This window comes from Oxyura jamaicensis, chromosome 1, assembly GCF_011077185.1.
Source record: "Oxyura jamaicensis isolate SHBP4307 breed ruddy duck chromosome 1, BPBGC_Ojam_1.0, whole genome shotgun sequence".
In the NCBI taxonomy this organism is placed as follows: Eukaryota; Metazoa; Chordata; class Aves; order Anseriformes; family Anatidae; genus Oxyura; species Oxyura jamaicensis.
Window position 1 is genome coordinate 64,456,559 of NC_048893.1, and position 70,699 is coordinate 64,527,257.

The 70,699-nt window shown below is 43.4% G+C and overlaps 3 protein-coding genes across 4 annotated transcripts in view; 1 reads left to right on the forward strand and 2 right to left on the reverse strand.

Moving 5' to 3' along the window:
• Nucleotides 1-1,285: 1,285 nt before the first annotated feature.
• Nucleotides 1,286-12,525, reverse strand: ATP6V1E1 (ATPase H+ transporting V1 subunit E1). The gene is made up of 9 exons (XM_035346332.1): nt 12,372-12,525; nt 9,292-9,357; nt 7,729-7,838; nt 7,174-7,240; nt 5,266-5,355; nt 3,962-4,030; nt 3,461-3,555; nt 2,498-2,585; nt 1,286-1,909 (listed from the first exon to the last, which is right to left on the reverse strand). The coding sequence occupies exons 1-9, from the start codon at nt 12,402-12,404 to the stop codon at nt 1,847-1,849; spliced, it is 681 nt and encodes a 226-aa protein (XP_035202223.1). The 5' UTR covers nt 12,405-12,525; the 3' UTR covers nt 1,286-1,846.
• A 1,243-nt stretch (nt 12,526-13,768) lies between these two features.
• BCL2L13 (BCL2 like 13) lies at nt 13,769-55,274 on the forward strand. Its single transcript, XM_035346345.1, has 7 exons — nt 13,769-13,928; nt 18,735-18,924; nt 29,357-29,464; nt 30,471-30,627; nt 33,752-33,821; nt 40,544-40,687; nt 54,201-55,274. Exons 2-7 carry the CDS (start codon nt 18,804-18,806, stop codon nt 55,014-55,016), a joined length of 1,416 nt encoding a protein of 471 aa, XP_035202236.1. The 5' UTR covers nt 13,769-13,928; nt 18,735-18,803; the 3' UTR covers nt 55,017-55,274.
• A 5,594-nt stretch (nt 55,275-60,868) lies between these two features.
• The window catches only part of BID (BH3 interacting domain death agonist), a 19,616-nt gene continuing 9,785 nt past the window's right edge, over nt 60,869-70,699 (reverse strand). For both annotated transcript variants that reach the window (XM_035346419.1, XM_035346428.1), the window contains 6 exons: nt 68,374-68,487; nt 67,073-67,138; nt 65,657-65,867; nt 64,482-64,627; nt 62,619-62,822; nt 60,869-61,811 (listed from right to left, as the gene is read on the reverse strand). In XM_035346419.1, the coding sequence (XP_035202310.1) occupies nt 61,800-61,811; nt 62,619-62,822; nt 64,482-64,627; nt 65,657-65,867; nt 67,073-67,081 (582 nt within the window). In that variant the 5' untranslated portion in view covers nt 67,082-67,138; nt 68,374-68,487 and the 3' untranslated portion in view covers nt 60,869-61,799. The remainder of the gene's footprint in view (nt 61,812-62,618; nt 62,823-64,481; nt 64,628-65,656; nt 65,868-67,072; nt 67,139-68,373; nt 68,488-70,699) is intronic.

Below are 70,699 nucleotides of genomic sequence, written 5' to 3' on the forward strand. Positions count from 1 at the left end.
TGCATGAAGGCTTTTCCTCCGCTATAGGTGTGACAAAACCCCAGCCCAGTACTTAGTCAGAGAGCTTGATCACTGACATGCACAGATGAAAGCTGTAATGGTTATCCAAGTATCTAGGAAGAGTATGTTTCCAGCCTTATATACTCATTACCTGCTCGTAGAACCATGCAACAGAAGGCATAGCACTGCAAGAATGAATACCACAAGCATCTACAAGGAAAACAAGAACTAAACACAAAAATGAGCAGTACAAAATAAACAAGAACTAAAAATAAGCAAACAAGCAAAGAAAAAAACCCAACAACTTGCTAATGATTCTTGTAAGAGAAAATTGAAAGCATTTCTTTCACAAAGAAATCAGGTAAGTTAGGATTCAGGATTTTCATAGCAGTTAAATCACCATTTTGAAGAAGAGTCAGTAAAAGGTTTGTCTAGCATTGAGAGTCTTTAACGTACTTTACATGAGAGCATGCACCTCTGCTTAAGAGGAAAGGGCCTCAGGTTAAAAACACTACATAATGCAGTGTTGCTGCAACCTGGCAAGTACTCTTCACAGCACAATGTAGAATTCCTACATCACTGCTGTATTTAGAGAAGATGACTGCAATGTATGCAAGCAGTAATTTGTGCAGTTTCTTATATTTCCACGCAGCAAGCCTCAGAACTGAACACTAGGTGAAGAGCCAGGTACTCTGACAGAGGTTTGTAGTGTGGAAAGTCACCTAGAGAATATTTCTGTCCTACACCAGAGGAGGTGGAGACAACACTAGTCATCACTGCCAAATAAAAGGACAAATGTTAATAAATCTTAACACATTAGGTGGTGAAGACAGTTGCATTACTTAAAAGTCTAAGGTATTACAGGTTAACAATTAAGAGAATAGTTGTGACAGAGTCAGCTGCTGTTCCTCAAGTCCTCAGTCATACTTACAACAGGAGTATGGTTTGGATTTTTTTGCACAGAATCGACAAACTTGTAACTGGAAATAGATTGTTGTATGTAAATACTGCAGTTGTATTTCTCTTGTGAAAGAGGATTGAGGGATCAAATAGCAAAACTACTGATTCATTTTTAGGAAGACTGGAGCTCACAGTAGAGTCTTATGCAAAAGGCTTGCCTCCAGTCCAACACTACTCAAGCAATTAGCTTTGCAGTCTCCACAAGCTTGAATTCTAGCTTCACAGAACAGTTATTACAGAGAACCCACAAGTAGTAAGTCCTTATACACACAAGCCCACTTTCCAAAGGCTGTTGCCAATCCTCCAGAGAGAAACTACAAGGAACTCCATACACACACACATTTTTATTTTAATAAATAAAGTTTTACAGGCTCAGGCTTTTTTTTTTTTTTTTTTTAAATCACATATACAGAACAGAAAATTGCCTGATCAAGTAACATGAATCGAACTACTATCCCTGGGAAGGAATGCATGCCCTCTGTAACACTGAAGACCTTAAATGAAAAGGGATTTCCCATGGGCAGAGCAGTAATTTCCATCACAGATTGGACAACTTTAAAGAGGTGAGGCCAAAGCAAAGAGAGTGACCCTAAATGGACCACTGGTCTTTACAGGGCCACAACAGTGCAAGGAAAGCAAAAAGCCCAAATGCCTCCATCTTCTAGAGCCACTTTTGGTTGAATGAATACATGTCTTCACATCCTTTAAGCTATACATTCTAACCACAAGTGGAGAGGCTAAGCACAGCAGGTACGCAAAATTATTCCATTGAAGAAGAGATATTGGATGACACAGTAATGTTACATTTCAAGATTTCGAATTAGCAGATGCTTTTGCATCCCTTCAGTATGGCAGTGGAACAGATCCCACCTTCTCTTATTGAGGTTTAGTCCAAAAACTTCCTGTTGGCATTAGCACCAAAGAGAGCCACTCTGATTTCTGGCATCATCTGTTGAGAAAGAATACATCAGTTATATGCAATACTATTGCTGAGCATCCCTTGTTGCGGGCAGTTTGATAGCTAGACTAGTCTTCAAAATTAAGAAGTCAATTCATTTGTGTTTTCTGAAGCCTTTATCTGATCACATATTGCCTGCTCGTCTATAGATTAAAGGGCTACCTATACTGCATTATGAGGAGGAGAAGCAGGATCTAGTCATTTCAGCTGGAATACAAGGTTTCAGCCAACATTTCTAGTACTCAAGGGAAATTCAGAAATTAAAGTTAAACTCAGTATTTCAACATCTTGACTGCAGTATAGTCATAAGTGTCTTTTGATACCATAACTTCTAGAGCTTTATGCTCTTGCTTAGTCCAAAAGTATCATTTTTGGGAAAAGCAATGTTTGTTGTAGATAAGCGCAAGCAGTAGGTCATTTGTTTCTTTCCATTAAAAAATAACTTCTTGTCATCCGTATTGAAAATCTGATCCCACACACTGTTGGAACCGTCACTGTGCACTGGAAACACTAGGCTTTAATTACAAGACAAAACTAGCTAATTATACCTTGTTCACCTTTGTTGTGAGAAAAACTCACCTGCTGAGCTACAAGGTCCAGCCGACTTTCCAGGGTGTTAGAAACCTTAATTTTACCATCACTGTTGTAAATTTCAACACCTCCAGCACTAGAAAGGAAAAGTAAAAATAAAAGCCATGACAGCTATGACATGTCTCAAAGCTATAATTTGGCAGAGACATTACCCCAAATGAGTTCTTACAGAAAAGCCAGAGGTGTAGATATTCATTTGTTAAATAAATACATTTGATCATGCTTAATGAGAGTAAGCACAAAGTGATGCAGCAAAGTAGTAGTGCAGAGCATCTTCAGTTACTGGGTACCACAGCTACATACAAGGATACTCATTGGCATGATCTAAATACAAACAGTGCTATGAAATTTGTCACTTCAAAACACCTTCAGACTCTGTATTTTATTATTAATAGAACACTTCTAGATTTTGAGAAGTGAAGAAGAGTGCTAGAAGCTTTGTTTGTTTGCTCATACACAAAGAATGATCCCTGACTTTCAGAACAGACAGCTTTGTTCCATGTTCTTTATCATGCTGTAAGGAAACAAAGCCTTGCAGACCTAACAGACACAAACCCCATCAAGTCATCGTGCTGCAGCACCATACATAATTCCTTATGACTCAGTTTGCTTCCTCTTGAGACAGAAAGCAGAGCTACATTTGCATTCTCCCTCTCTAAAAAAAAACAACAATTAGTTCAGTTTCTGCACACAGTTATTGTATACTTTGCTACTGTGGTACAGGCTGGAGGTTGCACAAAGCTTTTATTGACAGTTTTGACAGAGACAGTGCTGTTCTGGAGGAAGCTTCAGAATCTGTACTTGATTAAGAGAAAGAAGTGCCAAATTCCACTAGAACAGCAGTAGACACTGCGGGGATATTACATACATAGTTTTCCAGACTGTCCTAGTAAGAGCTGTGGCTTGCAATTTAAGTTAGCACCCTGCGTAAAGGACTCCCATTTTGCTTACATTTCCTCTGGCAGGAAGTTGTCTTGGTCAATGTGAATATCCACGTCCCTTTTTGTGGCATTTTTGTAGATTGGAATGCTCTTCTGTACAGCAGCCTAGGATACAAGATGAACCTCTAATTAACATCGATAAACAATAGCACATCACTTGGATTTGGTTGCTTATTCATTTGTAGTAATTAAAATGAAGGAATTGTTTTTTTGTTTTGTTTTGGTTTGGTTTTTTGTTTTTTAATTAAGCAAATTTTAGTACAGCTTTTGAGCCAAAAACAATAATGCTGTAGCAATGTCTAAAGTTTCCTAAGTAATACCCAAGCAAGGAAACGAATCCTGACTTGAAGCCCATACTTGCTGTCTTGCATTGTACCTGCAACAGAAGCGCAGCTTGAAAACATGCTTTAGTTGTTTTCCTGTCACACAGATGGGATCTGAGCAGCAAATATTTGCAATCAGGTCTCAGCCTTCATGAGCAAGGATAATGCCATAATTCTAGGTGTCTTACCTTAACCATAGGGAGATCCTGTTTCCTGCACCGAACAACTATTTTGGGCTCAAGCAGCTGGTAGAATCCCTGTACAAAAGATAACCGTTACAGTATCAGAAAGCTGTCATTTTAGCTGTCTTAGAATTATTTAAGTCCAAGAAAGGAAAGGAGCTGATCAATTTGAAAAACAAAACCTGACAATGTTAACTCATTCTAATGAGTTCTTTGCTTGCAAGTGCACCCCATGCAGACATTCTGAGAGGGTGGCAATGATACCTGGGACAGCCTACAACTACAGATGTTTTTCTTGTGTTAGCTTAAAGTTTGAAACTCAAATGCAACTAAACGTGTTTGCCACAGGAGTGAGTTGCCCAGATAATGTACATGTGTAGGTAAGGATCATTGCTGTCCAACCAGCATCAGCTTGCCAGTTTGCTAATTCTTGGAGAAGACAGGCTGCAGTTTCAGGTGCCTGTTCTAATAATTCCAGCCTTGCAGTTCCTGTAGCAACATGCGAGTACTACAGTGGATCAAATCTAATGAGCCAAGACAGACACAGCCAGCTTGCATGAACAAGGCAGGTTTGTTTGATATACAGCAGCAGCAGACCTAAGTGTGACAAGGAAACAAAAATACTGAATTGGAAGCACCAGCTGGAAGGGAACACTATTAAAAACACTCTGTCATTAAACTACAGACAGGAGAGTTGGTGGCTGGTTTCTGTGAGTTTATGGCAAAAGGACTCGTTCAAACCAGAGGGTGGCACTAGTGGTTGCACAAGTGACCCTAGCCAACACTTAATAGATTTCCAGCACTGAAGTTCCATGGCTAGAGAATGGCATTCTAGGTAAGCAAAGCTTATATTTATCTTTGTATGTGTCACAAATGCTTACCATACTATAGTAAATTTGTCAAAGCCAGGACTAGCTTTGCGGGTATCTACTGACTTCTAGGCTTGAAGGAACAGCTTTACTCAAAGGTGCATTTGAGCAACTCATTCCAACTAATTATGACAGAAGTTTAAAGCGTGCATCCTAAACGTGCATGTTCCAACGTATGTGTGTGCATCTGCAACCACTGTTATAATGGGAGCCAGCTGTTTGGTATACTAGGTTCTACACCGCAAAATAAACTGCAGCTTTATCTGTTCGGAATCTAAGATCAAAAGATATAACAGAAGTGATGTTTAAAACTCCAAGATCATCCAGCAACATTTGATCTAGACTCCAATACAGCTGTAACATCTACAGTTGCTTGTGTTTGAAGAAAGACACACGTGAGGACAGCAGCAAACACCTATTTGGTACGATTTAAATATTTACCTGTAGAACTAGTCCATCCAGCAGTATTTGGTACCTGGCAGTATCCTTCACCACCTTGGCAAGTCTTAGCTTGGCCTCATTCAGCAAATCCTACATTCAGAAGAAAATCAGATCAGCAGAGCCCATCTGTTTGGCATTTGGTTTCATGCCTACCAACTTTCTGTACTCCTATTATAGCTATCACACCCTGCCAACACGTAAACGTACACTCCAGCTGGTGTTCATCCAAGCTAGACCTTCATCTATGTGCATGGCACAACATCCTTTGCAAACAGTTCCCCCCTCCCTGCCCTGATCCGAACCCAATATATCCAGACAGCAATTCTTTCTTCATGAAAAAGGAGGACCTCAGTAGTAAAATGATGGTATTTATAACATTAATTCACGCAAACTATGTTATAAATGGTTGCTTAATGCAAACTAATAAAGTTGTCCAAATAACTAACCTTTCCAGCTTTGTAGTCAAGTTAAGAAATCTAACCTATCTTTACATCTAATAACATTCAGGTTTGATATTTTCAATCGTAAGTAAATGCAAGTAGAAACTCAAAACTGAAAGCTTATTTTTAATTTGAAGTAGTTGTTTCTGAATGTCTTTATTCTGCAAATCAACATCAGATGGGATTGAATTTTGAAGAAAACTGAATCACCTCAGAAAGCTCCTAGAACTGAACCATAATTATAATTACTTCAGATAAAGGAATTTTAAAATTTGATATAAACCCTTCTTTACTGTCCTTATTGTGGAGTTTAAGAGAAGATTGCATCTTAACACAATCAGCAATAAAATATAAGACTATCACAATTCAGCATCACGGTCAGATCTGGTTAGACTGTCCACTCTAGAGTAACACAGCATTTCTGGAATTGCTTCTCTCTATTGTTCACAAAGGAGGCCAAAGATCTGATAAGGGAAGAAAGAGGTAGCAGCATGTGACTTCAAAGGTTTTAAAATAAGGACGAGTGTTATGCATTACTCAGAAGCATGAGGTTGAGTCAGCTGATAAATGAGGAAGAGATTACCCAGCAGAGACTATCGCAATAGAGTTAGCTCTTTAGCCACCCACTTTTCTTCCCACTGTAAATACAATTAAAAATTTGAAACTAGGTTTGAAGAACCAATAAACTGGCCATTTTCTTTTGCTAATTCTCCTTTTTCATAGCAGCATTGACTTGAGCAACATTACCATTTTTTTAAATACTTGGTTTCTACAGGTCTTGCAGTTTTTCCAACAGCTCAACAGCACCATCTAGCTAGAACACAGAACACTCAGTTTCTGAGACAGAGTAAGAAAAGCAGTGAGGAGAAAGAAACCTGCAAGCTGTATAATAAGCAAAATGAGAACACACTATACGTGGTATAAGACTAAACTAAGACTAAATGTAGCCTGCTCTGGTAAATGATAACTCACCCTACACATGCACACACAGATCAGTCACCCACTAAAACAAGTCGTAAACCTTTCCATATACTAGAGGGCACTAAAGGTGACAGAAAAAAAAAGAGTGGCGTTTTAAACCTTCTTGCTTAAGCCACACCAGCGTTAATGAACAGATGTTACATCATGCAAACAGAACTTCAAGTTACACAAACTGCAAGAGGTTTCTGTTCTTTAAGGAAATAAGCTATTGTCCAAATGATAAATACTACTAGTATTTGCAATGCTCTTGGCAGAGAGCTCTATTTCCCAATAAGAACAGGCACTAGAAACTGAAAAGAAGCTAAAGCAGATTAGTAAAGCCAGACTAAATCTTTAATGACTTTTCACATTAACTGGGAAAGTTAGCTAAAGTATGTTGAAGCAAATATTACTCAATCACAAATCATATTTTTCTTTAGAATATGTATAAAATCATTTCCTAACAGATGGTAGGAATAGAACCTCTCTTTACTACAGAGATACTCACTGCAATAAGGTCATCCCTTGCCTTGAGGACCTTCAGTCTTGCCTGATTCATCAGGTTGGACATCTGACTGCAAGTTGCATGATAAAGTTGAATCAGTCCATCAGACTTTAAACGTTGCAGTTCTGTCAGTGTTCAACTGTGTATTTTACATTTAAAGGTAACAATACCACCATGTTTAATAACAAAGCCTGTTCATCTGTTTGAACCTGTTTCTGAATCCATGCAAATGATTGTAATGCAGAACCCCATACTGCACTAGACCCACCAAAACTAAACCTAACACAACCATTCTCCCACAGTAATCAACCAGGGTAGAGTTTTAGACATTAACCACATAGCGAAAAATGAAAGATTCTTTCACCACACCTCCTGCCAGTTACACTATTGTAGCTCACCCTGGATAATTACTCCCCAGAAAAATTAGAACCTCACAATTAGAGCTCAATGCATTAGCGACAATTTGCCCATTTGCAAGGGAAAAACGGTTCTATATGAAATTAGTAATAAGATGAGAGCTCAGGCTCTGAAGCCATCCATCTAACCTAAGTAACTTACATTTTTTTCTGCTGTTCAATTTGTTTCTCCTTCTTTTCATAATACTCCATGATTTTCAGCCTCTGTGTCTGAACAAGGCGACCCTTCTCGATGTTGAATTCTTCTTCTGCCTACAGTAAAAATTAAATAACTGAAGCAAAAATTGATTCCATGGGCTGAAAAAAACAGAATCAAATGAAATGGCCATGCTTTAAGACCGCATTTACAGATAAGCTAGGGCGATACAATTTATGGCTCCATATAAACAAAGCATTTCAACCAATGTGGAAGTCAAAGGGGGTTCAGTATGTGTCCTGCTGACCTCATGAACTCAAACCTTGCTAAGATACAGGTTTTTTCATCAGTATGTCTCTGTTGACTAACGCGTTTCCTTGCAGTATTTATTCCTCGGGCATACAATTACAAAACAGATATATTATGCACTGTCAGGAAATAAAATTAATTCTATCTGAGCTCCAGGCATGATTTTTTCTTTTTAAACAGACTTAGTCTTGTTTCTGTCTACAAGAGGTTCTACCTAAAATAACCCACTCAGCCCTCGGTGTCCACGATGTGTGTTACCGTAAGTAATTCTTACACAAGGAGACTGACAGTTTAGCTATTACGTTTTTATAAAACCTAGCCCGTTAGCATATTAAAACACATGGGAAGCTGTCTTATTTATACCTGAGCATCCAAGCTCAACTTCTGATTTGTCTTTGGAGATAAACAGCAATACCTGATTTAGAACTTATTAAGAAGTTTTGCCAATCAAAACGTTTATGGGAGATAAAAGTTAATAGTAATACATCTTACTGGTACTGGACTCAGCATATCTTTTAGTGTTGGTATAATGCAGATTGTTAGGGTCCTAAGTCACTGTTAATCCTGCTTTAATGAACATCCATATTCTATCCTCACTCTCTTGTGGTTTAGCCGAAGTGCAGAATTCTGCAAATAGTTCAACTTGTGCCTTAAATATAAATTTATGATGTAGTTCCCCAGGACACCTCCTAAAACACACCTAGAAGCAGGTGGCTGCACAGCTTCAGGTACAGTTATGAAAGTGTTTACAAAACAAGCTTTCACCAACACAGTTCAGACAGTTTAACTTTCACCTTTTTCATTTTTGTGCATGAATGAACATTTGTGCTAGATTATTAGCATCCTTGCTTCAATTTCTTACTAATGTCTCTGCCTAACAACCTATGGAAATCAAGCAAAAATTAGAATTATATATAGGAGGTAGGGAAAGGTGTTCCACTTACTTTAGGCTATTTGCATTACCATTCAGCGCTCCTGGTTGTGTAAAAACAGTGAGTGAACTTGGAAAGGAATAAATTCACATTTAAGAACCACTCAGAAAACTTGGCTAAAAGAACAGATCCAGCTCAGTAGTTTTGTTCCGATTTCACAGAAGTTAGCAAACATTTGGTAGCATCATTTTTGCTATATAACAACTGAATGTGAAGTAAATTGTACTTTACAGAAGTGTTCTAAGACTGCTCAGACCGCAGCTATTAAACCAGGATGTCAGAGACAGTTCTCCTTTTGCACTTACTGACATTGAACTTCCATTTTTACCTTTGCATCTATTTCTTCGGCCTTTTCATTGGCTTCCTGCTCAATGAAAGCCATCATATGCTTGATCTGTAATAAGAGAGAAAAGAAAATATTTTCTGTTGGAAAGGATATAGATGGCAAGAAATACATTCCCATTTGTATAGTAGGCCCCTCCAATTCCACTTACTAATTTACATAATAGTGGTTTTTTTTGAAGGAATTAAATTGAGCATACAGAGTCACCTTACCTTAACACAGATTACAAGAAAACCAAATTATTAAATTGTTAAATAAGCCTCTATGATATTGTTTCACTGGTTGTCACTAGAAAAAGGAATTAAATATGCAAGTAGAAAACAAAATTTAAATTTATATAAGCCCGAGAATGAGTATTTTCGTTCTTCACTGTATGAGGACATTTCCTCCAGTTGTAAAGGAAAAAAAAAAATCCTCACACAGTAAAATTAGTCTGTTTGATACAACGTTCATGTGAAACGTAGATGAACCTTGAGTCCTTGCTCTAAGTCAGACATAGCTGTCATTTAAATAAACCTAGGCTTTCCACACCAGAAACCGGCGAAGCAAAGCAAAGGGCTACTGACCGCTCTGGCCCAGTCTGTACAACCAGAAGTTTGTTTATACATCTGAGAAATCTTTCTTGAAAAATGTAATAAATGCTGGAAAAACTTGAAAGGTCTTTGGTTTGAGAAAAATGAGTTTAATTAAAAAATGCCATTGTATGGTTCAACTTCAAGCGACTTTACAAAGTAGTTGCATATTAGTTTGGAGGAGCTGGGGAAGGAAACAGAGACAGCAGCACCAGTTGATCAAGACCACATCAAGTATATCACATACTGCTTTAGTGAAGGATACACACCAACACGTTCAGCTTGAAGAAACTTTTTGAAAGCATCTCAAAACACTATAAAGCACAGCTCCAAGAGCTCAAAGACAGGGAAACCAATTACACTTCTGCTTATTTACCTTATGCCATTCTGTGACCAGGCTTAAGTTTAGGTTCAAACCTAGAGCACTGCCCAACCAAACCACAACTTTTTACCGTACAGCCATTTCCAAGCGCAGATGGAGTGGACCGTACACTCGTGGAGCACGAAACCCTCCTTTTTGCTCGCACTTAATGACGAGACACTTTTCAATCTGGTCTGAACAAACTTGCATGAAAGATTCTATTCATATGATCTCATGTTGAAATGAGACATTTTGAAGAGATAAGAAAGGTGCCAATTTGAGAACTGAGCCAATGCACTGACAGCACCATGTCCACATAAACTGAAAACCACAAGTGAACAGAGAAGTGGAAGATTTTAGGCATGTACAGCGGAAGAAGTGAATGATAGTATCTACATCCTCAAAATCAGGTCAACAATTTTTATTTTAATTCCAGTTTGCAACACTTCTAAGTGTGAGTCTACCTACAAGGTCAATTTCTTATCCTGCTTGTCTGATCTGATGGCTGATCAAATCAAGCTTTAGATCTATCTGCATTTCAGAAAGGACAAGAAAGGCAGATAAAACATGTAAACAATTTCACTGAGTAGCCTTGTGTTGAAGTAAACTAAGGACTTTTCTACAGCAGCAGTAACCCTTATATTACTGGGTGACTTCTTCCAGTTTAGTTTCCGAATTTTGGAAGAGTACTTTAAACAGTTTCAGATGTTCAAGAAATGTCTTCTGTATAACAAAGTATTATAAGATGGAAGCAAGGTGGTATGTCATCTGTTTTGCCATGTGTGATTAGACCCAACATTGTTACTCCTTTCACAGTCTGTTGTACTGAAATACCTTTTTGTTCTTCATAGGAATGAAAAGAGATATTAAGTGAGGCTTCCAGACCTAAAGCTATTAGATGTAACAACTGATTAAACACTGTTGATGGAAGAAAGCAAGTAAATCTAAGATTGGTAAGTGGAGATGATTTTCTGTGTGAAAATTACTAAAAGCACCATGGTCAGTAGTAAAGATTTCAGAGGGTCATCTTGTTAAGTTCATATGAGGATTTATGCACATGGGGTGCTATCAGCAGCTTTCTCTTTTCCAGTCAACAGGATCCAGGATCACCCTAGGTTCAGTAGTGCAGAACGACAGGCAAGTTGCAGGTGTGAAATTCTGTTGGCACCGTGTGTTTAGTGTATCTACAGATCCTGAATAACCTTTGAAGTTCACACCCATGGCAGCTGAGCAAGACCACAGCAAGTCACCTTTATTTTTATAATCTTCATGGGAGAGGAAATAAAAAAATACAAGCAGCAAGCTTTGCAAATAAAACGCAAATGAACGTAATGTCACAATCCTCCTTTTGGAGAAAGATGACCTACTGATTTTACTTTCAATGTGATGCTTCCTTGCCAAGAGACTATGTTTACTGAATGAGAAAGTGAGACACAAAGCACTTCTGATGCAAAGGACATGTGGAACTCGGCGGATCTGCCCGTCACCTGCAGGAGCCCCGCTGGCCAGCACCAACTGGATCCGTGCGGTCTTTAACAGCGCACGCCGTCTTCAGCCTGGCTAGGAGCAGCTTTTCAGGCAGGGGCCCTGTTTACTGTCAATAAGGACAGAGTGCCCTCACCCAGGGGGAAGCGTCCGCAGCCAGCCTTCAGCCCGGGAAGTTTCCATCGCAGGAGAAGCTGCTTTGCACTGCTCTGCTTGGGACACGGAACTGAAAAGGGTGCCTGAGAGCTGGACGCCATGCAAAAGGGCCAAGTGACAGCTGATTTGGTTTAGGGCAGATGTGTGAAAAAGGCGGAAAAGCCTTAAAGAGAAGTTTCTGAGTCGGTACGAATGCAGGGTAATGCATTTATCTGCCTGAAAGCACGATTAAGCGCCGCGGATGGTACAGATGACCACTCACGTGCCCCCTCGTTATGATCTGGCAGTAACACACCCTCGAAAGGCTTCAGTTGACGGCCAACCAACGCCACCACGGAAAAATGAAATAAAATCCACCTTCTTCATCACCCCCTTCCTCACCGAGGTCCGCGTGTAAAACCTCTCCCCCCGCCCCCATTTCAAGCCGAGCGCTGGGCCCGACCCCGTCCCGCCGTCCCCAGCAGCCCCTCCATGCTCCCACAGGCCCCCACCTGCTTCTGGACGTCGGCATCGCTGAGCGCCATGGCGGCGGCGGGCTGCGGGGGGCCGGCGGGCTGCGGGGGGCCGGCGGCCAACGCCAAGCGAACCGAATCGAATCGAATCCGGTTCGGGTCACGGCTGCCAGCGCCGCGTCGCCCCGCCCCGCCCGCTCCGCTCCGCCAGGCCAATCGGAGCCCCGGAGCCCGCTGGCGTCACGGGGAGGGGCGGGGCTTGCGGCCGTGCGCTGCCATGTCGCGGCGGCTCCCGGTCGCCATCTTGTGGCGGGTGCGGGACGCTCTGCCCCGCTGCCGGCCTGGGGGCGCCTCGTGGCCGGCGGAACCGAGATATTTACCGTGCTCCGGTTAAAAAAAGAGCTGCTTCCGGGAAAAACGAATTTACTTTCTCAAGTCAAATTAAACACTGAGAGAAGCGTGCTCAGAAAACCCTAAAGTTTTGTTTGTGTGTGTGTGTGGTTTTTTTTAAAAATTTTTTTGCAATGCTTCAGGCTCATCATGGGAGGCTTCGGTATCTCAAGGTCACTTTCAGCTGCCAGCTGTATAAAGTTGGGAAATACTATTCATAAAATATCAAGGTGTTTTTTTTTTTTTTTTTTTTTTTGTTTTTTTTTTTGTGTCGTTTTGTCTTGTGTTTCATGTTTGGGCTGGCAGCTTGAGACGAAACTGGCTTTTCATGCGTGCCCGAGACGTGGTGTAGGATTAGGGAGCACGAAGAGAAACCCCCAGGGCCACAGGGCGCGGGAGGACAGGGGAGGACGGGGGCTTTCGGGTGTTCTCTGGGAAGCCGTGTGATGGGCTCCGGGGCTGGGCGCGCTTCTAGGGCTGCCGACTGCAGTACCAAGTGTCATCACAGAACACTGCGGGGGGTCACAGCCTCTGTATTACTGCCTTCTGGCATCTGAACAGGAAAGACTCAGGACCATTTTCACGCGAGGTGCTGATTCACCTGGGTTTCGTTACTGCTTCTGTTGTTCGCTTTAGGAGAAGTTTTAAAGCAACCTCTGTAGCCTGTAATAACTAGTACGTGTTGATTTTAACTGCCTGGACGCTCCTACTTCCATTCCGTGGGCACATTCACCGGAGCAAACCGCGCTCTGCTTGACACACCACCTCCAAGCGCCCTGTGTCACATCCACGCCTCCCCTGGCTTATTTCTGCTTCCTCCATTTCTCACGAGCCCTCTTCCCCGCGGCGCGAAGCGCACGTTAGGCAGAACCCCGTAACCCTCACCGCTGCGAGCCCCAAGCCCCCAACTCCCTCCCGCCAGGCCGTGTGCCGCCACCCGCGCCCAGCGCCCGGTCACGGCCCTGCCCCGTGCCGCTGCGTCATCCCCCCCCCCCCAGGCGCATGACGCGGCCGCGCAGCCGCCCCCACGCCGCAGAGGACGCGCGCGCCGTGACGCGCGGCCCCCGCCCCTCCATCATGGCGGCGGCGGCGGCAAATTAGGGCCGAGCCCTCACCGCCCGGCGCGGGCGCTCGCCCCCTCCCCCCCCCCGCCCCCCTCAGGCGGCTCCGGCCCGGCCCGGCCCCGCCCCTCCGCCGCCGCCGCAGGTGAGCAGGGGCCGGGGGCGGGCGGGCGGTTTTGTTGGCGTGCGTTTATTCCTGTGTTTGCCGCCCCCTCCCGCAGCGGTTATGGGGGGTGTGGGGGGGGCGGCCATTACCCGGGGCCCGGGTGTTGCGGGGCTCGGGGGTGTCATGGTGGGGTGGCCGGGGAAATTGGGAAAAATGGGGAGCCCGTACACTTCTGGGCTTGCTCCTGAAAGACATCGAGCTATTTGTCTAGAAACCCTGCTTCATTAACGTTTCCTCCTGCGGCCGGCTGGAGCCCCTGCCCGGGTCAGGGGCCGTGTTGTTTTCCGGCGTTTGCACCCAGTAAGTGCCGGGGGGGTCGGTAACGGACGCGGTATCGATCCCTGGCCAGCAGGGATTGGCACGTTTCGACCCCGTCGCCCTCGCTTTATTAAAAACAATCTCTTAGTCATAGCGGCGTGTATCGCTGGAAGAGCACACCGAGGGATTCGTCTGCCAGCCTGGTCGCGGCCGGGTGCTTCGGGGGCCCTACCTGCCCTGTGAGCTGTGCTGCGAGGCCAAGCCCGCGCGCAGGTCTCGCCCGAAATCCCTTCACAGCCCTCCTGGTAAGGCTGCGGGGTGCCCCAGCGCTTCCCATGGCGTTGGTGTGGGCTGTGGTCATGTAGCTGCGTGTCCCGCAAGCGACTCTCCGAGATGGGGTGCGTCTGAATAAAGAGCGCCGTGCAAATGTGAGGCTGTAGGTGAGAGTGGATGTGGTGAACTGGGAGAAGCAGGAGTGAGGTTAGCTGCTATGGGGACTGGTATCAGGACCATGACCCAAACCCATGAGTGTTTCAGTGGCATGCTTCTCTAAAACAATCTGAACTCCGGCGGTTTTGTTGCCTCCCTCAATCTTGCTGTCTGTGCTTGGGTGAACGCTCGCCGACCGAGTTGAAGTCCCTCTCCAGCAGCAGGACGTATTCTGTCCGAGCAGCGGTCTGGCATGAGTCTGTAGCTGGTAAGTGAGGCTCAGCGACCCGGGCCATAGGTGGGAACTGCTTCCAGCCCTGGAATGACTGTTTTCAAGTGGGGCTCGCTACAGGCGTGATGATGTGGTGGTGTTTTAAAGAAGGCAATCTGTGCCTGTGCTGTTGGTTTTGCAACTGTTCTTAGTGCATGGGATAGAAATGGGTAGCGTTATTGACCACCTGGTCTTTTGTTTATAAACAAAATAACTTGTAAGGCTACAGCTCCAAACTCATACAGCATGTTTCTCATCTGCTACAGTCAAATAGATGTGCGGTGGCAGTCGGCGTATCGTTCTGCTGGTCAGCGTCATTGCATTGTGGCTGTTGAATGATGCGCGGTAAGCGTAGCTTGGGGCACACTAGGATTTTTCAGGAGAGGACTGAAACACAGCTGAGCCCCCTCGCTAAGGGATTATATTCACCGTGTTCATTGGTAGATTTGCGTTGCCCTTTATCTAACATGCAACTCTTCCGTGGATTAGGATGTGACAGATTGTGCGAGGAAATGTCAGTCTGACTGAAACTCCCATGCTCGGGTCAGTTGAAGAGCTCAGCCCACATAAAACAAATAACAGCAGGGCTGGAGGAGTAAAGAGCTAAGTAAGCTCGAACAAGTGTAGGTTTTTCTCCCCCAAGGGTGCAGGAACTAAGAAAGGTGAATTTTAATTTTATTTTTTAGGAAATAATTTGTAATAATTTTGATCTTTTTTTTTTTTTTAAGAAGTAGTAAATAAATCTCTAAACCAGAAGTAGCCCACTTGTCCATGTTTTGAAGGCTTACATATTTTTACAATGCCTTGTTTTCCCTGCTCCATTACATCTCCCAGACAAGCCTTTGTCTTATTCTCTTAAACAGTTTCTGGACTCTTTTCCATTTTGCTCTGCTAATGGAAAGCTCTCCTTCCCCTGGTCTGGTGTTTCAAGCTGTGTGTGTCCTTTTCTAAACCCACTCATTCCTGAAAAATGGTCTTTTCTGCGATATTTACAGTATCTGAGTCAATATTTGTCTGTTTCTTTTTGAAAACAAAAATAATCATTCACAATTTAAAATGAGTAATTCAGTTACTTCATTGTGGGCTTCTCTCAAAGGAAGATCGGTGATTCTGAAGCATATTTCCAGTCTGATATGCTTTTAGGTGAAGCTTAAGACAGTTCTTCAATTCAAGTTCTTAAGTCTCTCTTGCCATTTCAGTGTAAAAGTACCTCTCAAAATACATCAACCGAAGTGATTACTTTTTTTTATCTGAAGCTTTTTTTTTTTTCTCTATTTTTTTCCCAGGGAAACATTAGCCACTATTTAAGTAAGTTGCGGTCTGATTCTCTCCCTCTCCCTCCCTTCCTCCCTCCCTCCTGCTCCCCCACCAGAGGTGCTGAGCTAAGCATGCCGAAATTTTCACGAATTAGGCCTCATTGTTGCACGTGGATCACCGTGCTGATACGGAGTCTCATTCTTCTTTTGATAGACTGTATATTTTTCCTTTAGTTCTCTGTGTTGATTTGAAATTCTGGTTTAAAGAATGGTGTTTGTTATATATTCAGACCTGTTCTTTGATGCACGGCGTAGTGTCTGGATTTCTGTGGCCCACCCACAGGCTGCCTCTTCCCAGACAGGTCTGTTCAGGTTGCCTTGAAGGGCTCCCATTCGTTTTGTAGGCATCGCAGGAAGTGCCTTGGCTTCAGGGCTGTGGATCTCTACTGAACAAAACAAAGCTGTAGTGGGGAGCTTTTGCTTTTTGCTGAATGGCATCTTTTACATCTGGTGCTGTGGTGATCACAGCTGTTGATCTGCTCTGAAGAACACATCTATTGTTTATGATCCTATCGACTCCTAAGCAGTTGCTGTTTCCAAATCTCCCGTCTTTATTAAAATCTCAGTTTGTGACAGCGGCTGAAGGGTAGCTGTATATTGTAGAAATGCTGTGTTTATCCTCTGTTATGGCTGCTTATGTTTCTGAAGCATGATACATTGAGTGTTGGCTTAAAGTTTTGACGTTGGTTCTTTCCTATATGAATGACTACTTCAGTTCAAGCTGTAGCACAGACTGAAGTGAACCTTCCTGGTGAAGGATTTCAAGCATTTTGAAATGTGTGAGCAGAGTTTCCCAAAGCGTAGTCTTCATGAAAGTGTCCTCCTCTGTTTTCAATACTGAATGAGTTTCAGAAAGTAGAGTTACTGAAGATTAAGGAACGCTCAGCCAATTTTCCACCAACTGTTTTCCTGTTAGAGCTTTTAGTTTGACAGACAATTTTTCTGTGCCAAGCTACCTACTCACAAGGTAACGATGCTGCAGCGTAGCTGAGGCTCTGTTTATGCTCAGTAAGGAGTTGTGCTGCTGTTAAGCTGGATTCCTTTCCAGGGAGGAGGGGGGTTAGAAGTTAGCCTACACATTTTGCATATCTGAACAGATCAATATTTTTCTTTTGCTTGCTCTGTTTATTATTATGATTGTTTTTCATCTTGAGGCTTCATTTGCCATTTGCGCTTTGGTTTGGGAACCTTGTTCTCTTTCTTAATCTCAAGGTATCTCCAGTGTAATCAGGAGCCCTCTTGAGATGTTCCAGTTTGTGTTCTGTGTACCTATAGGATTTTTCTCATTCTCACTGCTTTAAGTTTTAAACTTGCCCTAAGTGTTTCTTACAAACACAGCTGCATTCTCACACTTGTAAACTCTGTAGCTCCTTCTGTATCTGTTAAGTACCTGCTCTGTAGCATGAACACGTGCTGGCCTTTCAGTTAGGGATCTTTTCTGATGGCCAGGTGCGAGCTTGTTTGGGACTGACTCTTTGAAGTGGCGGAGAACTTAATTTTGTAAATTCATCTGGAAGATCCAATTACTTTTTGTTACTCAATGTACCATGTTGGTTGGAAGTAGTTATCCAGAGTGTTCCTACTATAAGGAGCTAAGTAAGACATGTTGATTAGTCTGTAAGTTTGTTTTGGTCAATTGTATAACTTTTTTCCCCACTTATCTGTTGTCTTCTGAGTTTTTTCTTTTTTTTTCCTTGTCTTTTATGTTTTGTTTTATCATTATTTTTACTTCTCTTTACCTTAGTCTTTCCTGATGTTATTTGCATATCTGAAGAAGCAACTAAACAAATAGTGAAACAGGGAAATTCTTTGACCAGACGTTGCTGTTAGATACAGATTTCAGTTTTATGAATTTTAATGTCTGGGTGAGAAATCCAGGACACATGACCATCTGTTCTTCCAATCCCTACAATGAATGTGGCATTTCCTGTGTTGACCATGTGTTTTCCATTGCTGTTGGAACAATAAAATGAATTCAAGACAATTGTGGTTGAGACAATTGACACTTTCTGCATTAAAATTCTCGAGCATCATAATACAGAATTTGAGAAAGCAGAGAATTGGGAAAGTACTCATCTGAGGCTTAGGGGAAGGGAGATTCCTCTAAAGCTGATGTTTTTACTCTCAGTTGTAGTTAACTGAGGCTTCAGAATCCCTAAAACCTCTTTGCACGACTGCGTGCGTATATTTGTATGTGGTTGAGTTGGGAGGAATTTAAAAGGCAAACACATGGCGAGGAACTATTTAATTTGCTTTAACGTGAGAGTATGTATGCCAAGCAGGAGTGAGAAATTCCACTGCTAACAACAGTCAGACAGGGCCCTAGACTTGGGGGCATTTGGTTTTACTCTGCATAGTTCTTATTAAAATGAGAATGCATAAGATATCAGGGCAGAACTCTGGATATTACTTCATGATTGTTACGTAATTCCTTGTTATGTACGAGTTCATGACCTATTGTAACTTTTTTGAAAAACAAACCAAAAAAATCCCTGTATTCTTTCCTTACAGTTTTCATCAGTAAGCCAGAGAAAACTCTACGTGCCCGATAAGAGCACTGACGCATTGCAAGCCAACCTGATGGCGTCCTCTACTGCTGTGCCTGTAGGATTTCACTATGAAACAAAATATGTAGTTCTCAGCTACCTGGGGCTTTTATCACAAGAGAAGCCACAGGAGCATCCTCCTGCTTCAACTCAAGGTAATATTTACTTATTTACATATTTACATGTAACTATTTACATAAAAAAATGTTTGCAATTAGTTCCTAATTCTGTTATTCATTTAAAATAATGGGAAGAGATGCTGATGGAAACAAATGTTTTATTTAGATTGCTGTTTTAATTTGAGTTATGCCAGAGTTGATCGGTGTTTATGAAGCAAGTAAGTGGTTTTGTTAGCTGTCTTCAGATTAGGAAGGATAGATATGTATTATCTTTATTGAGCAATTTTGAGAATCAGGCCATGTTTGCTTTTTTGGAGGCAAGTAGAATTAAACAGGGGTGAGGTGGTGTTTACCAGCATAAACTCGGAGTGACAACTTGAGCAATCTCGTGTACTAAATAGTTTTGCCCAATTATGTTAACGCTTCTGTTGTTGTCAGTCAGTGGTAGCGTAGAGATGTGAGACTTAATCTGGCCTATGCTCTGTCTATTAATTTATTTTTAAGAAGTCAAGGACTGCATGGAGTCAGATGTTTCTTCCAGAACAAGTTTATACATACAGGAGGTTAAGCAGAATAAAATAAGTTTGATAGATGTTCATATTCTAGGTAGTAAGACTTCCTTTATTTTGTGTTGGCGAACACTTAAACAACATTGTTTGTCAAGATTGTTTTGGTGGCTTGTCAGTTCTTGATGATGTTTCAATTGCTACTAGTTCCTGTGATTCAGAACTTATTCTGGTGAATGCATATTAAAAAAAAAAAAAAAGTCTTCAGAATATTTTTTTTTCTTGAGCAAGCATTTGAGAATGTATACTGTCACTTACTGAAGTTATCTATTATGAACTGAGAAATGCCTGAAAAGAGAGTATCAAAGATATGACAAAAATAATGGTTTCAGTTTGGCACTACAGCATATAGCGTATGCTGGTTATCTTATTTATAGTGTAAAACTAAACTTATACATTTAAGGTATGTCTGTTTCTTCCACTGTGACTGCATCTTCAGTCCATGAAAGGAGAGGCACCCTGGTGCCAATATGCTGTTTCATAAAACCATTTGCTGGAAAAAGTACTCACTTTGGTAATAATGTCTCATTCTGAACAGCCCATTTGGGATAAGTGGTCTATAACTGATAATGTATCAAGTAAGTACAGAGCTATGTTGTAGAAGAGTCTGCTTCCTTCTGTAAGTGCAAGGTTCAGAAAGGAAAAATAGTCTTAAAGCTTTCTTTTTGTAATTTGGCTCTTGTTACCTTTGAAATGCTTGAAAATTGTGAGGAAGCATTTTGACAGTTCCATAGTACTGAAACCTCTAAGAAATATTTGAATTAAAGAGCAGTAATAAAACTATAAAGACAAAGCTACAAATGCCTAAATACAAAACTTATTATCAGTTAAGAGGACTTTTAAGCTCTTAAGTAAAGATAACAAATATACTTTTCAGATACTATTTCAATTTTTTTTTTTAGCTTGTGTAACAGCAGGGGATAGGTGCATTTGCAAAAATACATGTTACAATTATACAATTTGCAACAATATATGTTACAACTATACAATTAAAATACTCAAAAGTAGTAATTGTTTACAAATGTGTGCTCTTATCCCCATTGCTCTAAACCTTCCCTTCTAAACAGGAAATTTTGTATATCCCCCCCACTCACTCCACAGACCAGAAAGTGAATGCAACTTTTCCTCCCTTGGTCATCTTTCGCTGTAATTAGCTCTCCCTTTCAGTGTTTTTACCATTTCATGATCAACAACTGCGGATAAAATCATTTTCCCTTACTGTTCATCTTTTGTGTTGTCTCTCGTTCTGTTTTGACTGTCTTGGATAGACTTCAGGCTCTGATTGAACTCCGTGCCAAAGCTATCTTTCTGTTTAAGGATTTATTCCATTTTTTCCAAACACTTTCCCTGCTACTTTTCTGCTTTGCATGTTTCCAACATCTTTAATTTGCACAACAGTTACTTTTTATCCCTTTTTTTGCCTGCTTCTTTTCTCATTGCTTGTAAATGAGTAGTAGCTATGCTCTCAGGCTCTGTGTGGTAGCAGCCATGTGTTTGCTTTGAAGTGCTGTATGCATCTTGTTTGAATATTAAGTAGCTACATGCAGTCCGTGTCTCCTTGTTGCCTAGCACGTGGCTGGAGCACAGTTGGTGAAAGCTGTACCAAAGCAGTCTGCTGCGTGCTTCTCCCCTGGGGAGAGGCAGGGAGAGAACAAGCAGCCTGTAATGGATATTACCTGCACCGCCTAATGCGCTGCTGGAAGGTAGTTGGGTATTACAGTAACAAGGGTGGTATGTGAAACCTGCTTGGAGCAAGAGATGTGAAAGCCAGTAAATGAAAATGAATCATTGTTGCTTAGGATCCCATTGGGAAGAGGAAACTTCTGCTTTTCCTACGGAAAACATGAGGCATAGCAATAATATGACACTACATCATTCTTGTCAGTGTGTTTTTTCATGTGGGGTCATCTACCGTAGAAGCGATATTTTGACTGACCCTTTAATTCCTTTTTTTTTTAATGCTTTTTGCGGTACTTTAAAGTTCCAGTCACTAGTGCTTCTTTCTTTGTGGCTGAATGCTGTTGATTTATGAGTTGAGAGGATTCTGATACCTGTCACTTATCTTGTTTAGTTCTAGTCTGCTTATTGTGCTGATAGACCTTTCATGGGAAACAAAGTAGTGATGTTTGACTGTTGGTTATTTCCAGTTTAGCTGCAAAATACTCCTCTGTTTTATGCATACCATTCATATGAAATACTCGCTCTGGCATGCGATACGCTATTTTCGCATATATTTTTTTTAGATCCAAGTAAGTCCTTACTCTTCTGTCTGATTTCTGTATCATGTAATAAATATATGGTGAGTATTTAGAAAGGCTGGCTTTACTCTAATTATTTTAATCTCTTCAATCTTCTTCCCTATTGGAGAGTAAGAGACTCCTCTAGAGGGCGGTTCAGAGCAGGATCCTAATTATAGCCACCTTGAATCACCTGTTGAGGATCTTCTCTCTTTCCATTGCATATATATTTAAAACATGGGGAAATCAGATACACCAGGTGTAGCTAGTATTTGCGTACCTCTCTTGAGACTCCTCCTACAGTGATCTCCTAGATGGTAGTGAAACTTCTGCAATGCAGTTAAACTACAGAATGCATCTGGATCAAAAAGTCAACAACAAAAACAGTCTTTCCTAAGAACAGTGGTGCTATTTTATCTCTGCTAGAATTGGTAGGAGAAATCGAATGCTTTTGTCCATTCACCTGCCTTCCCCTGCTACAGTCATCCCCCTAAAACCTCTGCTTTCTCATATTTATTTCATGCTAGAGAGTTCTCTTTCTGACACGTTTTTCTGTTCCAAAATACAGCTAAGAGTAAGGCAAAGTTGCTGAGTACCTCAGCCTTCTCCATGTCTGTCGTTACCAATTAATCAGATATAGAAACTCACTCCTAGTATAAGAAATTAGCCACCTATAATCACTCACACACTACCATTTTCACCCCTCAGTCTATTTTCACAAGTGTGAAAGGTGCATGGTGGCCCTCAGGGACTCCTCCGGCAGCCCGAAGGGAGCTGTGTCCTCTCTTGTGCTCTTCCTCGAGGCTCTGTGCAGGAGATGCTACCTGTCGCAGGAGGGCTGAGGGACGGGAAAGAAGCACTCACACAGCCCCTGAGAATTGGCAAGAGTTGTTTATTGCCAGGATCTGGCAGGCAAGCCTGCGGGATGTCTGTGAGATCTGGGGGCTCCAAGCTAATGCTTGGGATGGGCCCTGAGCAACGAGTAGGGAGCTGGCCGGGCACTCCTGTGATGCCGTTTGTGCTTCCTGATGGCACAGAGTGAAGACGTGCCAGGGTAGTCCCAGGTCCGTTCTGGCTGTGGTGGATCCATTTCCATTGCCTCCTCCGCATCTTCTGGTGGATCTAGCTCCATGGGCTCCATGGTGCTGGGCAGGAGGATGAGCCAGTCTTTGCCCGGGACTGCCCAAACTGCCCAGTCGATTTGGCATGTGTTCTGGCCAGGGTGCTGCACCAGGGGCTCAGCCTGTTCCACCCGGAGGTCCCATGCCACTGTCGGCTTGATTTTCAGGCCCGCAGTGCCAATGATACTGCTTGTATGTGTCTGTGGGCTGCGCACCAGAGGTCCCTCGAACACTGCTGCATCTGGTGCTGCCGGCGCTCTCTCTCTGCCCATGACACGTCTCCTTGCCAGCTGCCTTCCTTCTTGCTGCTGCTCTGGACGGCATGGCTGTCCTCGCAAACCAGGCAGAGCCGCTTCTCGCCTCGCTGCCTCCAGTCTCCTAGTAGCTGAGCGAGTGGCGGGCCAGTGGCAGGGGGCCTGTTTTATAGGGCCCACGAGGCAGTGGTGGCCACTGTGACCTCAGCAAACCTCTGTGATGGAGTGGCCCACGCGTGGCCAAAGGCGGCTGTGTTGGGAGCGGCCTGGGAGATGTCCTCACGTGGGGGAAGGAGGAGGGTTGGGGGGGCTGAGGCTTTTCTGGGGCTGGCTCCCCCAGGCCATTTGGCTTGCCAGAGAGAAAGGCACCCCTTGACCACAGGGACTGCCCTGCACCTCCCGTGTTCCACACAACGTTTTCCAGCTCAGGCTCTAGCCTCTCATGAGTGTAACATAGAATCACAGAAACATTAAGGTCGGAAAGCACCTCCAGGATCATCTGGTCCAACCACTCCCCTACCACCAATGTCACCCACTAACCCATGTCCCCAAGCACCACGTCCAACCTTGAACACCTCCAGGGACGGTGACTCTACCACCTCCCTGGGCAACCTGTTCCGGTGCCTGACTGCTCTTTCTTATCTATTATGTTATTAATATTATCTATTATTAATACTTTATTAATATTTACTAATTAATTTAATAAATAACATCAATATTTAATCTATTTTCTAAATATTTTCTAATATCCAACTGACTTCATTGAGATTTACTACTTTGAAAATGAAAATTAATTCTGCTTTATGTAGATACTTGAAAAATTAGTAAACCGGGGGGGCAAAATAAATGAATGGTGTGTGAATTAGTATTAGTATTAGATTTATTAATAACCTCATAAGGAGGAGCGTGCACTGTAATTATTACTACTTGCTGTGTATGTGTAGATCAAATGGGACAAATTTGACTGATCTCAAAAATATTTGGGGAAAACAAAACAAACAAACAAACAAAAAACAAGATCCTCATAGAGTAGGTCAAATCCCCAGTTTCTGGGGATTTAGAAACATTTGGGAGAAACTAACGTTGTGGTTACCTGAATAGAATTGGCTCAAACAACTATTTGTTGGTATTGTCATAATAATGGCATTGTATATCTGTCATCCCCCGTGATATCCGAAGAGGAATATTGCACCTTAATGTTGGAAAAACTCAAGAGTGCGGTATGTGAAGAGGTGCAAAAATAATAGGTGTAAGAAAAGAAGAGGGGGGAATTGTGAGAAACAAAGCTGTGTTTTTGCAGCAGAGAATTATTTTTCTGTATTCCAAGGTAGTTGTGTAGGCATAATGAGGAGAGATGCTAAGTAGATAAATGGGCAGTAGAAGGCCTCACTGCTCCAAAATAAGGTAGAAGCTTGAGGAGAAGAGGATGAGGAGTGTGCGAACAGTAAAACAAAGATCACAAGTTCTCAAAACATAAGAAAGGAGAAATGAAAGGGTTGAAAAAAAAGAACAATTGTACATATATGGTATAGAGGATCATCGAGTAGTTTGTGAACCTGTAGCACTCAGCCAGTGAGGAAACAGGGGAGGTGATCAGGCGTCGGGTAATAGGGAATAAAAGGTTATGATGTGTTTACTAAAACGCACTCCTGATTGACAGGACGCCCGCCATTGCAATCGCGAATAAAATAGCTTCACAGAAGATCCTGTCTGAAGAAAATTATTTGAGATTTTTCTCACACACTTAACTGAGGAATAGATTTAGAGATTACTCGTATACTAGTTTTGGCAGAACAGTGATTCTGCATAGTACCCAGTTCAGCTTATTTAAAGCGAAGTACATTACCAGTAAACTCTGTTCCTCTTTGGTTGATTTTCTGATGGGTAAGTAACAAAAATTGGTCAGAGAAATCTGATGTAACGAACATAAGATATCATCTGTGCAAGTTCATTCAGTCTGAGGCAACAGATGAGTGTAATCGTTTAAAATGTGTAGAAGTTCTTGGTTACCCATTAGGTTGCAAAGAGATGCTTTGTTATTTTTCCAGAACTGTTGTATGCAGAGATGGTCAGGATTTGTGCGTTTTAGGTGAGCTCAGGACTCTTTGCTGGCCATCCCAAACATAGTAACATGTTTACCTCTTTTATATGGTTTGCTCGTAATGGGTGGGGTAGCTGTTGTTGCAGAATTTTCCATCTTCAGGAAAAAAGTCACAGTTTGAAAAACCACACATTGTATGTGGGAGCAATCCAATTTATGGCTATGAAGGAGCTATTTCCTCAGATCAGGCAAGGAAAGGGAGATCTTGGAGTGGGAACTGGACAAGAAAGAGCTAGTCCTGATAGGAATGTGAATTAAGCCCCCTCACTCTCCACAAGGAAAAGAGACTGCTAGCTGGCAATGTCTTGTCTCTTGTTGGTTCTTCCTGTTTTTGAACTCTTTCAATTTCTTTAAAGCAAAGCCTTCCTATGGCTTACAAAGGGATGCTTTAAAACACCTTTTAAAATCAAGGGCTACATCTGTGTATGGCAGCCTGGATTCTGGAGCTTGCAGGGGTAATGGAAATTTTTTCCTTAAAAAGAAAAAAGTGAATACATTTATAATTAATACTAAATATAATTTATATAATTTTTACATTTATAAAGAGATTTCTTACATTTTTGTCACTTCTCAGTGACTGCAGAAATTGTATTTTTTCTTGTCATTTTAAAAAGTGTGAGATATTGGAGAGACACTGGGGCCATGCTGAAAATACATTTTTAATTGAATGTGTACCATACAGAAGTTGATGTAGAAACATCAGGAAAAATTTGAGAATGGAGATAGTGGTACATTACAATTGCAGGCATAAAATACAAAAAAAAAAAAAAAAAGGCAAACACCACTACAGTCTTATTACAGTCTTTCACTGTAGCTCCTGTTGTCTCTTGTTAGATTTAGTGCAACACAAACACTGTCGATTAGGGTGTGGTGGCTCTCCAAGTGATGCATGGCTTCCCATCCCTCCTCTGAGGCTGAAGGTTGGGGAACAGGTCAGTCTTGAATTGGAACTGACCTGGAGGGGCCCTAATGGCGGAGTTTTACTAAAGTACTAACTACATTCGTTTAGTGCTGCTAACAGTGTCTGATCGTCAGTGGTCCCATCTGTTGCTTGGTGGACTTTCAGAAGACATTTTCCCTTACTTTGCAGGTTACCTCCATGTACCTGAACAACCAAATCCTAACAAAATAAAATTGTGCAAAACAGAACACTTTTCCCATAAACAGAGAGTAGAACACATTAAATTATTGTAAGAACATGTCACAGAATTTTGTGTCTTTGGGTTGGGAAGGGGCCTTTCAGAGTCAGTTTAGGAAAAGCTTTTAATGGGCAAACCTGTATCTTCAGCATAGGAAAGCCTTCAGCATTTGTCTGTCTTACAAGTACCATTTCTGGTGCAGACATTTGCAATATTAAAGAATGAACGTATGATTTTATCTACCAGAAGCTATTTTTACTGTTTTCTTCTACCTGTTTGCCAACAGACTTTGAAGATGTATAAAGGAGGAGAGAGATACTGCCCACTTAAGAACTTTGCTCTTGGAATACACTATTCTCCCAATACTGGGTGCAATTTTTGCTGCCAGGGGTCAACATACAGGAGATACAGCAAATTCAAGTCCAATAATTAGGGGAACAAACAGTGCAAAGTCACTCATCCACGAGGGGTAGGTTTTTGATGTTTTGGCACGTCTGAATAGTCAGGTGCTATTGGAATCAGCAGCTGCTGCAAAGTTGTGGGTGTTACGAGATGGAAACCGTTGACTGCAGCACTGATTATCTAAACAGCTCTTTTGTATGCTGGTAGCAATGGAATTTCTCTTCCTTCCATTTTCTGGGTGATTTATTATCAAGTATGACAGCTTGTCATGTGTGATCATCGTCACATCAGTCCTGTGAGAACGGGAACTCTTCTGAATACCTTCGTTCCTTTCATATACAGGGTGAAGTGCAGGTTAAAGTAAGAGTTAGTGCTCGCATATACTTGTTGCACCTGGCTGTGAAGCTGTGGTAGGGTCCTTCAAAGAGGCAGCCTTAAGGGGATTGACAAGGCGCTGTAAGTGTCTGTTTGTCAACCAAAAAGATGAACACTTTGCTCCCCTCTGGAATTATGGTTCAGTGACAGACTGTTCAGGAGGGGATTTCAGAAGCTAAAGTTATTCTGCATGTGGTGATGATGATATAATTGTGTGGTTAAGGAAAATGGAATTTAACTGCTATCTGTTGTTCCTTTAAACTGCTCAGTTAAATGTAAGCATTTTACACTGACCCGTGTGTTGGTTAGCAGGAGTCTGTCTCAAATCTCTGTTAGAGAGAACATTGCATGTGTAAGCATTAGTACACATCTGGTGGGTTGATTCTGTGGATTTTTAACTTGTTTTTCAAATGTAGGTGACCTTGCAAGCTAGACTTCACTGATGTGAAAACTAGTGGTGTTGTGTGGTAACAAGTATTATTGCTGTCATGGGTTTCACACACTGTGTGCCCATTGTGGAGAAAAGGGGAAGGTGATACAATGCCTACAGTGAATTTAAGTGGATTTAAAGAGAGATGAATCAAAGAAAACAGGCAGTTGTTCATATAGCACAAAATTATGGTTCAGTGTACAGTGGAATGGTGTCTACATGTCCAGGTAGAGCTCCAGGCAGTTGTTGTAGGTGTAGAAAGGGTTAGGTAAGTTTGAGACTTGTCAGTGGTTGGGTGAGGAAAAGTGGTGGTGAGCAATGTTACCGGAAACTTAGTCAGGAGATGGTGTTTAAGTCACAGACATGAGAGAATGTGAAGTCCCCCAAATGAATTCAGAAGTAAGAGAGCCAAGAAACTGTGTTTGGGGTAACCAAGTCACTGATACTGTTGAAAGCAGCAAAGAGCAGGGCTAGCAAGGACTGATAATCGGCCCAAAACTTAGGGAAGGAAATGGCCAGAAGGAGATTAGCAAAGGGAAGTTCTGTGGCCAATTTTATTCATGTATTTAAGGAGTAAGTTGATGCAAAACTCATTGCTATATACATGTCGATATAACAGAGTTCTGTTTTAGCTCTAAAGAGAACATTTTAAGAAATTGAAAGAAAGAAAGAAGAAAATTTCAGTGGTAGGCTATTGACTTAGTGATATGTAGTGAAAATGAGAGCAATTAGTGGAACAGTTCTTGTCATGTACTTTAAGAAAAGTATTTAAAGACATGCTTGAAAGCTGATGAAGAAACCCAGGCAAACACTGAAGATGAGCAAACCCAAAGAAAAATCAACTAATAGCGAGAGTTCAGAGCTGGAACTGTCCCAGTCATCTAGCCTTTGCACCAGTATCTGTTCTAGAAAGCAGCTGAGTAACTTGCCATACTGCCTTGTATTGGAAAGGTTGACATACAGGAGGCATTACCTTAAAGATTCAAATGCTTTAAACACCTTTCCATGTTTGGAGATGGTTCTATATCTCCTTTTTTCTACAATGTGATAATGAAAACGATTGAGATAATCCTGAGTGATATGGCTGAAACAATTTCTTGTGACGAGATTCCTACAGTCAGCACACAGAAGGTGTATTGCTGATCCCAAACCACAGCACGTGTTCTTCTGGGAATATGCAGCCATTTCATATTCTTAAATGACTTGATTAGGAAATGAGAATTGACAGCTGGCTGACAATTGTGGCGTCCTTTGTCTCTGCTGTCACTCGTGAACCCTGTCTTAAGTGGTTTAATTGTGGCCTGTAGGCTCCCCACAAACAATACAATGATGCACAGTTAATAGATTTCAGGACACTTTGTTGATGTAGCTACTCTGAGTATTTCTGTAGATTTTGCAGAGATCAATATAAACTTTGTAATTTACTACTAAAATAAACCTTATGCCTATCTTAAGGTTGGGTATTGTAAGTTCTGAAGACATCTACTTTTGCTTTGAAGTAGTTTGATAACGAGTGCATTAGTTTTAATGCTTGCTTGTTTAAGTACCCGTTGTTTGATTTTGTTCTTAAATTTAAGATGAATTTGTTTTTAAAGCTGTTAGGTGTTCTGACCTTTTCTAATATTAGCATTTAAAGCACGTATTCTATCTTCAACAGGCCTAGAATTTTGTGTTTCTGGTTTCATATAATAAAACTTCTATAATAAATGTGCTTAAGGGATCACATTTCATGTTGCTTTCTGAAATAAAATATTCACCTTGAATTCCTTTACAGTTAATGTTTAAATTGTGTGTTACATTATCTACCTTATTTGAAATACTACATTTCTTTGATTTCTTTTAGGGATTCAACAGCCTATGGCACAATATGCTTCAGAGAAAGAGGCTTTGGAGAAGATTAAAATAGAAATTGAGGAGGAGCTAAAACGTCTTGATGAAGAGATCTTGGAAGGTGCTGTTCAGATTTTTCCATTTCACTTGAGAATTTCGATGCCATATAATAGTGGTTAATTTGTAGCAGGTACTCTAGTTACAGATATATTTGGGTGGGTTGAATATCTTCTCCCCTCCTCGCCCCAGCTAGCATTTCTACGCATTGTCACATGGAGTAAAATAGTTAAATGTGATGGTGTAGAGTGGTGGAGTCTAGCCAAAGCAAACAATTGAACTGCATTTAATAGGCTACTATAAATAATGAAATGTAGGCAGGCCTTAAAGCTGCTCCAGTTGATGACAGAAGTGGAAACATACTCAAGCAGCCAGTGTTCAGGATAGTGTGGACTTTAACCCTCAGATTTCTCACTTCCACCAGTTTTATTTTTTGTGACATGCTTTGATCAATAGATGTGGCTTTTATGGGACTCACAGCAAGGGACAATTTGGAGATAATCTTTGCTTTGCAAACAGGTGTTTCCTGTTTTGCATTGTGACTGGTGTTTCAGACTGGAAATACAAAGCAGAACAACTCTGGATCTGTTTATGTTCATCCATATAGACCTTTCTGAAATTTTAAACATTGAAGGAAAAGGTTGTATGAACAGAATATGGTTTTTAAAAGTGATGCTGTAGTACTGCTGCAGACACATCCGTAAATGAGCAAATTTTACCACAGAAAAGAGGGTCTCTTGGTGCTCTATCAGGGTTGGCTTAAAAATTAGCCTATAATTGAGAACAGTTGCACAATCAGCTAACTTGCTGGTTAAGATATAGTTGTGAGATAAGAGATAAGTTGTGAGCTAGAGGGGGAAATGTAGCTCAAAGGCATCTGTAGTTAAGTACCACTTCCTGAATTTATTTGGAACATACTTGTTTTACTAAAATTTGTTCATAGCATACTTTGACTATGGAGTTTTGATTCCTTCCTCCATTACGTGAATTGTGTTTAACTGTTGGGATGAGAAATTTGAGATTGTTGTTCTTATGTATGTTTATTTTACTTTGTATGCTTTCTCTTTCAGCATTTACCACTACAGGATTTGACTGCCACACTTCCCCAGTGTTCAGTCCTGCCAATCCAGAGAGCTCAATAGAAGATTGCCTGGCTCATTTGGGGGAGAAAGTATCCCAGGAAATGAAAGAGCATCTGCACAAAGCATTGGAGATCTTGCTTAGCAAGTGAGTTACCGTTTCCTTTTTGTAAGGGAAGGGGTTTCCTGTTTTGCGTTGTGACTGGTGCTGAAATGCTAAAGACGGGACTACATTTAGTCTTGCATTTCTTTCTTTTTCGGTATCCCTTTATCTGTTTGGCTTCTTGTTTTGTGTTGTGATGCGTGAATAATTCTTTGTGCTATTCTGTTTGAACAAATGTAAATTCTGAAAGGTTTCTATGCTTTTATCGTTGAACTTATGAGACTCGTTTAAGTAGTTTGAGTTGCTGGTGAAGCTAGCAGTTGAGAGCTGCCAATTGCCATTGCCAACTAAATGAATGCTGTGCTGTGGACAAATTAGCTTGTCTTACCTAACAGCTAAGAGCAGAGCTAGAGGTTTGATTATTGTTTGACCCAAGATGAGTGGAAGAGTTTCCCTGAAAGGAAGGTAGGTAAATACTTTATGGCCACCATTCAGGACACACATCTGAAGTAAATGTAGCTCCCTGGACTAACCTTGGTGCATTAAGAGCTATCTTTCCAGTTTAAGCTTATTGTTTAAATAGCACACAGTACTTGGCATGCTAGTGTCTCAATTAATGCCTTTGGTAAATTTGTAAAATTGCATTGGTTGCTTGTTTTTCTAATATGAATGACTAGGCTGATTTTAGTGGAGTGACTTCTGGTCTTTATGAATGACCTCCAAAGTGTATGTTAGAGAGCTTGAGTTGCAAAATGCTACTTTATGGATACTTATACATGTAGTTATGAAGACAGCATTAGTAAATAGCAATCTGAATCTATGTTTTGTGGGTTGGTTTAATAAATATGGCTCTAAGGAAGGTGAGAATCGCTGTAAGCCTAGATATCAGCATCTAGCAAAAATAACTGATCTCATAGATCGGGCTTAAGCATTCCATGCAGGCTTTGAAGAGGCATCTCACATTCTCAAGAAGGTAATACCCTTTATGGTAGACTTCTGAGGGATTATGAATGTGGAAGTCATTTCTCCTGTACATCAGGAAGCACTTTTTTCTTGTTGGGGTGACTGAGCAATGGAACAGGTTTCCCAGAGAGTATGTGGAGCATCTGTCCTTGGAGATAATCAAAAGCTGCCTGGGCATGGTCCTGGGCAACCTGTTACAGGAGATACACCTTGAGCAGGGAGGTTGGACCAGATGACCTCCTGAGGTCCTTTCCAGCCTCAGCCATTTTGTGATCCTATGATTCCATAATGAACTTGTCTTCTTATAGAAACTATAACGGTTGTTGACTTAGTATGACTGTTTTTATGTAAGACTGACTAACTCCAACCTGGATTGGATATCAAAGGTCCTGTATAACGTCTGGCCAGACAGATGGAGACAGTTGTCTCTTCTATGAGTTATCCACAGGAAAAATAGTTTGCCAATTCACCATTTAGCTTTCAGAAATAAATACATATACTGTCTGCTTCTATATGCAGATTTCATAGGGTCAAATAGTAAGTTCAGTGTTGTGTAGACTAAAAATTATGTAACCACAGAAAATACTATGTAGGGTACAGATTTCTCCCTAAGTGGAAAAAGATGTTCCTCCAAAAGAGACAGAAGCTTATCTGCCTTTACAAGCCAGGCATTTGTCCCATGTGACCTTAAAAACTTGTACTTAGTATCTTATAAAGAGAGAAGGGTTTGAAAAATACCTTACTGCACACTGAAAAAAACATACTGGCAACAAGTTGGAAAATCAGCAGTAAGCCTTGCAACCTCTCTGTTTTGTGTCTCTAAAGTAATAAATTCAAATAACAGTATTTAAAATTTTAAGGTCTTATATATTGTAGATAACAGGGTATTGCCCCTTGTAGGTATTGGTGCATTCTAGGTTGATCTCTTTGGAGAGTTCCTGAGACTAGGCCTTTGAAAATGAAGTGATTATGGCTGATGTTCTAGATTTCTTTTATTTTCTATAGGAAAACTTTGTCATTCTGTGTGTTTGTGTGTGTATGTATTTATGTGTTTGTGTGTATACATGTAAATGTGACATGCATGCCTTTTTATAAGATGAAGCAGAACTGCTGTTTAATCTCTTGATAATATCCTTCCTCCAGCTGTTGTTGCTCTTCTCATCCTACTGATTCATTTGGATTTGCATTCCAAAGGAGTTAAGAGAATGCTCTTAAAATGACAAGTCAAAATTTTATTTCCCTCAGTGTGCTTTAATTCTGTTCTTTCACTCTTGTTTCCTACAGTACTGTTATTTGGCACAATACTTATATTGCTTATATTTGATATTTTCTTCTCCTCTTACGTGCACATAGACAAGTATATTGTGTTACAGTATGGCAAGTCTACTAAATTGTGACAGATTCTTAAAGTTCAATAAGCAGTTATAGTTTCTTCTGTCCAGCACCAGCTACCACTTTCTCCCTTAAGCCAAAGTCTAAATTTGTTTGCTATCATGGTCTGGCTTCGGGACAACTGCTTTTCAAAGGGTGTATTTTCTGTTGTCACTTGTCAGAAAGTCTTTATTCTTACTGACTGTAAGATATTATTAGATCTTGGAAGAAAGAATATCGAAGAGAGGAATTTTATCATCTGAACTCAGAAGTAGAGATGTGATAATTCTAAAATTGGAAATCTTGTTGAAATGTCAACTAAAATAAAAATATTTTTTTGATCAAATGTACTCTTTCTTGCAACTAGAAGCTTGAGCTTTAAACTAATGTTAACGCTGTTAAGCATGTGTTGCTGGTTCGTAGCCTGTACTGTTTATAAAAAACTTACCCTGCATTGACCTCCAGTTGAATTTTGTAGTGATTTTTTTATCTTCAAAGTCTTGGATTATAAAAAATGATGTGCAAGAGATCAGAAATATTGTCTGCATGTCAGAGAACCAACTTTTCTAACGTCCTTCAATTCGTAGACTATTAAATTCTTATAAAATTCACCTAACTGATTATTTGAAACTGTGTACCTGGGAGAAGGTGGTATCTTCCTTCCCCTGTCTGGTGATGGTGTTTTATGCCCTGAAATACGAGTCTTATTTGCTCTTGAAAATTATTTGCTTTAATATATGTGAAAATATTTTGTTCTCTGGAAACTGAGAGTTTTATTTTATTCTTGTTCTTTTGTTTCCTTTTATAACTTTCAGTGTTGATTTAACTTCTGCAGGCCAGTGACATACCAAGAATATCGAGAGCGCACACAAGAGACAGCTGCTCATGCCAGTGGATGGAACAAGGTACCAAATAAGTGACTTTCACTTTGATATCTCTTGCATTAGTTGCTCAGAAAACATGAGGAGGGTGTGCATACCTGGTTTCAGGAGTAGTTGTCTCAAATGGTATGAAGCTTCATTGTAGAGCAGCATGCAAATTTGTAAGTGAATGGTCTTGTAATAGTTTTAATGTAAAATAAGTAGAATTAATGCCTGCAAAATTAATCTTTCATTAACCATTCAAATTTGTAATCTTAATCATTCTCTGACAGGTTCAGTGTGCATCAGGAAAATAATGAAATATTTGCAAATTTAACCATAAATAGAGTATTTAAAATTTAGTCTTAAAGTATTTTTTTCCTATTTTATATTTTTAAAAGAAATATTTCATCTCCTTAACTAGATTTCCTTGCATACTTCAGAAACTGATCATCTAAGCAAGGGTGTGGGGCACTTTTAAAGCAGTTTGTTAATGTTTCTTGACAAGTTACTGCCCATGGCTATGTCAATTATAATTGGTGTGTTTGCTTTCGGTTTATTGTATTGTGACTCATAGCGTTTTAGCTTAAACAACCATGAAATCTGATTATCAAGAAGGTTCTTTAAGATTGTATGTTTTTCTTTTCAGTTGGTGAAAACTATAAATGAGCATAAAACTAGACTTTATGGCTCAGATGGCCAGGGGGAGATGGATGGAGATTTATTCTTTACTGCATCTCCATGTGGTGTTGGTACATAGCTGTTGCAGCTATAGCACTGGGTAGATCGATCATCCATATTGAGAGTTTTATGATTCCTCCATTGCTGCTACATTTGTGCAACCTCTGTGATTAATGGGTTTTGGTCCCCATTAGCTTTTGATTGAGAACATCGATCAGACATTGTCTTTGCTATCATTTTTACTTCCCCGTAACACTTGTTGCTACAAAACTTTTAGTCCACAAGCAAAACAGAATGGAATTTTTGTATAATAATACAGCATCCATTTATATTGTCTTTGTGGTAGCTTGATACTTCAGGAATGCCTAGCAGTTCCTTTAATAATACTTGTTTTGAGGAGATGGAATACAAATTTGTGTTGGTTTCATTTCCTTTTAAATTCCTTTATCGTCGTAACCAGCATCATATTTTATAACAAAAGAGATTTAGGTATCTCTCCTCCAACCTCAGTCTAACTTAATTTTCACTCTAAGAAGAAGCTGTTTGTACAATAATTTTTAAAAGTAGCTATAAATAGACATACAGTGTTAGGTCTAATTAGCAGACATGCAGCAAAATGAGACCATGCTGGCCTCAGGTTCATGAAGGATTTATATTTAAATTGACTATCAGAAGACTTGTCTGCTCCTGCAAATCTACTGATACGTTTCTGTAAGAACAAAGGACTGTGGGAAGCAGTGAAGATATGCCCATGGTGTGACTACTTTAAGAGGGGAAAGACAAATTAATAAGAATAGTAGTTTACAATAAATAAAGTGTTTTCCTTGTTAAATATACTTATCAGTTAAATTTGTTAAATGTATTTTATAATGAAAAACCCAAGAGAAAGCAAGAAGTACAATACTGCGTAGATAGCTCTTTAACAGGTTAGTTTCTTGACACTTCCTCAGATTTTCCATAAAAATCTCTTCCTGAATTTGGTTTTGTCAGTTTGCTAAGAATGATGAAGGAAGACTTTCCATTCCTCTAATGAGAAGCATTGCTGAATTGAAGCTTAGGTCCTTTGATGACTGTGTAAGTTAAGAAAACATACAACAAGCTGAGCTAGCTAAACAGAAGAGTAAATCACTCCCTGTTATGTGCTTTGGCCATCACACATCCTTAATTGCTGGGGTGGAGCAGAAATTGAAAAGACACAACAATTGTCAGACGTGAAGGGTTAAAAATATAGAAGTGCTTTCCCACAGACAGACTTTTGGCCGGTACATCTGTGATCAAGGCTTGTGATTTGATCCAGACTAGAAGAAATAAAATTACTAAATCTAACAGATTAAATATATTTTTAATTTCAGGTAAGCTGCATCTCTTGTGCTCAGTAGTGGCACCTCATGCAACCTCATGCAGCAAGATGTTCTTCTTACTTTTAGAATCCTATAAACTAATATATAAGATCTCACTTTAAATTTCTGAGTCCTTGCTGTTGAAGGGCAAGTTCCACGGTCCCTTTCAGCAACCAAGACATTGGTGAGGAGCCCAAGTCAGAATGAACTGTTTTTCTACTCTGATTTCACATTTGACAAGTTATCAGATCCATCTTGTGTGTGTATATGTATATATAAGTATATATTATATATGTGTATATATAAAAGCTCCACCTATATAATATATTTAATGAGATGAGCTCAGAGAGCTGCACTGATCCCCTCATGGTACAGTACTTCTGTGGCACAAAGCGGACTCAAAGCAGTCTTTGTAAATCTTGCTTGAAGTTAGGTGTATGTGAGACATGGGTAAGCATACAATTCAGGGTAGGTATTGAATTAAAATAGTGAAGTTAGCTGGTTGCAAGTGAATGTGGACAAAGGCTTGATCTATCTGTTTTACAGTTGGCAAGGTGTTGATTTTTTAGTCACACCAGTTTTCACAGAACCTGTTCATTATGCAAGCATAAGCAGAACGAAGACGCTTCTAAACGTAGCAGGTATTTTCTCCATTTAAAAATTTAGACCTTTTCTAGAGTGCAGTGGTATGTTTGAACTGCTGAAGAGATGTGATTAACTTATGAGGGATGGAATGTAAAAGAATGTTTTCTGTCACTAAAACATCAATGTTCATGTGAATAAGAAAGTATTGCTAAGTAAACAAATGCAAAGGAACATCAGTTCTTCCACTGACATCCCACAGAAGCAAAGTTTACCCATAGATATTTGAAGTGCTGGTTCTCAGTAAAGGAAAAAAAATATTTCATGTGTTTCTCAGAAATTGTGATGTGAGAATAATAGCTATGATGGATCCTGTAAAGAAAAGGATAAAGCTCTCTTTAAACAAAACCAAATTAAAAACATCTCAAGCTTAAACAGGATTTTATTTTTGTAATATATTTTAAAATCTGGTAACAAAATACTTCATTGTTTTTTATGCTTTGCTTAAAATTGAAAATTATGTAAATACTCCAAAAGTACATAATCCCACTATCATGCATCAGATAAAAGGATAACAAACACTGATATTTAGAGTCAACTGAACTGGTAGGTTATCTTAATAGTTATCTTAGTAGTTATCTTAACGTTCCTTTTTTACTGATTAATGGGATCTAAAGGGCAGTAAAACAAAGAACTAATGTAAGAACTAATCATGTGAAGAATTAAGTGAATTTTTGTGTTGAAATGTAAAAAGATACACAGAAATGGCAATTACTTTCAATATAACTTCAGAGTTAAAAAAAAATATATACATCTTCAAGATCTTTCTTCAAAATTGTAATATTGTAGTATGGGATTGCAATAGAATAACTGGCAGAAATATTTCATATTAACAACCAGAAATATTCTGATCATAAAATATTTTTATTTTAATTATTCCTTAGAAGTTTTCTCCCATCAACAATTTTCTGTCATGCCCTTCTTGATACTGTATTTGTTTTCTTTGGTCAAAGTAAAAAGGGTCCCTCTTACTCCTTTCTGTGAGCAATGGTGGAATGAATTGCAGTTACTTTGAATTTTTAAGGTTGTATTTTTACTTAGGTCCAGTTTAAATCTTATCACCATGCACGTAGTTACACTTAAGTACAAAAAGTTGTTGTTAGCCTTAATGGAAGTACTGTGAATTTGTTTTCTTTCATGAATTTGGGATAGTTTTGTGCAAGCCTGGTCCTGCTCCTACTGATTTCAAAGGTAGAAGTCTGTAATTTCAGTGGGAAAGGAAAACCAGGCTGTTTGTTGGTCTGTGTAGAACTGAATGTCAGCATCTGAATTAGGCCTTAAGAGTAAGGGACCAGCAAGACATGCGAAATTTGGGAGGAGCAGATGGGTTCGATGTTTAAATTGGCAAAGGAAGAAGGCAATAATATGAATTCCCTTCATTTCTTAAGCAGCTTATTTCTTGCCTTTGTTTCTTCTCCCTTGATCTTAAAGTAAATGTCAAATATTTTGAGATGGAAATGTTCACCTTGTTGTAGAATTATGTAGGTGTGTTCAAAGCATCTGAAAGATACATAAGTCTTGACATATTTTTTTTCTTTAATCCATAAGAACTGCAATTTCTTATGACACTTATATCACCTTGACCTGTTCCTTATGCCTGTGCATGTAACTGTGAGTTTGCATCTTTTCTGCTTCTGGGTTGAGATTAATTACAATAAACTCAAAAAAAACCCACAAGGCTTTAAAATTCAAGCACCATCTCATTTCTGGTTAAGTGAATGAAGTGTTTGCTGTTGTTCCCAGAAGAACAGTAATATAACCTGTTTTTCATAGTATTGGACTGTTTTTTAATCTGTTTTTAATCAACTAGAACATTTTAAATTTATCAGACTGCTGGAATTTTTAAGGCCCTGTCTGTTCTTAGTGGTCCAAGTCTGACTTCACCATGGATTTAGTACAAATTTCAAACCCAGCCTGCTTTTCCTATGCTTTTTCCTCCAGCTGTGCTTCCTAAGGTGTGATTTTTGGGAATAGTAAGAGAGGATACTTACAGAAAAGATCAGGCTGAAGGAGGAGAAGACTGGGAAAGAAAGGAGGCATTTAGAGTTCAAAAAGAGCTATAGTATTAACCTGTATCTACCTTGTGTGGGCAGGAAACAGTGGTCTGATTTGCACAGTGTTCTAATGACCTTTTTCAGCATTTACAGAGAAGTGCAATGTAGTTGTCACAAACTAGATGCAGTAAAATTAATAGTTATTTTTGTCTTGTGTTATAATAGTTTTTTTTCTAATGCTAATTCATACCAGTTTTTCCTGAACTTGGCAAAGTACTGCATATAAACATTGCCCAGAGGGCCACTTGCTTGCTCTAGGAGAATAAATTTAGAGTTTAAAAGTTCAACTGCATGTTGTTTAGGCAAACAAAACCATAATTTCAGAAGGAAGTGTCTAGAACTATATGTTATATAAAGGAGGTGAGTTCCCAGATTACTGTGTTTTCCAGAGCAATTCACATTTGGGTTAAGGCTGAACATTCAGTTAAAAAGTTGGAAGGAGAAATAGGAGTAGGAACAGAGGCAGGGAATTCAGTACATGGTAAATTTGGCACATGAGAGAGAGCTTAAACGTAGAGAGGGGTATGTGTTTATCACTTTAGCCATGCCTGTAATGTTATGCTGCTGTGGGGAGTTCATATAGAATAATAGATCATATAGAGTTGGAAGGGATCCACAAGGATCATGAAGTCCGACTCCTGGCCCCCACACAAGACCACCCAAAAACCAGACCCTATGTCTGAGAGCATTATCCAAATGCTTCTTGAGCTCTGGCAGGCTCGGTGCCATGAGCGGTGCCCTGGGGAGCCTGTCCCAGTGCCCGACCACCCTCTGGGTGCAGAACCTTTCCCTAACCCCCAGCCTGACCCTCCCCTGTCCCAGCTCCATGCCGTTCCCTCGGGTCCTGTCGCTGTCCCCAGAGAGCAGAGCTCAGCGCCTGCCCCTCCGCTCCCCTCGTGAGGGAGCTGCAGGCCGCCATGAGGCCTCCCCTCGGCCTGCTCTGCTCTGGGCTGAGCAAACCCAGGGACCTCAGCCGCTCCTCATACATCTTGCCCTCTAGACTCTCACCACCCATGGAGCCCTTCTTTGGGCACTCTCTAATAGTTTGCCTTTCTTACATTGTGGCGCTCCAGACTATAAATTGTACTCAAGGTGAGGCTGCCCCTTCCCTTGACCAACTAGCAATGCTGTGCCTGGTGCACCCCAGGATGCGGTTGGCCCTTTTGGCTGCCATAGCACGCTGCTGACTTGTGTTCAAAGCTGCTGTCAGCCAGGACTCCCAGATCCCTTTCCATGGGGCTGCTCTCCAGCCCCTCATCCCCAAGTCTGTATGGATGCAGTATTACCCTGTCCCAGGTGCAAAATCCAGTGCTTGCTCTTGATAAAATTGCACAGGACTGGTGATTGCCCAGCACTCTAATCTATCAAGATCTCTCTGCAAGGCCTTTCTACCCTCAAGGAATTCAACAGCTCCTCCTAATTTAGTATCATCTGCAAACTTAGTGTGTATTTTAGTCCTGTGTCCAATTCACTTATAAAACATGAAAGAGAACTGATCCTAAAATGGAGCCCTGTGGAACCCCACTAGTGATTGCTCACCGACCTGATGTAACCCTATTTATTATAGCCCATTAAGCCCAAGTTATTTGCTTCTGTCCTGTCTGAAAGCAGAGCATGAACTTCTAAAGAGACTGTCTAGCACAGTGCATCTATTTAAAAAATGTACATGAGTTTGCTGTTGGAATACATTTTTGATGCATATCCCATCAAACTACTCATAATGTTGCATTTTGTTACTTCTGGAGTAGTAACTTCTGGACCCATTGTGCTTCTTTACCTGAATCTCATGTTGGGGAAACATGGGGCTCAAGAAACGACTGCAGTCCTGTTCTGTGAAACTCCCAAGTTACACTGTGGTGTTTTGCTTGTCAGACTTCTTACTGTTTTGTATTGTATTTCTGCCTCTTGTCTTTATAAAAACGAAATGTATAGTCTTTGATATCTCTGAACTTGTAGATTCAGACCTTTTCCATAGACCACATGAGTTCTTCATTTTACCTACACAATAGTATTGATAAGGCTTTCTGTATTTACTCATATTTTTTTAAAGGTCTTGGTACCCCTGGTTCTGCTACAGCAATTCCTTATGGAGCTAACCAGAAGAGGCCAGGAACCACTGAGTGCACTTGTGAACTTTGGGGTGACATATCTAGAAGACTACTCTGCAGACTATATCATTCAACAAGGAGGATGGGTAAGAAGACAAAGTTTAATTTCCATATTTTCTTAAAAGCTTATTTCTAAGTGTAATACTGGTCTTAATAGTAGAAAAGATATTTGTACTTAAAGCAGAAAGCCAAGAGGAATTGCTAGTACTAAGCCTGTCGGAGAAGGGATGCCTCAGATAAAGGGAGGAAAAAAAATCAGGAGGTCAGGACCATATACTTGGTAGAGATGCTGGGCAGTAATGTATTTTACCTCTCTGCCCCAAGGCGTAATTGACTTTTACCCATTCGTTACTGATGTTGGCAATGAAGACCTATGTGATTGGACCCTACCGTTCCCCAGCTGGTCTGTTCCAGTTCTTTGCATGTCTGATGTGTTGGACTGTTGTTGAAATAGAAGATGTCCTCAGAAGTAAATTAATAACTAATTTTCATATGCTTTATTAATATGCTAATAGTTGAGCTTTTGTTTGAATGCTCTTTCCTGTTAATATACACATTATAATTACATGTACATGCAAAGACTCATAGTAAAAGAGATACAGTGCCCAAGAGGGTCATCTTTTTAATCTTGTATTCATGCTACAGTGACTGCTGGAAATGTTATTTTTTTTCTCCTCTTAAATTTCAAATTTTTAGCAGATAAGGAATTGGGGAGCATGTAGTAAAGAAATGTCAGTAGGAACTAATTTATTATTATTTATTATTAAATAGTTAATGCATATTGGATTTTATATAGGAACAAACAAAATTGCTTTGTGCTGCATTTCCTTATGGAAATCTGAAATTCATGATAACCAATATTCCTGAGTCATGGCATGCTGAGCAAGATACATCAAAAAATGTATTAGTTAACTCACAGCTGATGAGCTGGGTCTTGAAGGTAGAGCTATGGTAAAGGATGCTGATCTTTAGATTACTGTGTTTGGGAAGGATACCAGATTTGAATGGAATTAATCTGGGATTAGGGAAATACAAGTTGATTTATAGTAAAAAGAAAAGCTATTCAGTAAAACCTAGTGAATAAAAAGTGCTAGTAGGAAAAATCTCATTCGAAGGACTTCTTGGATTTCAGGACGTTACCTGTAATTTTCTTTAGCAGTAGTTCCAGAATTTCTGTATTTCTGCACCTACCTAAATCCTTTCACTTCCTGGCAATTGTGGATAATGATTTTCAAAACCTCGGGGGGGGGGGGGGGGGGCTTTATTGGACAGAAACATTGAACAGCATGCATCCAAATGACCTTAGGTCACTTGATAAATGCATTTCCATTTCAAAGCCTTTTCATTACAGGGAAGGTCTTTACTTACAACTTTAAGAGGGGTGGCTGTTAGAGCTGTTTTGCCCTTTTTTTTTTTTTTTTTTTTTCCCTTTTTTAAAACCTCAGAGAAGACTGTCGGTTTTCTAGCCCCTATTTGAGGCGTGCTATAAACATACTTAATACAGCGCAAAGCCTCTGAAAACAAGCAGCTTTTCAGCATGGCCTCTGAGGGAGGAGGGTGTGCTTTGTGTTTGTGTGACTGTGCATGTATGTACAGGTCTGGGTAGTCAGTGTTTAATGGGCTACGAACTTGTCTGTATACATCCACTCAGGCGTAAAATCAGACTGACATAAGCGGTACAGCAAACAAGCCAGAGCTATTTTTGAAACAGCAGAAGAGGCGAGGAAAGAGGCAAGGTGACAAAAATCCTTTCCAGCTGAGTTAATGTAGCTGTGCTAACCCTTTGTGAGTTGCTGTGGGGCTCGGGTTGGGGGACCTGCTTTGCTTGTGGTTTTACTGGGAATGGTATTCGGGGGACAGCAATACTGAGAGCAGGGAGTGGAAGTTATTCATATTTTTGAGAAGGATTTGGGAGAGCCACATGGCAGGCTGTTAGCTATCATGCAAGTGTTTTTCATTTTTAAGATAAGCATCTGCCACAGGAGTGCTGTGTGCCAGATCAAGTTATCAGTAATGCTTTGTTAGAGCCACGGGTGATCTATAAACCTAGGAGTCTCCAGTGAATTACACTGCTAGGACAGTAAGAGGTTGGGTTTTTATGTTATTCCAGAGTGGTGTGCAGGTAAGTTTTTCCTGCAGCTGGCATGAGCTCTTTATTTAAAACCGAAAAGGTATCAGAACATCATATCTGGTGTTTTGTGGATCAGCAGCAGAGGAGAGCTTTACAGGAGCCTGCTTTTCAGTGCTAGACCTGAATAAAATCTGTAGCCTTTAAGGCTCTGTCTATTCCCTTGGCACTGTATGATTTGGGATCCTCCTTGGTGTTTGGATTGAAGCCTACCTTTGCCAGAAGGAAAGTAGTCAGTTGGAAGAGCAGAGGCTAGATGAGCCCTTCCTCTATACAAACTGCTGTTCTGTGGAGTCAAAACTGTATGGTGTTGCATGATGCAGTGGGACCATTTGCTGCGTAACGCTGTGCTGCTGCTGTACAGCACATAGAGCTCCAGAGATTCTGCCTCTCTACAAGGTTTCAAACTATTTTGTGGGCTTGGGTGTCTTGTAGGTCCGGGAGAGCATCTGATAGAGGACAATAGACAACAATTATTAGAAGCAAAATTGCTAGCTCAAGGGAATGAAGGTGGAGAAATTGGATAGCGAGGCAACATATTTTAGGAAATCATTACGGCTTGTGAGGAATGGGGAATTTGGGATACCTAAACTAAAGGTAGCACCTCTAAGGTGCAAAGTAACTTTTGGATTGTTTTTATCTCTGTTCTGTCGAGATGTGGGGATGAGATATGAGTTGAACAATGAATCTGCCCCTCCTATTCTTCCTTCAGGCACTAAAATTTAAATTCTGTTAGCTTTTAATGGTAGAGTGGGGACTGGGTTGTAGCGGTTGGTTGGTAGGAGAATCGCTGTTGTATTTGTGCATGTGCAAGTGTATATCATATTTTGATGCTATCAAAATGTGTGTGTTGATCCCCTTCCTCTTAGTCTGTTGTACTGCTTCAGGGTAAAAGTCTTCCAAAGAGAGATGTCTGCCTTCAGTGCATTGCATGCTGTGTTTGGATGCAGCAATCATGGAAATGTCTTTGTATGAAGAGTTGAAATGACTATTCCATCTAGTTTACAATCTCAGGTTTGCAAGTAGCTGCAAGTTGAGTTTGGAAGACTTTAGGAAAGCAAGGTAATCTTGCTTTCTTCTGGATTTCTCTTTCACTAATTGCAGTGACAGATTTTGTTGCAGCTCTTACATTTACTCTGCTTGACTTTAAATTTTAGTATGATTTCTCATGGGAGCAAAAAGCACGTTTCGTGTTTGAAGTGCTTTGAATAGCTACATGTGAGAATAAACACTTCTTCCTTCTGATTCTGTTCTGAACCCAAATGGTCACGCTAGGGTCTTGTTTCTGTATTGTTTTGAAGCATCACAAGCCCATTCCCAGTCTGATTTGGCAATAATTTCATTCTACTTCCCAAAGGCAATGTTAGGGCTCAACAAACTGACGTGCGGTGTACACGCTCTCCCCTCCCCTCTCCTCCTGTCTCCTCCCTTCCCTTCCTCTTACCTCCCCTCCCTTTTCCCTCTGACTGACTTCTCCAGGGCTGAATGTTGCTGCATCAGAAGCAATTCTTGATCTCCTGGAGAAGTGCACAGTAAGGCCAGTCAGTCGGTAAGGATTTTTTCCTCTTCCTTTCCCATCCTTCCTCCTAAGTAATTTATTTCTTCTCAAGCTCTGCATATTCTGATTTCAGTGGTTAGATTTCATCTGTCTGGGGATGTCTGTAAAAGGGAAAAAGTGTAAGATTACTTGGAAGCTAGGTGTTCTTTCGTTTTTTTCTCAGATTCACTTATGTTACAAGCCCATCTGCTTTTCATTGCATTGAAAGGGGTGAAATAAACATATGCAGTTGGTGTTTATCAGGAATCAGTAACCTTTCTTCTCTCAGTAGGAGGCTCTCATCTGTATTTGTGACAGATAGCTGAAACTGACTCTGCCTTCCCAGGGTTCATGTCTTACGATGTTCAGACATGGATTTGAATTTAACTAGTCATTTGCCTGTGTTGAAGAGGATAAAGTAAATTTCCTGGAAGCATGCATAATGTTTACAGTTTCTTATCTCAGCTTCAGAAAGGCTGTTCTTTATCTCCAGTGTTTTGGTTTGGGCTTTTCTGCTCTTTTTGACATTTTCTTTGCTGCTGTTCATTGAATAATGTACATACTAGAGTTTGTTAACAAGCTAGACAAAAAGTATAAAGAGGCACTTGTCATCCTGGGCAAGCAAGGCAGTCAGCGTGTGCAACTGGAGATTAAAATCTGCAGCAGCCCAGGTGTCTGCCTCCAGAATGACAATGCAAAAATAGACAGACTTGCTACACTGGAGGAAAGATAAGTAAGTTTAATATGGTAGCGGCGCAAGAAAGGGGAATCTAATTAAAGAAGTTCTATAAGGGAGTTTTCCTTTCAAAATAATTATACTTTGTATTTGTGTCATGGAAAATGGCAATGAAATACCACTGTTTTGTGTGTGTATATAACTTCTTTAGCACAGTAATAGATTTTTTATTTATTTTTTTGGTACTGTGGCTGAAGGAAAAGGAACTTAAACAGTGAATGACTGAGCAACTAGATCTCCTTTTGTTTTGTCCTTCAACAACTTCAGATCAGTCTTCCTAACGTAATGGTCTCTAAACTAAAGAATTTACTTCAGTTTACACTGCTACAACTAACACCTAATAGGGTGTTGCTTTGGAATTGCCACTCTGCAGGTAGCAGTTATGCTGGCAGACAGGGGAATCAATAGGATCATTTCTGAAGGGTGTTCTAGTCAAACAGGCGTTGAAGGGGATGGGAGTGATGGCTGTAATATCAGTATGATTTATTTTGGTTCAGAGGAACAATTCATTCTTTTCTTTCCATTCTTTTGATAGAAAGTTTAAGTCAGACTAATCCAATTTGTGGATTCTGCTGTTTTTCTTGGCTCCACCTATCTCAAGTTTCATAAAGATGAATGATACAGTGAGTGACTGGGGGATTTTTATTATTTTGGAACTATTTTGGATCTGGGTGTTGTGAGCTATCCTTCTGTAATGATCCATTTCTCTGAAGGACGAGCACGGTAATGCTGTTAAGTCTGAATTCAGAAGGGATCTGAAGAGGCATAGCACAGCTATGATGCAGAGGCAGGATGCAGTCTGTTGCCCGAGTTGTTGGCTCGGGTGGGGATGAAGCTGCACCGACTCTGCAGGCACAGCCTTTTCTGCTCAGCCCTTGGCTTGAACAGCACTTCAGTAGTTCACCGGTGTATGGCTACGCCTCTGTTACAGCAGAGATCATATGGCAAGTGTACTCCCAGCTCTGGGGAAATGTGTTACTGAAGATTTGCTTATTTCCTCAGAGGGGGATCTTTTGAGATTCCTGGATACAGGCCAGTTCATAATTCATTGCCTCCTGTTTTTCAGACACTAGATTTTAAGCGCAAAAGTGTTTAATGGGTTCCTAGTACCTTTTTCATTGCTGTGACAAGGAAAGAAATGACTGAGCCTCATTTGCCTTTGACAGATTATGTTACAAGGTAAAGTTGACTACTCAAGCCTAAGAAACTTCTAGCTGTGAGTGTTTCGAATTTCTTATTGTAAATATTGCTTTTCTAGAACATTCTACTTTCTGTCAGCATTTCCTCCTGTATTTCAAGGTGTTTCCTTGGGGATTTACATGGAACCACAGGAAGGTTTGGGTTGGAAGAGACCTTAAAGACCATCTGGTTCCACCCCCCTGCCATGGGCAGGGACACGTCCTAGCAGACCAGGCTGCCCAAAGCCCCATCCAGCTTGGCTTTGAGCACCTTCAGGGATGGGGCAGCCACAGCTTCTCAGCTGTGGGCAGCCTGTGCTAATGCCTCACCACCCTCTGAGTGAAGAATTTCTTCCTTATACTTAGTCTAACTCTACCCTCTTTTAGTTAAAGCCCCTCCCCCCCCCTTGTCTTACCACTGCACTCCCTGACCAGGAGTCTCTCTGCAGCTTTCCTGCAGGCCCCTTTAGGCACTGGAAGGCCGCTCTAAGGTCTCCCCGGAGCCTTCCCTTCTGCAGGCTGAACAACCCCAGCTCCCTCAGCCTGTCTCCATAGGAGAGATGCTCCAGCCCTCTGAGCAGCCTCGTGGCCTCCTCTGGGCCCACTCCCACAGGTCCGTGTCCTTCTGGTGCTGGGGGCCCCAGAGCTGGATGCAGGGCTCCAGGTGGGGCCTCGCAGAGCAGAGGGGCAGAATCCCCTCCCTCGCCCTGCTGGCCTTGCTGCTTTGATGCAGCCCAGGGTACAGTCGGCTTTCTGGGCTGCAAGCGCACATTGATAGCTCATGGTGAGCTTTTCATCCACCAGCACCCCCAGGTCCTTCTCCTCAGGGCTGCTCTCAGTCTGTTCTATGTGAGTCTGTTCAGTTGCAGGAGAAAAAAGATTCAGGCAGCGTATATTGACTTTCTTTTTTTTTTTTTTTTGCCGGAAGGTGGCACTCCTCTCTGACCGGTGTACAGGAGTTTTGCCTTTTCTAGGCAAAATCAAGATCTGGCCCATTTGGCTGTATAGGTTTTTTGTGTGTGTCTGTGTCATTAGATACTAATTTTGAATGAGTTGCTTATTCAAATCATTCCTTGTGTGAACAATTAGCTGTTACCTGCCTGCTTAAACTTCTATAAGAACTGAACCAGAGACCAGTCAAGCTTTTCAGAACACTTAAATGAAAAACACCCACTTTCTGTTTTGGAAGACTTTTATTATAACTTCATGTGTTTTTAGAGCAAACCTTAACATCTAGAAAAAATTAATCATAGAGTTCATTTAGCATCATATAACAGGTTGTTCTGGGGATGTGTCAGGAGAGAAACAGAGGATGTGTTCAGTTGGAAGCAGGGAGATGCACTTCCTTGTCTACTAGCTTGACTTTTGAGGAGCTCAACTCAGCAAGCTAATTGCAGAGATAATCTGTAAACCCAGATATCAACATCTTTGTTAGAGATGTAACACTACATTTATAGGAAAAAAGTTGTATTTTGAGGCGTTCAGAATTTTAATTTGAATACGTATTTCTACCAGAAGTAGCTTCACATAAATCCAAATTAAATTTTTATTCTATTGAATATTTTTGCTCCATTATATATAGTTAATGTTTTTGTTCTATAGCAAAAATAACTGCTTTAGTTAGTAAGTCAGCTTGTCTGTATGGAATTAATAACAGACCTATTCGAAAACTTTGTAAAATAGTATAGTTGTCACGAGCATCAGTTTCCAAATCTTTTTTTTATTATTTTTGCTTTTCATTGTCTTTAAGTCATAGTTGAAACTTGACAGATGTTGTTAAGTAGCAATCTCTGACTATATGTTAAAGGTTGGTGGTGTTTTGAATTGCCTGCTGAGATTGATTTTCAAGGTTCAGGTTACTGATGCTAGTAGGGCTACAGCTGAATCCAAACTGATAGGTTCTGCCTAGAGAAGGAGTTTTCAGATCATTGCTGTATTGCTGGTTTACAGTTGTCAGGTGTAGCTTGGCCTGTAGCATAATGGCCATGGCCTGTCCTGAGGAATATTCTAGCATGTTTATTGAAGGTGCTTTCTGTCACCTGTAGAAGTCCTGTGGAAAAGTTCTACAACCAGTAGGTTGAAGACAGTGATTGACTTCTGGAGTTCAGTTTTTATATCTGCAGATGCCACCTCAACAGAATTAAGTTGACCTTCTCCTCAAGACTGCCAAATGTGCTGTGGACCATCCTTGTGTTCTGGCTAAGAAGGGAACTATCTGTTTCTGCTTCCTTGTGTCATGATTTGTGCCAACTCTTCCTTCCCTCAAGTGGCAGTGGTTGGAATCAGAAGGGGCAGTGTGGTGCAGTGAGGGACTTATTCTTGTTTCTGTGGGCAAACATGATGTAGTTCTGTAAGAATAATGGGTAAAGAAAAGCACTCCAAGTTTGCAGATATCCCATCCCAATTTTGAAAAATCAGAACTCTGATTTTTCTGGTCTAGAGCAGTAGACAATCTATTTATAATAAATAAAGCAGATAAATAAATACATACATTCTTTAGTTACCATTAATCTAAAGAATATGGCTTATATAAGACCCCAGGGTATTAAAAAACCTTCCAAATGTTCCATCCTGTCCTGAATTAATCTCTGGAAGCTTTGCTTCTGGGTCACATCTGTAGATGAATCAAGAGAGTTGTCCTAAATGTCATTCAGTTTTTATTGCAGCTGCTTTAAAAGAAAAACAAAACAAAATCAAACCTCAACCAAATCAGCAGGAAAGTACAGCTTTGTCCTCTTTTTCTGAATTAACTCTTAATTCAGCTCAAGAAAAGTCATCATTTTAAAATAATGTCTATTACTGTTTGGCTTTTCAATTAAAACTTCATACGCTTTCAATGATAAACATGGCAAAACTATGCACTGACACTTGTTATGTTAGCTTTCCCCCTGGTTTTCAACTTTGGTCAGTCTGTTTCTTTAAGTTTGGAGAGTTCTGTCTCTGAGGCACTGAAGTGGAAGTTAAATTGTATGTGAAGACTTGCTACTGAAAGGCTCACCTGGGCTTTATAAGGGTCTGGTTTATAGGGGAGTCAGTGACTGATTACTCTTTTGAGGTCAGTCCAGTCTGTACAGTGTGAGAAAGCAACAATAATGCTTGATCCTCTTGGGCCCTCCATTCTGCTGAAGGTAGGATGGGTGTGTAGGGTTTGCACATGCATTAATTTGAAATGCTGAAAATTGCCCATATTCCCCATATTCTGTCCCTTCATTCCCTTATCCTCTTGAAAACAGTTTATCATGTTGGCCTCAACACAGGCCAAGATCTTACCTGCATTTTGTGAGAAGTACTTCTCCAGTGATAGTGCTCCAGCAAACGGCATCACACTTGGAAACTGCCCTGATGTGTGGGAATAATTAGAATAACTAATACCTGATCCTTAAGTATCAGTGTTGACTGCCCTGTTTGTTAACCTGATGAGGATCTGGCATCATATCATACTAAGCTAAGATACTTTGCTGGGTCTGGGAAGCTACTAGTCCACATAGTAGCTGTGGTGGTGCTTTGTCTGTATCATTTGTTCATTTTATCTTTATCAACCCATCTGTGGGTTCCAAAGAACATCTTTGATCTTGTTTTCTTTTCTTTCTCATCGAAGAACAACTTTGATTTTCCTTGGGAGAGGAAGGGGAGTTGAGTGGTGGATCAAGAACAGAGCAGAGGCCAGGGGTTGGTGGTTTTACGCAGGTAGGCAGCTGAGCTCCACCACAGCTGCTCTCTCACTCCCCTTCCTCAAAGGGGAAGGGGAGAAAATACGTTAAAAGGGATCAAAGGTTGAGATAAGGGCAGGGAGAGCACTCAACAATTGTCACAGGCAAAACAGACTCAGCATGGGGAGATTAGTAAAATTTACTGCCTATTACTAACAATCTAGAGAAGTGAGAAACAAAGGAAATAAACTAATAACACCTTTCCCCCATCCACTTTCTTCTGCCTCCTCCCCCTGAGCAGTGCAGGGGAGCAGGGAAATGGGGGTTGCAGTCAGTCTATGGCACTTTGTCTCTGCCGCTCCTTCACGGTCACTCTGCCCCCCGTAATGCTCCATGCGGGGTCCCTCCCACGGGATGCCGTCCTTCCCGAACTGATCCTGCAGGGGCTGCACACAGGCAGCAGCTCTTCAAGAACTGCTCCCACACGGCTCCGTACCACAGGGTCCATCCCCCAGGAGCAAACTGCTCCAGCACGGGTCCCCCACGGGCAGCAGCTCCCCCCAGACCCCTGCTCCTGCGTGGGCTCCTCTCCACGGGCTGCAGCTCTGCCCCAGGGCCTGCTCCTGCGGGGGCTCTCCATGGGCCGCAGCCTCCTCCAGGCCACATCCACCTGCTCCACCGGGGGCTCCTCCACGGGCTGCAGCGTGGAGATCTGCTCCGTGTGGGACCCGTGGGCTGCAGGGGGACAGCCTTGCTCCACCAGGGGCCTCTCCACAGGCCGCAGGGGAACTGCTGCTGCCTGCCTGGAGCACCTCCTGCCCTCCTGCTGCACCGACCTGGGGGGCTGGTTCACTCCTTCCTCTCCCAGCTGCTGTTGTGCAGCAGGCCTTTTCCCCTTTCTTAAATCTGCTCTCCCAGAGATACAAACAACATCACTTACTGGCTCGGCTCTGGCCAGCAGTGGGTCCCTTTGGATCTGGCTGAAACTGTCCCTTATCTGCCCTGGGGCAGCTGCTGGGCTCTGCTCACAGAGGCCACCCCTACAGCCCCCCACTACCAAAACCTTGCCACGTAAACCCACTCCAAGGGGTTAGAGGAACACATACTGAGGAACACTAGGATGGCTTAAATTTCACCTCAGTCTCTGTAGTGCCTGTGGACTACAGGCAGCTCCCTCCTCTCTGCTGCGGGCTGCTGAGTCACTGCTCAAAGGCACTTGACTTTCCACCATCATCCAGACAGAGACTTCAGGGGAACTTGGTCCTCTGAATACGGGCCTAGTTAGTGCTTTTTTTAGTTTGCTGTTGAAAAGAAGTTTGTTACAACCACTAAGCTCACAACTCTGTAGGGGAGTGTGGTTTCAGAGTATTTCTCTGTGCTTCATATTTGACCAGTCATAATAGCATCTGTGCCCTTCCAGCTGTATGTTAAGAGAAGAGCTGTTACCAGTTGTGTGGGGTTTCTTCCCCATTCTTTTTGCTAGCATCAGATTACAAATGCAGTCTCTTATGTTGTGATGTGCTGTGGGCAGGCCAGGAAAGAATCACTGACTGATTTGTTGAAGGGTAGCGCTGAGTGGAGAAGAGGGGAATATCAGAGGTTTACGAGACTGCAGGTTTTACTCTTAGTTATTTTGTTGTTTAATTGTGATGGTTCTGAGTCTGCATCACCTGTGGAAATAAAAATAAATAAATTGCTATTATCACAGGCGTTTGTTAGTAGCTTGCATTACAGTGAGAATATTTCTTTATTAATCAACATCCAGAAAAAATCTGGATGATCAGAAGAGCAAACGTACGATCTCAGAGTGTGTCCAGGCAGCGGGCTGCCTTCCCCCGCTCACTGCAAGGTGGCATGCAAGAAGCTAACTACAGTGCCGCCGCTCCTGAGCACATGCTGGATCTCAGGATCGGATGGTGCTGTGCAGGGCACGCTGCAGGGCAGCTCTCGCCTACAGTGTTCGGTCTCTGCAGATCTAGTAGCCTCTGCATTTACTTCTTGGGTCTTCTCTTTCGTTGTCCTTACTGTATGATGCTGGTTGCTTCTTCCTAGGTCACAGAGCTCCATTTTGTTTAATGGTGTGTGGTGCATTTGAAAAAAGTATTTTTTGTAGTGAAGCATGACTTCTAAGAGTAGTGAAGTGACCAGTATCCATATCCAAGCAATTTAAGAGATTTTATGAAGAAAAGTTCCTTTCAAAGTGTTATGCAAGATTCTTCTTCTAGTGCATAAATACCTTGCAAAGCTCAATGGGCTGAGAAGATTCAGATCCTGCCCCTGACAAAATACGTTATGAAGTCTTTATGTTCCCAGTGTAGGCTGTAGTGCAGGATAGCACTTGTACTGAAGTGTCCAGGAATCAGTCCATCTAGTTTTGCGAAGTGTCAGTGTGTTTGGGGGGAATGAATAGAAAAACCTCGCTCCCATAGTTAACGCAAGTTCGTTGATACAGCAATAACCTACACTGAAAGAGCCAAGTGGTACTGCCCATAAGCTCCACAGATCTCTCAAGTCCCAGTTCAGTGCTTTTGCCAGGGTCTATTCCTGCTTCGTGTGCTCTTCAGTTAGTGCAAGTGATGAACTTTCTCACCTGTGCTTGTACGCTTGGTTTTGTTTTGTTTGTGTGGAGATCCTTCCCCCTTCTAGGGAGGCAAAGAAGTGCAGTGTGTGTGGCAGCCCTGGGAACGTGCGCTGCTGTCTGTGCAGAGCCTGGGCCCCTCACACTTCCCTGTGAGAAGAGCACTTCGCTTCTGGCCTAGTCGTTATCGGCCCTGCTGATATGCCTACCGAAAGTCAGAAACCACTCACTTGTAGGCACTGGATTCCTAGCGTATTAGGAACAAAGTGATAACTGGGAGTTACCAAAGCCAAAATGCATTTTCCTTCTACTCTGGAAGCCAGGCACAGGGATAGATACAGCATTTTTTGGCATTGGTGCAAGCAAGAGCAGTTGCTGGCCTTCTTCTACCCTCACTCACACTAGCACGCTGGGATATCTCAGCAGACCTAACTGGAAGGCGATCAGGGTTAAAAACAACTCACCAAAATAAATAGTATGTTTAATTTGGATCAGTTCCTCATACAGATCACCACTTGGATCCACAAAAGAGTTGTGGAAGAACCAGTGAGGTATCTTGGAACAGGAAGACCAGTGGCAGGAGACTGGACTAGAACCAAAACCCAAATCCATAGGCACCAGGAAGGGTTTAAAAAAGAGGGGGACAACTGCACAGGAGAACTATTAATTGCAGAAGGGAGCAGGGAAAAAGAATTTTTTTTTTTTTTTTCCCAGTGCTTCACATTATGATGGGACTACAGGAAAGCTTGGTAATTGAAAAAGGAATTTGCACTGAAAAGGCTCCCAGTACTGCAGCGATTGGTAAAATGTTCAAATCATTTTTGTTAGGAACAAGGGAGTAATCTAACCTTTGCTTGTAGTTTCACAGACATTTACTATATGGCATATCAACTTTGGGGTTCCTCCTGGCCTCTAGTTGTTGTTTTTTTATGTTCTTGGTATCATGCACGTCTTAGGTTCTTCTGCACATAATTCTTTTTCCACTTAAAATTTCCCCCCCTGGGGCAAATCCCTTCTGTGCTACCAACTCAGGAGTCCATACATGACTAGGTTCAACAATGCCGTTCCTTCTACAGGGAGGGAATCAGTCAGTGTCTTACACTTGCATTTTCTCTAACTGGAGCCCAGTTTTTCGGGTGTCTACAGATTTCGCCTAGCTGAATAAAATCCAAGAAACCCTGTCTGCATGTTAGGATGTCTGTGCTCATTGGTCTGGTTTAACTTAAGTTGTGTGGCCAGAGCTGTAATGTCAGACTTGAAAGTGACATTTTAAGAACAGCAAAATTAGTTCTTAGTAAATTACTAGAATTAGTGTAGGTTGCAGCTTGCTGGTACAAATTAGGGATGCAGGCTTCAGGTAGCAAAGGAAATGCAATAAAAATTATGTACAGGCTCCTGTCAGACGGCGAAGCAATACAGAGCATGTGCACAAAACGGAGAGGGAAGTGGTGTTCTGCTGTGCTCACGTGCCTGTTGGACTTTAGCTTCTTCTTCTCTGAGTAATAATGCCCAAATGGTGTGTTCAGGTGACGTACTCAGTGATGAGGTGACTGCAGGGTGAGGAGGAGCTCACAGCAAAGCTCTTCAAAGTGGTTCCATTCTCTGCAAGTCCCAGTTGCACCGGGTGGGTTTTGTAATCTCTTCCGTAGCGTAGGTGAGACAAATCCTGCTCCTGCAGAGGCTCTCTCAGTTTTCTGCCAGCCTTACTAGAGTCCCAGGTGTCCTCCTCCCCGTGCAGGGCACGTGGTGCTGAAGCCATTGCTCATGTGTTGTTCCGCCTTTTCATTCGTAGGGGACGGTCTTCAGTTTGGAATCTGAGGAGGAGGAGTACCCCGGCCTCATCGCAGAGGACAGCAATGACATCTACATCCTGACCAGCGACAACTCGGGACAGGTGAGCCCCCCGGAGTCCCCCACGGTGACCACGTCGTGGCAGTCGGAGAGCCTGCCCGTCTCCCTGTCAGCGAGCCAGAGCTGGCACACGGAGAGCCTGCCCGTCTCCCTGGGACCCGAGTCCTGGCAGCAAGTGGCCATGGATCCTGAGGAAGTCAAAAGCCTGGACAGCAACGGAGGGGGCGAAGAGAGGAGCGAGAACAACTCTTCCAACTCAGATATTGTTCACGTGGAGAAGGAAGAGATTCCGGAGGGGATTGAGGAAGCGGTGGTGTCGGCAGCTGCTGCGGAGACTATGCAGGCAGCATTTCCAGAACCCCCTGCTTCTTTACAGGAAGTAAAACCACCTCAAGCTGAAGTTGTGGCTGTTGAAAAAGCACATCCCCCCACGCTTCCGCGTACAAAACAGGAGGAAAAGGGAAAAGTGGCTGAAGAGCTTGTTGAACCCGAAATCCCCATATTAAGTAAACCTGTCCCAAAGTTAGCCCCGTCAGAAGAAAAGGCTGCACCAGAACCTGAGAAAATACTGCTTCCAGGGGAAAAAAAAGTGGGGAAAGAGGGCCGCTTGGAAGAAATAGAAGAGAAATCTTCCGCTGCAGAGGAGAAGCCTATCTTATTGCCGGAAGGGAAATCTATACTGCTGTACGGTGGGGCTGCTGCAGTAGCAATACTAGCTGTGGCGGTCGGAGTAGCGCTGGCGCTTAGAAAAAAGTAACAGAGCTCTCTGGAGGAGGAGGAGGAGGAGGGATAGAGAAGAGAGCACGATCCAGTTTGTGTAGTTGTGTTACCTAAAGGTTGAGCTGCCTGCTGTTTAGTTGGACATCTGAGTAACGTAATGGTGACGGGGTGAGGTCATTCAATAAGCCTCCAGCTATGGACAATCATGTTTTTAGTAGAATTGGGGCGGGGACTGGTTTTTCGTGATTAAAGTACAGGGGTATTTTTAAAATTATAATAAATTCTGCAAATTTAAGAACTTAAGTGCAGGTGCTGAAGAAAGGGGTGCTCGTACTCTAGGAACTGGAACGGAGAACCCCCAGGGGAAGGGGAGGGCCAGCTGCTGCCAACCCCTGGAGTTTTTGGCTTCTCAGACTGACCGCTACTGCAGCTGTGCTGTCTTGTCACTTCCCTTCGCGCCCCGAGCCCTCCCTAACAAAACGTTAGCCAACCCGAGTCCTGTAGCGAGAGGCTGGTCTCCCTTTTGTCTCGGCTTCCTCTCAGGTACTGCACTGCTCCTCCTAACCCCCTAAACCCCAGTGGGAGAGTGCTTATTCTTACCTCTTTGCTCACACCTGGATTGGCCCCTAACAGTTCTTGAAGCCCCCGTCCCATAAAGATGCTGTCTCTGTCGCTGTGTTCTCTCCGAGCACCCTGCTGTCCCTGGGGGAGAGGTGCAGCACGGCGCGTCTGGCTGCTGAGGAGGGCGGGAGGGACGCTGCGCTGCGCTTCGCTGGTTTGAGAATCCGTTTGCTAAGCTCCTGCCCGCTCACCTTACTGCCACCCCCGAGTTACCAGGTGCAAATTGATGCTGGACGCTGTGCCATTCTGATGAGTGCTTTGACACCGGAGTGTATCCAGCACAGATATGGCAAAACTTTGTGAAAGGGGTGCTGGTGCCCCCTGTGAATTTCAGAGGTTAAACACTGTTTTGCCCTGTATCCTGCTGCAGTCTGCATGGTCGTTCACAGGTTAAGCACAGTGTGTTTGGTCCTAACTCGGTCCCGGCTGTGACAGAGTCCCAGGTACGCAGAGCACTGGGTTCTACTAGTGGGAACTACGCAGAACAGCATTAAGCATCTCCTCTGCTTGTCCGTTCCTGAGCTGACCCGCAGTGTTGTTCAGCGCAATTTCTTTTGCGATTCTGAACCTGTCATTGGCTAAATTTGCAGGTTCACAAACGGTGAGGAAGTTGCTTTGGAAAAATACACCCCCCCCTTCCTGCAGTCACAACATCTCCAATGTGTGTAAAGAGAAAGCTGGAACGTGTTACCATGCACAAGCCACATCAGATCCAGCTGCAAGTGGTCCTCTTCAGCGCACGTCTGTGTCTGTCCTTGTCTGCACTGCAGCGCTCGGGGCCGGAGCTTAGATTGCCAGGCAGAGTTACTGGTGCATCTCTGAGGGTTTGTGCTGGCACTGTGGCTTAGAACAGATGGAGGTAGGTGAAAGGGGACTTGGGATAATACAGAAATTGCAATGTGAGCTTCCTGTGTAAGCTTACTCCTCATAAAGCACAAACAGAAGGTATTTTATTTCTAAACGTTATCTAGAGTATTTCTTATAATGAGCCTGTTTCTTAAGTAATCGGATAATCTAGAGAGTTTAGCATATTCTCTATTTTAGCATATCCTTGCCACATTTCCCTATCCCACCCATATCCCAGTATGCTGGTAAGTCAGTAAGAACCTGGCAGAGCCCAGGGATTTTTTAAGATTTTTTGAGAGTGGATTTTGTAAAAAATTTGGGTTTTGAACTGTGTGAGGTTGAATGCAGAGAGGAAGGACTGTTACATATGTACTGCTGTTCGCTCGGGTGTTCTGGACTGCACTGTTGATCACAGATGGCTTTTGCTTGTGTGTAAGAGGTGGCAGGTTATCCTTAAAAGAAAACAAAAAAATCAACGTAAAAACTAAACATACACTAGGTTGCAAAATAGAATTGACTTTTTTATTTTGCATCTTTCCATGTGCCCTCTCCCACTGCTATGCTGTGCCGGCCTTCTTCCATCGAAGTTCTCCCTCCTGGTACTTCATGGGGGCTTTCCTCTCTGGGGAGAGGCGTCTTTATGCTCCGTTTGTCACAGACATGCAAGTCTTTACAGCTTAGCTTCATTTCACATATCACAACAGTGTTTATTGACAAGTGGCGTGAGCTGTGAGGGTAGGAGGCTGGTGCCAGGTGGCAAGGGCTGCCCTATTGCCCGGTGAGGCAGGAGAGGTCTCCCCTCCCGCTGCTCTGTGCTGGCTTTGTGTCCTTGCCAGGCATGTTGCTGCTGGGAGTGGGGCTGTCCTGAACCCCTCTCCTTACTGAAGGTGAGGCACCTGTTTGGGAAATGCCCCATCTGCAGCTGCTCAGTGGGTTACGCAGAAGGACCTGAATCCACTCTAAAGCAGGGATGGGTTTTTTGGATATGATGTGTGCAAATTGGGGGGGGCGGGGGGGGGCAAGTTGTTCCTTTGGCTCTTCTCTGTAAGAGGTTATTTTACTGGTGGCGTAGGAGATGAGTACAGGACCGATGACAATAAATCTACTAGGGAAAAGTCCCTAGCTTACAGACATAGGGAGCCCAGTGGGGCCTTAAATAAGCATCTTTTTCTGTACACAGCAGTTTGAAGAAGGTAGCAGCAGTAGTAAGGAAAACAAGTGTTGTTGTTGTTGTTAAGCATTTTCATGGTGGTGGGAAAGCCTTGAGTACCTGGTGTTTTGCAGCACTTAATGGAGCATCAGCTGCACCACTTTGTAATTTCATTGAGTGGCCCCTTCTTGTTGTACTTCCCATCTTTAGGGTCTTACAGATTTGACAATTCAAGAAGAGTTTGTATCTGTTTCTCCCCCATCCCTCTGTGTGTTTAGAAATAAAGTCTTATCGTGTATTTCTCTTTCCTCTAGGAACACTCCACTAGCTAGAAAGGTTGGTTCTGGACTTGGATTCTACTGCAGTTAGAGTGCTGTGGTCAGAGCTGGAACAGGCCCTTTGGAAGTCACCAGCGGGGCTGTGTAGGCTCAGACAGCAGCGTTTTTACTGACTTGAGTGCCAGGCTTCATGCTCTGATGTAGGCATGAATAAGAAAACCGAAGGGCTTTTTCCTATCTTCAAGTATAGTAAAGTAATCCTAAATGGCACAATCTATTTACCCTGAACTTCATGATGCAACCTCTCTTGCAGCTGGCAAAGGAAAGGCAGTAGCTACTTAGGAAAGGCGTATAGAATTACTCTCATTTGTGTTACTTATCCCCTTCCCAAAAGTGCCTCGAAATGTCCTTGAGTGGCCTGTACCTTAACAAAGTATCTACCTTAGACCCGTTTTTTCTTCACCTTATCCCTGTCTGCAGCACATTGAGCTGAGATAAAGCAAAGGGCTGGATCTACAAAATGTGTGAATGCTGCCCTCTGGAATGCCCCTGTACACAGCTGAGGCCTGGCTTGGGAGCCTGGCCTGAGTTAGGGCCGTAAGGAGCACAGCGGGCAGCCGGGTGCTGTGTGAGAGCAAGGCAGGCTGCCGCGCCCCTTGAGTAGGGCAGGAGGGGCTCTCAGGGGATACCTTGGCTGCCTAAATAGTGACAAAAACTGCTGCTTAAATACTAGAGCCGGCCTAATGATGGATCTCGCTAGAGCCAGGAGAGCAGCACAGGCTTGCAGACTGTTCAGCTTTGACCTGTTAAGCACCTGCCTGCTCCAGGTACTTACCTGCCTGAGCAGCAGCTGATGAAGCAGAAGCACGGTCTGTTGGGTCATTCTGGGTTTTGGATGCTTGTTTAACTGGGATGGATGGTGCTGTGCCTGCTGGTGTGGTGCTCGCAGTTGGCTGCTTCTTGTCCAGCTTGCCTGATCAGTGTCTCGGCTGGGGGCTGTGCTCTGGGGGCTGCAGCTCAAGGGCAGGCTGGCAGCTGTAGTGCTGAGCGCTTTTGCACAGGGCGTGTTCTGCTGCAGGAAGCCCGTTTCCTTTTCATGTAGCTCTGATCGCAGCTAGCCTAACCATTTGGACTGTATTGTTAAACTCACCAAGGCTTTCTGATGGGCACAAACGGAGGAAAAAAAGTACTAAAGTTAGTTAAGTTGAAAAGCTTAGTCTTTTTTCATTGTAATGATTGTAGTAGACAAAAATAAGCTGAGGTCATAAAGCCTTCCCTACATTTAGCCACTGTGGGGCGGCAGCAGTAGCGCAAAGCCCTCGTAAGGCAGATGTTGCTCTCCTGGCTAAAGTGGAAGCACTTCCGGCAGCATAGGCTTTCATTCACTGAACCAGCACGAGCTCACGCTACTAAATTTGTATCTGAGACTGTAATTACTAGAGTCTTTTGCTGTGAAATGTTTGGGGGGGAGGGAGAGAAGTACATACATGGGTATGTACAGCCCAGTTCTTCAGCAGGACGCCTCATTCCAGGCACGACCCACAGTGAAAGTCGACTCACCTGTCTGCATTTTGTACTCCAGCAGGGTGCACAAGAGAACGTGTTTCCAGTGAAACATGGAGAGGGGAGGCACTTTATGTCCTGTGCCTGCTGTTGGTGGAAGTTGTGCAGGACTGCCACGTGGCTCGGTCTGCATAATTTCAGACCTAGGGAGGTTACAGGAACAGCAGCGCTTTGTGTGCATCCGTGCTGCGCTTTGAAGTGTGAGCTATGTATTGCCATGCAAAAAAGAAAAGGGGGGGTGGGCAGGGGTAGCATTTAATCCACCAGTATTCACACTAGTACCACCTGCTCACGGGCCCCTACAGAGCAGGGAGCCCAGGGCTGGCTTTATGCCACGGCTCCTGGGCTGGGCTGCTGCTGTGAACGCTCTCGCCTCGTGTACTCGGCTGGGGAGTGAAACCTGCACCAGCTCAGAAGGGGTGGGCTGTAGTGTCACCCATACATCCAGGGAACCAGAATGCACCGCTCAGCTTCACCGCTCCACTCAGATGACTTGATGGCTTTTTTCCTCTATTCAGAGCTGACCCTGTCTCGGTCTCTTAGGTAGGCTGACTTGCTTCCTCCTAGCTAGAAGTCTATGGGTACGTTGTAGGAGAGGGGGAGCTACAGTGAGCTTCCAGTGGAAGCTGCTTTTGATCTCCCTGCAGTATTTGCAGGGGAGGCAAGGAAACACTACTGATTTGGACAGAACAAGCTGCAGAGGATACATCTTATTGCTATACCTTTAGGGGGTCTCTCCCCATTTTTAACTTGCAGTATAAGCTTTTATTCAAGCATCAAGCTAAAACCCACTCGATTGAGGTAGCAAAGACTAATGGGACTGACTCTGATGTGTGTATGTTGGGGAAACCTTCCACTAGGCTTCTGCTGGGTAGCAGCAGGCAGTGGCTGACTTAAGGGGTTTCAGGTTCTGTTCCCAAGAGGAGTACCTGGGGGAAGAGACCCTGAATGGGCCTGAGGTCACTCCTTGCCCAAGGAACCAGTCATATTATTCCTTTTAATATGCAAGTGCAGCCCTCTTGGGGAAAACTGTCTAAAGCTTCTTGTGCCATTTGGTTAATAAAAGTGTTTCCACCTTTAAAAGAAAGTTCTTTCCAGCTTTGTTGTTCTAGACTCAGTTTAAGTGAAGGGGTATGTACGTTTTTCCCTCCGCCAATGGGACACTGCTGTAAGACCATGCCCCCAGGTTGCACTTTAATAAATGGTACAGTTTTCAAAAACAAAACCTAGATTGTGTTTTTTTCCTTCCCCCTCTTCAAGTGCAGACACTAACAACCAATAAAGGTCATTCCCATCATGCCAGGTCACAATTAGAGCACAGCTGTGTTACCACTAGCAGCATCACAGGGAGAATAGCACAAGAATGCATGCAGAAGACCAACAGCTCCTGAGAAAGAGCCAGGTAGACATTCAAATCCTTAAGAACTGTACTGCCATGAGAACAGACAATTTTTATTTAAAAAAACAATGAGCAAAACCACTAAAGTATTTACATACTTTCTTCAGGGGCAGCTGAATCACTGGCAAAACCTCAGCCGCCTTGTGTGTGATTGAAACAAGTATCAAAGACCCTGAGTCCACATTTGTTAGCTGAACCTGAGACACAAGCACAAGAGCTTGCTGACAAGAGGCGCCAGGTACGCTGCCAGATGGGTGGTTGTTACCTTCTCTCTCTTTATGGCAAGCTGCACTAAAGCTAAAGACTACCTTTCCTCCAGCATAGCCAGATTGCATTCCCCACAACAATTCACCCTTGTACCTAAAGTTTGTTTTGATTTCTCAAGCAACCATGGATTGATGTAGATTATGTAGCACCTTCGCTTTAGCCTTCCTTGGCCAGGCACCCCTACTTTGGTAAAGGCTGCTTGCTGCCAGCACCTCTCTAAGATGGAGCTGATCCCCCCCACGCAGGCCGTGGGGGGCCATGCTGAGAAACCACCCCTTCTACAGCTCGCTGCCTTCCTGGGAAGGGCTCACACGTGGCAGGGCCCAGCTGCAGCACAAAAGCCTGCAGAACCTATCAGCTGGTGTGGAGAAACACAGGGAGAGATGGCTCGGTGCCCACTGCACCCTCCCTGCACTACATCTGCTACCAACAGGGACAGGGGAAGAAAAGGAGAAGAAAAAGCCCAAGCTGGTGAAATAGACAAGGGTAAGCACTCTACCTTACAGGTACTGGCAGACCTGTCATGCAGCTCACACTACCATCATTGCCTTGCTAGTCTACAAAAGCCTATCTACAAAGCTCTGCCTTCCCTTTCACAGCTGTATTTCACAAGTGAAGAACAGAAGTAATTTGAGCAAATCCAGATGTTAAAGTCTTCAGGAACCCACTCTCCACACACCAAGGGCTGGAGATCTCTCACTCGCGCAGCTGGAGGGAAAGAAACAGAACCAGCATCAACTGCAGAGCCTCGCCCCAGCCACAATCCCTGTGCCTGCAGCCCCCAGGGAGGGTAAGGCAGCAGCAGCACGGCTAGTGCTGCAGGGGAGCAGGCAGGGGCTGGCTGCAACTCTGCCTCTCCAGCTCCAGGAAGCTTGCCTCAACTCTGCCACCTGCTGTGCTGCACCCCTGCCATCACCCCAGCGCTGCTCTCAGCTGTGATGGCAGGGGCAGGGGCCACCAGTGGTCCCAGGGGAACAGACCCTACCTGGACCCCGCTTCTGTTTCCCCATTAACACTCAGCCATCGGCCTGCCACCCTGCTCCGTGGCAGCACAGGGGCCAGGCTCTTAAAGCAGAGACTGGTTCCTGCAGCAGCTCAGCTCCTCAGGGTAAGCTGAGCGAAGGGGAGGGCAGCGCCCGGTGACACTCAAGTGACGCTGCCTCTTCCTGCCGGGTAACACGAGCAGTGCAAGGCAGAGACATGAGCCGGGCGCTCTGGGGCCGCTGTCCCACTGCCCTGCAGCACTCCACACCCAGGCCACCTCTCTGCCACTCGGGTGACTGCATGGACAAGAGAGGCACACTCACACCTTCCTGCCCTACAGAATAAATCCCATCTGCCAGGTGCCGCTGGGCAGGGGCAAGCAGTGGTGACACCCCGCTCAGCGCATCAGAGCTCCACAGGGACGGGCAGCTCCTCCCCGCCAAGCCTCTGGTTACTCCCGTGGGACACGACCTAAGCCATTTAAGTCTGGCTGTAACTCACAGAGCCACAGGGCTGTGTCACAGCACTCACCATTCTGGCAACATAGCCGTGGAAGTGTTGGCTGATGTAGTTCACAGTGGTGCTGAAGACACGCTGTAGAAGGAAGGGCACCTTATTTGCCACTTTCTTAGTTAAGACCATTGCCAGCACCAGCATGGCCTTCTCTCGTTCCAGGTCTGAGGGGATGGCTCTCGCAAGCACTTCCACGGCCTGTGACAGGCACCGGGTTATCTCCTGTGTGGAGGGAAGAGAGGATGTCAGTGCAGCAGCTGTGGGAGAAAGGGGTCTTGGCACAGCCAGCACCATGCCAGCGACCCACGAGGTGCTGTGCTCCTTCCCAGGCACACCCCTGGTGGCAGTGAGGATGGTACCTCAGAGCTCAGCTGCTCACCCAAGACAAAACACAGCAGAAACAGACCACTGGAAGATTCAGATGGTGCCTTATGTGCTCAGGGAATAACAGAGCCCACACCTCCCCAGGATTTGCACCTAGCCTGCCTGGTGCTGAAGTACCCCAGGAATCCTGGGCTCCCACGTGAGGGGAACCTGCCTTAAACACAGTGAAGATCAGGGCACCAGCCCGGGTGGGGACTGGCATGGAGAAGACAAAGCAAGTTTCAAAGAAAAGCCTTTAAACAAGCAGGAGCTAGAGATGAGGTCCAGGCACAGAACAAACATTGTCTCACTCCCAGGAGCAGTTCCCCAAGCAGGACATGTGCACATGCACACATGAAGCTACACCACTAATGTGAAAAATCAAGGTTTGCCTGGTCATATTGTTCTCTGCCTTATTGAGGACTGAAAGCTTAGGCAATAAAGCTGAAGCCTGGAACCTAACTGAGTGGACAGCAAGACCCGAGGAGGGGAGAATGCTATCAGTTTGTGTACTTGCTAAGTGCTGGGGGTCAGAACAAAAGAAACACCCCCTCCTTCCCCCCCCAAAAAAAAAAAACAAACAGTCCTGCCTTTTCAGAAAAGGCATACCCTCAAATCAAAGGCAGCACTAGCTTCTGGAGCATAGGAAACTTCACAGGCAGAGAAAGACATAACTGGTTATTTGGCTTGTTTATCTCAAAGATGCCAAAAAGGCTCTGGGGGAAGCAAACTGTGCTTCTGGGTACTGATGTGGATCCAATCCTTAAGAAGAAGGTTTAACACCACGGGCCTCTGATTATTTCCCTTGCAGAGCAGTGAGGCACATTAGATGCTGGGCCAAAGACCAAGGCACATTACCCCACCTGGTGGGACAGACACCACATTGAAGTGGTGGAGGTGCCACCCAGAGAGGCCTTTTTAGCAGGTCACCCATCTAGGCCAAACAAACCCCAGTGCTACTCCTAATGCTGACAGCCTGTAAGCGGAAGGGTTAAGGCACTACAGAAGGAAGCACTGGGTTTCACTACTCACTGTCTCACAGTGTACAGTAATAGACACACCAAACTTCTAGGTGTGCTCAAGTTTCGCCCATGCGAAAGCAAGAGACATATAGGACCCAGTATGAGTTCAAAGATCTTGAGGGTGAATACTGAACCTTAACCCAACAGTTGATTTTTAAAGATAAACCCTAGAGACAACAAAATAAAGGACAAACTACCTCTGAAAGTCAGTCCTTGTCCACAACTACCTCTGCTTCCCCATCTGCAGAAAGGGCACAAAGCACAAGTAACCCACTTGGCAGGGCAAAGGCTGCCACAGCATACAGGTCCATCACAGCATCAGCTCTAGTAAAATCTTCACATCAAAGGTTAGCGTTAGGGCTGTATGTTAAAGTTGCAATAATTAAGGCATAAGAACAGCAAAGAGAGATGCATTACAAGCCTGATGCTTCTCAGTTACAGCAGTAAGGATCTGAAGTTAAAAGTGGATCTACTGGTCAGGTTGTGTTTCACTCACCTCTCTAGACAGATTCTCATTCAGGAAGTGTTGCACTAGATCATTTACTACTTTTGCTTTGATTTCTTTATCCAGCTGGTCTCCAATCTCAGCAAGCTGAGCAGCAATGGTCCGCACAATTTCTTCATTTGCCTCAGGATCAAACACTGCCAAAACAGACAGCAGGAGTGAGTTCAGAGGCTGCAGTCAGACTGGGTTCAGTGCAGGTAAGCTGACCCATGGCATTTGCCCATCACCATTACCAGCCTCCACACCATCTTCTCCCTTATTGTGACAGCTGCCTGTACTACAGGTCTCTTGTGCAGCCAAGAACTCATTTGCCAGATGTTTGCTTAAAAAACTATTTGCTTTTTAAGCTGTAGCATAAGTACAATGCTGCATCACCCTAAGCAAAAAACTTGGAGGGGATCAGAACATATCCAACCAAGATCTGTGCAGGACAGCTACAGCCCTGTCTAGAGGGAAAGGAAACAGAGTGCAAGTGAGTTTTCAAGTGAAAACTGTCAGGACCTGTGTCTTAAGCACTACCTAAAACATAGCATCTCCTTTTGGCAAAGCTTCCATTGTTGCTTTGGAGCATGAAATCAATACGGTTTTATATGATGGATGCATATTTACTATAGCAGTTACTCTCCGTGCTACTTGGGTTGAGATCAGTGTGCCAGCAAGGGCAACAGCCCAGAATCCTGGGCAAGGGGCAACAGCCATGCTGCTCATGGCTAGTGAAACAGGAACTGCACAAGAAACTATTTGACAAGCCATTTCTGCCACACTGGTACAGCACAAAGGGATTCATTCAGTACCATAAGAGCTGCTCCAAAAGCCTAGCCCAAGTGCTCAATCTCCTTGAGGAGCAGTGTGAGGCCTAGCAGAACTGCTTAAGATCACATTAAGGACAGCAACCATTAGTACCAGCTTTGTGCCCCCTGTCTGATGTGCTGCAGACAGGCTGCTCAGGGTGACAGGTGCTCCAGAAATCCACAGGGAGACACAGTGAGTGCACCGGCTGTCTTACCCCAGGTGTTAAAATCCCAACCAACACAACCATTAGCTGTGAAGTTTCTCATTGGAGAGAACATTACTGATAGTTTGTTGCAGAAGAGTAAAGAGTGGAAGGGAAAAAAAAGCCTGCAACCTTCAGAGAAGGCATGTGGGAAGGAGAAAAGAGCACTCACCTTGCTCACCATTCTGAAAGTGGCCACTTCGATTCCCATCGGTCTGAAGCTCGCCATCACCGTCACAGTAGAGGATGTCTTGCAGAGGATACACAATCCCCTGGCTTCGGAGGGATGGCAGCTGCTCTTTAAACTCACAACCAGAGGACTCCTCCAGGAAAGCAAACAATAGCATGCGCTCCATCTGGTTAAATCCATCGCTATGGATATCCTAAACATAAAGGAAGCAGTATTAAGCCCATGTCCCACTCAGGAGGTCTGTGCAGATTCTGTTTTCCAAGCGGTGAGCACTTTTTTATGGCCTCCTTTGGGCCTACCGCACGATGATGCCCAGTTGACAAGGCTTGAGCAAATGCATGCTAACTCCTGGATGTGCACACACAGAACTGTGACGGCTAACACCAGACAGCTCTTATCTTACCAACCCACAGCGGAGGCATCAGCTCACTTCTTCCTGCATGCTTCTAGCAGTGGCATGGACTAAATCCCTGATCAGAACTCATCTGCTAAGCCACAGCTGTGTTCTCAGTGCAAGTCACCTGCTTCTGTTCATTCAGCAATTGGGCTTTCTGCACTGAACTAAGCCAACAGCTCCCCATTTCATGTCAGAGCAGAACAGTAACAAGGTGGGCAACAGAGAGAACAGCATAAGCCTCCACAATCTACAGTTTGCATTTCTTCTCCCTTTTGAAAGGGATCTAGACAAGCTCCACAATAAACCCATTCAGATGCCCGTATTTACTTGGGAGGAGACTGGGCAAAGTGGAACAACAAGGGCAACACATCTGGGAAGGGAAACAGATGGACAGTAAGGTGCACGATCAATTATCAAGAGGAAGCACACCTTTCATGATCTGAGCATGCGTGCCTCCAGACAGTGGCAATGCTCACTGGGACACCAGCAACAATTCCCCTCAACAACCCACTGGACTTGTCATCAGATTTATGGCCAGAAGAGTTAAGGAAAGGCAGAGGAAAGAGGGCTAGAACTGAACCCTAACATTAAGTGGGGTACAGTGGCAGACATTTCAACAGCAGTTTAAGTGTTTAGCAAAACCTGCGTGTGATAAATAGTAGCTTCAAGATCGTGTTTAACATTGCACAAAACACTAGTAAATTGATCATAGCAATGCGTCAGTTAATTAGTTTTAGTAGTTTGCTGCTTAATCTACAGACATTGTAGTCTCAAAATCAGTTGCATCTCAACTCTCACACTGAGGTAACAAGGAAGCAGCTTGCAAACAAAATGTTTCCATCCGCTTTTTGTTTGTATTCATGACGGAGCGGAGCAGCACCAGAAACCCCAGCATGAACTCTGGGGAAGGTGAGCCCATACTTTTTCAAACTCAGCCCCTTCAAGGTATCTCAGAACAAGTGCACAAGAGAACCACTGACTTCAGTCCATTTGAAACCCACCTGTTCCATGATAGGTTCAGAGACAAAGCAGCTTGTCACCCTCTGCTTCAGATCAAAGTCCTTGCCCTGCAAGAGTGAGAATAAATGGTGAAAGGCAAAAAATAACTCCCACATACACACATCTTGAAGTCCTGCCTGTGGGTCTGCCCTTGTCTCGCAGTCATACACATCCACGTCTGGAGAGGGCTGCCTATGTAGAAGGCCCCACACATGCAGAGATACTGCATGTACTCAGACTTGTTACCGTGCTTTTCCAACAATTATCTAGGAACACAGAGGGCACCAAGTGCCGAAGGCTTTTAGTCACACCAACAAAACTCTGCCAGGCCTCCAGAGAGGTTTCATTGGAAGAAGTGCGAAGAAAACAAGAGTTCACAGCTTCCCCTGTCCCCACAGTGGGTGCTCAGGGCTGACAGCCCTCCCTCTGTCTTACACCCAGGCAGTGCCAAGGGAAGAGGCATGCAGGGAAGGGGCACAAGGTATGCTCAGGGGTGGCCTCCCTCACCCACTAAAAAGGGGGCCTGGTAAGAGCAGTGCTCCCTTCTCATCCAGACAGGTGTGGCTGCTGGTTGCCCAGACCAGCAGCCCAAGAAGCCACACCTGGTACCCCAGGTCACAGGGCAGGAGAGGTGCTGGAGCAGCACAGCAAGCACCAGGCACACAGGACTACCTAGCAAAGGCCAAGACAAGAAGGGAGGAATGCTGTTTGAAATCTGCGTTTGCTGCTTCACATGCAACAGCCCCAAAACCACATGCAGAATTAATTCTGACTCTCATCGAGCAGGGCCTGGCTGAAAACAGACACTGCATTCCCACCCAGTGCTCTTCACCCCAGGCAATAGCCTGGCTGCTGCACAGGTAGCTGCTGACCCAAAACAGGGTGAGAGCACCCAAGAGCCCACCCGACCAGATCACCAGCTAGCCAGCAAAGATCTGGACTCAGGATGACAGACCCTAATTTATAATAACTATTTAAAACACATTTGTGGAGGGGTAAGTGTGCAGGTGGAAAAAAGGGAGGAAGTGAAAGCAGAAATGAATTCAAACTCTGAATGAAACCACAGTAACAGCTTCTAAGAGTCTTTGAAAAGCTGGGAAATTCCTGGTCTCTTGAAGTCCCCAGAACCAAAACACAACCTCAAATATAGTTTAAAAAACACAGTAGCCCACAGGCAGCCTTTTAGCCATGGGCTCTTCTTTTCACTTAATCATTATGCTGAACTTAGGGCTTCCTAAAACAGATTGCTTTGCATCACGCCATTTCTCTCTGTTCAGTTCAAACCCATACTGCTGCCACTCACCTTGACCCTAAAAACCGTGCTGCCTGGTTAGAATGTGGTCCCCTCTGATTTCCTGGGACCTGACAGCAGCTCTGCAACAGGACAGAGCAGCCCTTCTGCTGGGCTATGTCTCTGCTGGAAGAGAGAGAGATGTTGATTAGGGTTTGATAAAGCATCCCTGGAATCAAGAGGAAACTGGGCATTTAGCATTGTCAGTGGCAGGACCTTGGCTTTGTGCAAGGAGTCATCCAGATCAGCAATTCACCTGTGAGCTTGCAGATTTTTTATAACATTCTCCACTCAAAGCAATTGAGCCCAGAACAGAGGCATCTGTGTTACCACTACGAAAAAGGGGATCTCCTTCAACACAAATGCCTGTCAAGTTAAACACCACCCCCTGAACTGTCATGGCTGAGACCACAGGCGGCTTGAAGTAGTACTGAGCCTGTGCTGCCCACGTCACATCTGCCTCAAATCCCACATTCACCGCAGCGATCGTGGGCTCCCCCAGGACTGTCATCCCCACCCAGCTCTGCCGATGCCAAAAGCTTCACGTGGGACCACAGCACTACTGCACAACTGGTCAGACTGACCCATGCTGGCTAGTTTGGGCTCAGGTTCTTATTTTGGAATAGAAGTACACGCTGAACAAGTTTCCCCCTCTTTCAGGAGGGGAGAAGCGAGGCCATCCTCGCTGGGCACAGCCGTGCAGATGCAGGGCAGCTCTGACAGGCGTGCGGTGCCCCTCGAGCCACGGCAGCTGCAGCCTGCACGCAAGCAAGCGTCCAGATGCACAAGTGAAACTAGCTGAGTGGGACTTCTCTCGCAAAACTTTACAGGAAGACCGCTTCCACCTGATCCAGGCAAAGTGCCACAGGACGGCCGGCCTCTTCCCCAGAGAGGAAATCCAGAAGTCTGCTGGAAGGTCAGCTGAGGGCAGTGAGGAGATGATGGTAAACAGACTAAGTAAGGTGCCAGCCCATCTTTCTTACTTACAACAGGAGGATGGAATGGCAGCAGGAGTTGAGACACCTTGTGGTGGTTGTCACCTGTCACACCTTTCTAAGGAAAGCTCAAACTGTGGCTTTAAAAAAAACAAACTGTATTCCCTAGATTTTTTTGTTTGGTTGGTTTTGGCTCACTAGTTCACACTGCCAGGAAAGCCCTTCGGCTCAATCCAAGTGTTGATAAAAGAAACAGCCAGAGAGAAATGCGCTACTGCCTTCTCCCGCTCCTTGCTCTAAAAGGGAGGCGCAGACTATTTCAGTCCGCAAAGGAAACCAGGCGCCCTGCTCCATCCCCAAGTCAGCAGATACAAATCTAAGAAAACAATATCTGTTCTGCACACACACAGATCTCCCCCCCGAGCACGCCCATCGGCATTTTTCCGGTAGGGCAGCAGAGGCAGGGCACAGCAGCCTGGGGCATGCCCATGCAAGCACCTCGCCTGCACAGCTCCGCAGCACAGAAGCCAGTAAGGGGCGCCGGAGCCTGCTGGCCTGCGCCTGTTCCTCACAGAGCTCCTGGGAAGCTGCAGCAAGCCTAGCCTGCCTACATTTGGCAAGCTTTGTGCTTTTCAAAGAAACGAGCGCGTGAGCTGGTCACGGCACAAAGGACAGGAGCCTCAATGCAGGGGGAAAAGGGCTGAGCAGCCCCTGCCCTGGCCTTCCTCCAGAGGCGTGCAGGGTATGTGAGGGGAGAGACCTGCAACACGTGGGGGACCCTCACATCCCCCGTCCCTCTGGGAGTCACCCCCATCTTACAGGAAGTTACACTCGTCAGGGAAAATCCACAAAAATAGAGACATTCAAAAAACACAAATAAAGCCACCCATCCGAACTGCGAACTGAGAGGCTGTCCATTCCTGTCCACTGGGCTGAGCTAAGGGACTGCCATGAAGAGAAAAGGCAAAACCAGACAAAACAAACAAAATCCCCCCACTGCACTCACAAGTACTTATACGGTAAAAAATGGAGACAAAGAAGCTTGAAGATGGTGATTTCATGAACTCTTCCCACATCAAGCAATCACCACCCAGGCAGTGAAAGCCCCCGAGGGGTTCCAGCCTTTGGCTAAACAAGTTCCACTTGGGTGGTCAAAAACACACCTGAGAACTTCTTTCCTGCCACAAAATGGCTCTCTACTGTAGAGATAGGAAGCTTTTTAGATGGAAATAATCAACTAGTAGTTCCAGAGGCCTCAAATGTAGGTAACCCCCTTGAATCAATACAAGGGGTTTTGATATTTACACAGCTCATCCTGAGAAGTCAAACTCCTTAGTGGCATCTCAAAAAAAAAAAAAGAAACCAGACCCATAAAGAGCAAACCCCTGAACAACCAAATGCAA

What these genes read in the sequence shown, in the direction of transcription:
- ATP6V1E1 (XM_035346332.1), bottom strand. Translation starts at nt 12,404, where the DNA reads ATGGCGCTCAGCGATGCCGACGTCCAGAAGCAG. An exon ending in ATGCCGACGTCCAGAAGCAG is followed by an intron (nt 9,358 to 12,371) that starts GTGGGGGCCTGT and finishes CTCTTATTACAG; the next exon opens with ATCAAGCATATGATGGCTTT. An exon ending in TGGACCTTGTAGCTCAGCAG is followed by an intron (nt 1,910 to 2,497) that starts GTGAGTTTTTCT and finishes CTTTCTCAACAG; the next exon opens with ATGATGCCAGAAATCAGAGT.
- BCL2L13 (XM_035346345.1), top strand. Translation starts at nt 18,804, where the DNA reads ATGGCGTCCTCTACTGCTGTGCCTGTAGGATTTCACTATGAAACAAAA. An exon ending in TCCTCCTGCTTCAACTCAAG is followed by an intron (nt 18,925 to 29,356) that starts GTAATATTTACT and finishes GATTTCTTTTAG; the next exon opens with GGATTCAACAGCCTATGGCA. An exon ending in TGATGAAGAGATCTTGGAAG is followed by an intron (nt 29,465 to 30,470) that starts GTGCTGTTCAGA and finishes TTTCTCTTTCAG; the next exon opens with CATTTACCACTACAGGATTT.